This window comes from Chiloscyllium plagiosum, unplaced genomic scaffold (genome assembly GCF_037043375.1).
Source record: "Chiloscyllium plagiosum isolate Xiang-an unplaced genomic scaffold, Cpla_swu_hap1 HiC_scaffold_52, whole genome shotgun sequence".
NCBI lineage: Eukaryota > Metazoa > Chordata > Chondrichthyes > Orectolobiformes > Hemiscylliidae > Chiloscyllium > Chiloscyllium plagiosum.
This window is the reverse complement of record NW_028270190.1, coordinates 20,941,117-21,002,064: the sequence shown is the minus strand read 5'-3', so window position 1 is coordinate 21,002,064 and position 60,948 is coordinate 20,941,117. Positions and strand designations below refer to the sequence as shown.

The 60,948-nt window shown below is 44.5% G+C and overlaps 1 protein-coding gene across 1 annotated transcript; it reads left to right on the top strand.

Moving 5' to 3' along the window:
- Positions 1 to 889: 889 nt before the first annotated feature.
- On the top strand, positions 890 to 16,452 carry LOC148134868 (putative G protein-coupled receptor 139). Its single transcript, XM_087985334.1, has 3 exons — positions 890 to 926; positions 1,194 to 1,390; positions 14,969 to 16,452. The coding sequence occupies exons 2-3, from the start codon at positions 1,324 to 1,326 to the stop codon at positions 15,862 to 15,864; spliced, it is 963 nt and encodes a 320-aa protein (XP_087841460.1). The 5' UTR covers positions 890 to 926; positions 1,194 to 1,323; the 3' UTR covers positions 15,865 to 16,452.
- Positions 16,453 to 60,948: the final 44,496 nt, after the last annotated feature.

Here is a 60,948-nt window from a genome sequence, read left to right as displayed (position 1 = left end):
CAAAGTGATCAGCAACTTCCAGAGCAGCCTCTTTTCCAAAGTGATTCGGAAATTCCGAAGTCGGACAGTGCCAGTTAATGGAGGCTGGTGGACACACAGACAGCAGATATTATATCTATCTGAATGAATGGAGTGTTCGTACTCCTTTCCATTTTCCCACAGCACGGGCCCAAGTGTTTTTCATTACGAAGCCATTTTCCTTTCACTCCTCGAATCTACAGCTATCAGTGTCGTAAAATCACACGTGAAGAACTTGGAAACCACCAGACATTTCAAAGCCTGCATGCTTTTCTTCTACTTACTGATGTCAATACCAGCCTCATCCATGGTGATAATATCCTGTCCCTGACGTAACCAGAAGAACATTGTCTAAAAGATGTGTTTTCTTTCAGAACCACGTGTACAAATAACCTTGTATTTTTATAACGAATGCCTGTGATCAACGTTTGTCCGCCAGTTCGTTAATTCAGAGCTCATATTACTTCAAGAATGATTGGATTCCTGGCTGCATAGGAGCACGATGGCGTCGCGGTAGTTAGGGATTTGGATGAAATGCAGCATTGGCTCGCATTACATATGCTTAATGCGTTGCCACTGATATTCATTTTATTATCTCCAAGAAAGTTACACCTTTCACCCCATTTATGTTGTTTTAAACATTGTCTTTTATGTCAGGTAACGTTGTACGAACGAAAATAATTACACTCTAGGAAAAATGAAAATAAGGTAATCATCAACCAATCAGTCGTGACATTTCAGTCCCGTTACGCTTCCGTTTTCATGCATCTCATCTGAGTCCATCAAAGAAAACGATCTTGTGGAGATGTACAAAGTTAAAAATCACACAACACCAGGTTATAGTCCAACAGGTTTAATTGGAAGCACACTGCCAATATGTAGCACAAGAGCTTACATCTAATTCATCAGTGAGTAATCACAGAGAGATTCTGTCAAAGATTTTGAATTGTAATAATGAATGGTCATGATCAATTGAAACATATTTCAACATAAAGGTTTGGGATTGTTTTCTGTTTCCACTCTATTCTTCATGTGCTGAACAAAAAACAAGTGCATTCTTTCTTTTATTATTATAGTTGACTTTTGCAATTAAATATCATGGAGAAAATATTCTTTTGCGAGCGATAATGCATTCAGTGTTGCAATCTAATGGTTGATTTCTATTTTGAATGAAGTTGAACGATCCTGCAATTTCAAAATCCCAGTGGAGGTTACACGACAGATAATAATAGCTTCAAATGCATATTAGCTCAGATTATTCTGCAGAGAGGCTGGTTGCAGTAAACGCTTTCCCTGACATCGAAAATGACTCCTTTACGGCGCAATATGAGGAAAATATCATACACAATTCTTGGTGTTATCGGTCTTCCTGGTAAGTGACTTTAATCATTGAAATTGTATAAATCTGTGTGAGGTGACCTTGTTCTACGCTGCAAAACGTATTCTTAAATGCTGACCCCGTTGCCAATATTATACACTTTAAAAAATATGTATTAGCTTAGTGATACTGCTGGTGTGAGTTGAAAGTCTTGAGGTGTCTACTTTACAGTACTGAATCAATTGATTTAAAAACTGTGCCTTAAAGACGCTAACGTACTTTCTTAATGCGTTTTGTTAATGAAGTATCGTGTTAAACTAAACATTAAGAGTTCAAAGGTAACTCTTCATTGAAGGCATTCTTTGAATACCCGTTTGGGTCAAACATCACTGCGTTTAGATAAATCACCACACGCTGATATCTGTTGGCAATGGTCATGTGCTCGGTAATATGTCAAAGAGTAAAATGTTGATTTTGCTCTGTAGTCTATTGAATTGGGCAAACAGAAAATGCAACTAGTTTTTAACTTATATTTGAACAATGGCCAGGACTGCAGTTTCCAAATTTTTGGCACAAATACTTATTATCCTCTGAATTGTCGTACCTCTGACAAAATTTTGTTTTTTTTTAGTGTAGATTAACCTGCTTCCTCAAGCACCGTTTAAGCATTGCGCATAGATACATGGCCAGAGATTCTGAACTGATCTGGTAGATCAGAACTGGGGACCTCTCTGAGGTTGAAGGTCACACGCAGTTTTAAAAATGGATTTAATCTTAGTCTTTTACCTCAGAGCCAGGCAATGGATGAGTCTTTGTGGTAATGGGGTCGTTGTATCCCCCGTAACGACAACACTGCATTATCATGAGAACAACGTTTGTTCACAGACAATGGAGGATTGTTTAGCGGGAAGGCAACTTGCATTCGTGTACATAACGTATAATCCAGTCATATGTAAGATCTTCCTGTTGAAAACCAAGTAACAGCAGCAGCACGCAATAAACAGCTCTTGTCTATTTCACAACTGACTTACATAATCGAAACTCTGCACTCTGCACTCCTGCCATGTTAATTGTGACTAACATTTCAAAATGTCATCCTATCTGGAAGATTGCCAGTTGTCTTCTTATAAAAATAAAACAGTGAAAAGAACAACAGTACAAAAGGCTAACCTGAAGTACTTCAAAACATTTTCAGACAGATCTGTTCTTTGTGTTAATGCAACCTACTGCTCAGGGTGTCTGTAAAGATACCCCTCATCAGCAACTTTCATTGATGTCACGAACCCGTTGGGGATACTGGGTATTTCAAGGGCGTTGTACGTGAAAATATTTCTCAGTGACATTGCAAATGTGTGGTCTAGAGCTCATCAGGAATATTCCTGTACAGGTACAATGCTTGAATATAAGGCTAAACATGCCTTTTTATCCTCTCTAAATTCGACTGATACATTTCCAGATTGTAGAATGTATCCTCACCATCTTCGAATCATGAATTAGCAAAATGTTTGGATATCCTCCACTTCCCTCGTTTAGTGCATTCGAACAAATTCAAGAGTCCAGACTTATCAAAGAAATATAGCAGTGCGAATATTTGATGCTACTTCTAACTCCTTCAACAATACTACTCATTATTCCTAAATTTCAGGATGTCGACAAATTGCACGAGCTATAATGCTGAGAGCATTAAAAAACGTCCAGGGTCTTTCGACAGACATTACAAACAGGCAAATGGGAGGCAAAAACCTGAGAAAACGTTGGAGCACCATTGAGTTACGGTAACTGTCGAGACTGCAGACCGTCCAAACGTGAAACCTTCGGACGACCTGCCTGTCAACACAAGGGTGTTCATTTCACTCATGGACTGCAACGTTCAACGAATCGACCAAGATCAACCTTCATGACAGGAGTTTTTTTTAAAACTCTATTTATTCAATTTAAAAATTCACAAGTCAGGGATGACAAATAAACTTGGCGGGCAAAAGCAACACTTGAATATTATAAAGTATGCCAGAATACAAAGAATTGCCAATGATGAAGATCTGAACCAAATCAAGAACAACTAAGAAATAAAGTGGTGGAGAAATTCAACAGTTCTGGAAGGCAACGCCCCTAGTTCCCGAAACAGCGGACAGTGGAAATTGTTTCTCTTTACCTACTCTGTCTTAAACTGACAATACCTTGAAAACTTTAACCAGACCACTCCCTTAGGCTTTCATTCTTAAAATAAAACAAGCTTAATTTGCATGCTGCCGCTTCATAATGTAACCCCTGATATCCAGGTATCATTACTTTCAGGAGGAGACAGTGAGGTCTGCAGATGCTGGAGATCAGAGTTCAGAGTGTGTTGCTGTAAAACAAAAACACAGCTGGCGACGCAGCATTCGAGGAGCAAGAAAATTGACGTTTTGGGCTGGAGCCCGTTATCAAGCCTACACTGTGCTGTATCCAAAGCATGTAAGTTCATCCTGTTTTATGCCAACCAGATGTGATCAAAATGTAGTAACTTTGGCCGAACCAAAGTGTTAAGACCATAAGACGTCGGAGTGGAAGTAAGGCCATACGGCCCATCGAGTCCACTTCGCTATTCATGGCTGATGGGCATTTCAACGCCACTTGCCATCACTCTTCCCGAATCCCTTAGTTACTTCTGGAATTAAGAATTTTTCAATCTCTGCCTTGTAGCCATTTAACGTCATAACTTCCACTGTGTTCCGTGGCAATGAATTCCACGGGCCCACCACGCTCTGGCTGAAGAATGTCTGCTCATTTCCATTCTAAATTAACCTCCTCTAATTCTAAGGCTGTGCCCACGGGTCCAAGTCTTCCCGCCTGATGGAAATATTTTACCAGCATCCACAATTTCTTAGCTAGGAATTGTCTTGTAAGTTTCTGTTAGATCTCCGCTCAATCTTCGAAACTCCAATGAATACAATCCCAGGATCCTCAATCATTCATCATCTGTTAGGCATACCATTCCAGGGATCAGTCGTGTGGATCTCCGCTGGACACGCTCCAATGAGAGTATGACCTTCCTGAGTTGTAGGGCCTAGTATTCTAAATGGAGCCTAACAAGAGCTTTACAAGTCTCAGTAGCACATCACTGCTTTTAAATTCCAACTCTCTTGAGGTAAGTGACATTATATTTGCTTTCTTCACCATGGAGTCAACCTGAAATTCAACCTTTATATAATCCTTTACTAGCACTCTGAGATCCCCTTGGACGTTGACTTAATGAATTTTCTCACCGTTTAGAAAATAGCCCTTGCCTGTGTTATTGTTTTCCGAAGTGCAAGATCTCGCATTTACTCGCAATGAATTTCATCAGCCACTTCTTGGACCACTCTCCTAAACTGTAACTGTCTAAGGCTTTGTGTAGCTTCCCTACTTCCTCAGTACCAACTGTCTGTCCACTTAACTTCGTATAATCGGCGAAATTCACCAGAATTCCCCCAATCCCTTCGCCCAGATCATTAATATATAAAGTGAACAACTGCGGCCTCCACATTGAAACCTGCGGGACACCACTTGTCACCAGTTGTCATTCTGAAAAAGAACATTTTATCCCAACTCTCTGCCTTCTGTCAGACAGCCAATCCTGAATCCACGCCAATAGCTCACCTCGAACACGATGGGACCTTACTTTACTCAGCAGCCTCCCGAAAGGGACCTTACGAAAGGCCTTTTGTAAGTATACTTCGATAAAATCTGTAGGGTTTCCCTAGTCTAACCTACCTGTTACCTGTTCAAAGAATTCTAACCGGCTTGAAAGGCATGATCTCTCTTACTAAATCCATGCTGACTTGTTCTAATCCGACCCTGCACTTCGAAGAATTCAGAATCCTCACCCTTAACAATGGATTCAAGAATTTTACCTACAACCAAGGTTAGGCTAACCGGCCTATAATTTTCCATCTCTGGCTTGATCCTTTCTTGAACAAGTAGGTTACAACAGCAATTGTCCAATCATTTGGGACTTTCCCTGATTCCAATGATTTTTGAAAGATTACAACCCAACGCCTCAGCTAATTCTTCAGCCACCTCCCTCAGATCTCTGGGATGGAGCCATCCGGGCCAGGAGACTTATGAATTTTTAGACCTTTTAGTTTTTCAAGTACTTCCTTTTTTTATAATTGCTGCCATACTCAACTCTGCCACTTGCCTCTCCTAAATTGTTGGGATATTATCAGTTCTTCCACTGTGAAGACTGACAGAAATTCAGTTATTTCCTTATCTCCCATCACTGGCGTCCCTGCATCATTTTGGAGCAGCTCAACCTCTACTTTTGCCTCTCGTTTGTTTCTTTTGTATTGAACGAAACTTTTACTCTTATATTACAAGCTAACGTACCTTCATATTTGCTCCTCTACTTCCTTATTTATCTCTTTGTTATCCTCTATTTGTTCTGTAGTCTTCCCAATGTTTTGATTTCCCAGTGCTCTTGGCCATTTTGTAGGCTGTCTCTTTCTCTATGATCTCCTGGCTTCCTTTGTCAGTCATAGTTGTCTAATCCCTCCCTGGGTAATCTTTGGAATGAACCTCTCAACTGTTTCTTCAATTATACCGAGAAACCTCTGTCAGTGTTGCACTACTGAGTACCCGCCTAGTTAATGTTTCCAGTCAATTTTCGCCAGTTCCTCCCTCATGCCCATGTGGCTACTTTTCTTTAACTGTAACACCGTTACATCCGATTTTGCCTTCTGTCATTCAATCTGCAAACTGAACTCGACCATATTATGACCGGTGCGTCTTAAGTGTTCCCTGACTTCAATTTTTTTTATAAACGCTGGCTCGTTACACAACACTAAGTGCAGAATAGCCTACTCCCTTGTGGGCTCCATCACAAGCTTTTCAGAAAAAAGCCAACCTGTAAACATTTCATGAATTCCTTTTCTTTGGATCCACCAGCAACATAATTCACCAGTCCATTTGCATATTGAAGTCCTCTATGATCATGGTAATCTTGCCTTTCTGCCATGCCCTAGGTATTTCCTGGTACGTCTTGCACTCCTGGTCCTGGTCACTGCTGGGAGGTCTGTACGTAACTTCCTTGTATTGTCTTATCGACTCCACCGAGACAGATTCCATATCATCTGGCCCTATGTCATTCAGTGCCATAGATATAATTTCATTCTTAACTAACAAGGCAATCCCGCCCCGCTGCCTACCTCCCTGTCATTTCGATAATTTGTAAATCGTTTGATGTTTAACTGCCAGTACTGAACCTCCTGCAACCATGTCGCTGTGATGCCGACCACATCATAATCATTTGCAATGATTTGTGTTGCTACTTCATGTACTTTGTTATGAATACTATGAGCATTCAGGTAAAGCACCTTAATGCTATTTTTTTTATCCTCATGATTTTCCTCAAATATAGTAATGTGTCCTACGTTGTCATTCCTTTCTGGTTCATTCCTAGTCTACCTCGAAATGAAACCTTGCATACATGCTAACCTGATATTAATCTTTCTATTTGACTCCATACTCCCTGTTGCTTTCCCTTTCCCCTACCCCGACTTACAAGTTTATAGTCCTCGTGATAACCCTATGTATCCTTTTCGCCAGGACACTGGTTCGAGATCGGTTCAGGTGGAAACTGTCCCATCGGCACAGATCACCCTGTTTCCAAAACTGACGCCAATGTCCCATGAAATGGAATCCCTCTTTCCCACACCAATGTCTTTGCTACGTGTTTACTTCCCTAATTCTCTTAACCCTATGCCCATTGTCACGTGGTTCGGGCATAAATTCAGAGATTTTGACCCTTGAGGACCTGTTCTTCAATTTTGTTCGTAGTGCTTGGTACACCCCAAACAGGAGAAAGTGAGGACTGCAGATGCTGGAGATCAGAGCTTAAAAATGTGATGCTGGAAAAGCGCAGCTCCCCAACAGGTCATCCTTCCTATTCTTGCCTATGTCGTTTGTGCCAACGTGAACCACGACAATTGTATCTTCCGCCTCCCGCTCCAATATGCATTCCAGCCATTTTGTTTAGCCGTGTTAGATGTTCTGTGTCGTGATAGCATTTGTTTGCCCCTGGGTACTTTGAGGCAGGCAATGATCTCTGGCAACGCTAATGATATATACATCCCACAAACTCATCATTTACTTCTAAAATTTTTTTTTTTTTTTGCCAGCACCATTTTTAATCAAGAGATATTGGACGGGTAGACGATAATGCAACATTTCCCTCTGTAGAGACATTTCAGAAAAACATTCTGGACATCATGTGATCTTGGGTACTTGTGAATGTTCTGAACAATTATTTTGTTTAGTGCTATTTAAATTTATGCATAGAATTACCTTTCATTTTTAATTGTCATTAGCATTTAGACAGATATTATTTTATTTCTGGGAGTTTTGTCTTTCATAAAATTACACAGAGAGCAGATGCTTTTCCTTTCAACAATAATGTTCTCAATGTATATTGACCTGTTTATTTCTGCAATTGCTCCATTGCACGTTTTAATATTTGTGCCCTTTAAAGTGACAAATTGCAGCGTCCGCAGTCCTTTCATTGATGTATGTGATTTGGTACTCCATTCTTCCTTGAATTGCCACATTGCGTCAGCTGCTTGTATGATGTTATAATTTTTCTAGACAGTCATAGAATCACGCGTCACCAAAACCGAATATCTCATCCACTCGTCATGCGTACCAGGCTTTCTAAACTGTACTCGTCCCATTTCTGTGTTTTGGCTCGTATCCCTTCAAACCTTCACTATTCAAAAACCTGTCGAAATTTCTTTCAAATGGTATAATTTTAGTGTGTCTACATCTGAATCTGGTATTTTGTTCCATGTAAGTACCATTCTCTGTTAGAAAAAAAGTTGCACTTTTAAATATTTTCATCCTTACCATAAACTTTATATCTTTAGTTTTGCACTTCCCTATTCTGGGGATAGTATCTTGTCTATTAACCATCTCTGTGTCCGTCACGATTTTCTCAACTTCGATAAGGTCGCCACTCAGGGAGAAAAAAGTCCCAGTTCTATCCATTGCCTCCTCACTACTCAAATTTTCCCACTCTCAGAAACAGCTTTGTTTAGTCTTCTTTCTTCCGACAGCAGGGCGAGCAGGTTAGTGCATGGAACTTTAAATGTGGCCTTACTGATGTCCTGTACAGCTGGAAAATGAAGTCCTGAATCCTGTGCCCAGTGTTCTGAGCGATGAAAGCAAGCATGTGAAACACTTTTTTTACCACTTATGCCAGCACTTTCAAAGAACTATGTGTCTGCATCCCAGGAGTCTCGGTTCGACAACAGTACACAGGGTCATAAAATTAATCGTGGAAGCCCTGCCCTGCTTTTTCTTAACGAAATGTAAAACATTGCATTTACTAACATTAAGACCCATTTGGAATGTCTCGTCACACAATAGCCTGGGGAACAGTTGATCTGGTCACAGGCTTTTATCTTGTTTTCTGCACTTTAAGACGTGCATAGAACATAGAACATAGAAGAATACAGCGCAGTACAGGCCCTTTGGCCCTCGATGTTGCGCCGATCCAAGCCCACCAAACCTACACTAGCCCACTATCCTCCATATGCCTATCCAATGCCCGCTTAAATGCCCATAATGAGGAAGAGTCCACCACTGCTACTGGCAGGGCATTCCATGAACTCACGACTCGCTGAGTAAAGAACCTACCCCTAACATCTGTCCTATACCTACCCCCCTTAATTTAAAGCTATGCCCCCCGTGCAGTACCTCCTCGTCTTTACGTGAACTCTTTCCAAGCCATCACGTCTTTATTTCCCCGAGATCCCATGTCTTTCTCCAGAGTACAAATGAAGGAGAAATATTCGTTCTGGATCTCACCCATCTCCTCTCGTTTCATACATATATGGCGTTATTGATATTTAAGTGGGTTCATTTTCTCCCAGTTTGCCCTTTTCCAATTCACATTCTTGTGAATTTTTTGACGGCTTTAACCATACCTGTCAAAGCTATTTCATGTCTCGTCCTTTTTGTCCTTCTGATTCATGTCTTCAGTGTACACTGTGGACCCCTTATACCGCTCACGGGAATAACCTCTTCCCGTCTGACTGTACCTGATATGTGGATCCATTCTCTTCATCTGAAATTCAATATATCTACTCAGCCAAAGTTACATCCCCCTGCATGTCTTTCTGTGCTCACGAGAAATAACGTGTTCATGCTGAACCCTCGTAATTTAGCTTTGAAATGTCTTCCAACTGCCAGACGTCCCTGAACCTGTGAGCAAGCTCCTGCAAACAACTGCTGACAGTTCTGCCTAATACAATCAAAACTGGCCTTGCTTTATTTTGGAAATCTATCTTACTCAACATGTATATCCTTTTCTGCAACTATTTAGAAATTAATAGAATTATGGTCACTGGTACCAAAGCGAAAACTGCTAGCACGACACTCACTTGCCCGGCATTATTTTCCAAGGAATGTCGAGTTATTCCCGTTTTTTAATGAGATTATCGACACATCGATTGAGAAAGATGCCTTAAACACACCAAACAAAACCACATTCCATCCCATCCAATATCAGTACAATCTATGATTAGCAAGTTTCGCTCCCAGAGTATTAGACTCTATTTTTTTCAGCAATATCGTTATCTTCCTACATATTGCTGCTCAATGTCCCGCTTACTGTTGAGGGGTCTATAATACAATACAACCATAGCGATCGCTTCTTATTTCTCAGTTCAATCTGTGATGGAGCAGATCATATCCACCTCAAAATATTTTAAGAAGGTAGCCTGTAGCTTGTTTTATTTTAAACGTGTAAGAATATCTGCCATTTTTAAGAATACTTGGCTTTCTTTTTGTCAATCAAGCAATGACCAGGTTTTACATTCTGGTGAAGCTTGTGAGCTTCGAGGGTGTTTTTCTTCAACATTTCAACGAAATTCACTGGCTTATCCTGTTTTGCTATATCAGCTTTCCCAGGTTTTTTGTTTTCTCATCCACTTCCACTGTGATTTCATTTGGTCTAAGTTGTTGCAGTGAAAACACCAGAGTTTGATTTTTACTTCTGTTCCCCATAATGGGATTCCAGAATATCAATGAGATCTGCTTTTCCCTTACCAACTGTGCATTTCTCTTCTCCCAAATTTCGATCCCTCATAGATTGAAACTGATCTTGGAATCCAAACTTCTATGTGTGAACCAACCAATCATAATGGGAAGTTGCGCTGCAAAACATGCAGTCATAACTCTCCGCTCTTCCACATGCGTTCTCTCTACTCCCAGAAGAAACATTTTGGAATCCTCCAAAACAATCTTATCTCTAAGAACGTCAAAGATTTGATGTATTTTCAGTGGCCTTATCCTCTATGAAATTTATTTAGTGCATCCTTTCAAACTTAATGCACGATTGACCAAGTTCCCGATTTAGATTCCTGAAACGTTGCCTCTAAACGTCTGGCCATAGCTCATCTGCACTTAAGATAGCATTCTTCAGCTCCTCAACCTGCCAAGATACCAGCACTGATAGTGATGCAAATCGTTCACAACTTTACCTCCCAACATAAGTCGAATGAGCACATATCTAGTTGGTCACAGGTCATTACCGGTTTTAGTCATTTTATAAAATTAAGCGGAAAAGGTTTCCACATCATTCTTGTACAATGTAGGAAATGCGTGGACATTTTTAAATCCAGGCCATTGGCAACGATGGATTTGTTTGTCATCACTATCCTTCTCAATAAACCGAACTTCTTCCTTCACCTCTGCCCTTTCAAGTCGAGTTTGCTCTCTAAATGTCGAGTTCCGAAGTTCAAACTCTCTCTCCTTTTGCTTTTCTTCTGCAAGGCTCTTTCACTCCTTGTATTTTCACGCTGCTTTGAATTGTAATTCAAACTGCTTCATTTCCTTTTCATGTTCACGCTGCTTCATCTACAATTGAATCCGATCCTTTTCCAAAATTTCCAATGGCATCGCCAGCAATTTTGAATGTCGAGCTTCCCCTTTCTCAAGATCCAGACAACCCGAACTCCAGCTTGCCTTCCAATTCTAACAGCTTTGCCTTGTTAAATTCCTGAAGTCATCTCTTCCACTCCACAAAAAAATTCGAACCCGAGAGAGCCATTACTACATAAGGCACAACCTGTTTAAATCAATAAAATTCAATCCACGAAAGAAAAAAAAAAACACTAACATCAACTACTCTGTGCCGTGGATCATTTTTATTCATCAGAAATTCAATATATCTACTCATGCAAAGTTACTTCCTAATGCCATTCCACCAATTCTAACTCTAACTTGGAACTATGGATTTTAATTCAAACAAACACTCCCAAATTGGTACGAATCTGACCAATCCATGCCTTCTCACAATATTTTAAGAAGGTAGCCTGGACCCTAACTTTTCTTACTTTAAAGATAAATGGGTAGTGCCGTGTTCCAGAAGTGATGTGAGTGGTCAAACTGCAAGACGTTAAGCAGCACAAAAAGTATTTGATCTCCATAGATACAAATACAAACAAAAGAAAAAAGGAATTTAGAACAAGTTAAGTATTAAAAAGAAAACTGAACCGAATAATAGATATAGTAATACTGTTCCAACGTAGTAACGTCCCATAAACACAACCTTTGGCAAAAAAAAAGACAAATTCTGGCAGAGATTCTTACTTCCAATTTTTCAATGAAGGATGCAAAAAATAAAAATAATCAAGAAACAATTCAAAGAATGTAGGTGCCAGGCATCATTTACTGAAACTCGAACGCTTCTGAAACTCCAAGCAGCTGACAGAAACAAAACTCAGAAATGTTAATCTATGAGTGCTGGCCACAGTAAGTCAGGTTATAAACAAAACCCTCAAGCTTAACAAGTTATTACTCTCGTGGCTTTGGCAGACTTCATGTTGGCTCCGTCTTTCGAACCTGTCTTCAAAAAAGCCACGATAGAGTAGAAGTGTAATGCTTCGTCTAACACCCATACTGTTTCATGGGAAGGTCACTAATTGTTTCACTACTGGAGGCTTTTGACTGGTCGTGTGTCACAAGCGTCTTTGTTGAGATCTTTGTTGTTTGTTATTTAGATAAACGATCTGAGTGTAAATGTACCAGGAATTATTAGTTTGTTTAAAATTAGGATGCCTTGTTGACATCTAGGAAAGTTATCAAAAATTACGGAGGGAGCTTGTTCAGATGGGGAGGTTCTGAGAATTGGCAAATGCAATTTAGTACAGATAAGCATATGGTGTTGCACCTTGGAAAGTCTAACCGAGGTAGGAATTATACAGTAAATGGTAATGTCCTGAGGAGTATTATGGAAAAGCAGGACTCAAGAGTACAAGTGCATAGTTCATTGAAAGCAGTGTCACAGAACGACAGGGTGATGAAGCATGCTCGCCTTCCTCGGTGAAGGCATTGAGTATCGGAGTTGGGATGTTCCATCACAGTTGTACATATCGTTGGTGAGGCTGCACTTGGAGTATTGTGTACAGGTTTGTGAACCCTGTTATAGGAAAGACACAGTTACAGTGGAACGAGAGCAAGGAGCATTCACAAGCACGTTGTGAGCGTTAGTAGGTCTGATGCATTAGGAGAGATTGGCGAGGGTATGACTTTATTCCTGGATGCACATGAATGAGGGTGGACCTTATTGAGGTGTATAATGTCATGAGAGGCACAGATTGCATGAATTCATACAGTCTTATTCCCAGGGCTGTGGAACTGAAAACTCAAGGGCATAGGTTTAAGGTGAACAGAGAAAGATATAACAAGGCCGTAAGGGGCAATTTAATAATTCCGAGTGTTAAATGTATCTCGAATGAACTGCTAGAGACAGTGTTTGAGGCAGATGCATTAGCAGCATTTTAAAACAAACATTTTGCTTAGTACATGGATGGGACGGTTTTCGAGGCATATGCAACAAATGCAGTCAACTGGAACTAGCTGAGTGGGCACTGTGTTCAGCATGAACGTTGTACCAAAAGACTTGTTTCCATGCTGCATTGCTCTATACCTCGACTCTACTGCCTTACGTAAACGCCACTTACACCTCTCTTGAATCTCTTTCAATTCTTCCTTCTTACAAACCTCAAGAATATTGAGCTGTCAGTCCAGTCTCTCCCTCAGCCGTGTTTTCTTTTCAGCAGCTTTGGTGTCCTGGCTCCATTTCCCATCGCTGTCCTGAGCTTATCCACCTTGCTTGACAGACTTCTTTCATTGAAATTCATGCAGTTTAGTTGATAAGTCTTCCATTGTTGCCTTGCCTTGTCAAATTAAATTGTTTTTTTGAACCGATTGCATATAGCATAATAAAATTTTATTATTTTGCTTCAGCAAATGTCTTCATTGAAATGTCTTTCTGTCTGGCGTGTATATTATGTATTATACCCTCGTTCTCAAGTCCCCTTCTTCGCATTTCATCTACATGTGTTGAATGCAAAGCATCAAGGTTCTATTTATGATTTGAAACGCATAAGAATCATCAATTTGTTTCGTAATTTACCAATAATATCGCTGTCCATCTTCTCTCTTCGACACATCCTGATCCTGAATGGTGTGGGAGCCTGGTAACACACAAGCCAAGCAACATCTGGCTATTGTCCAAGAGTCAGTGAACTGGGACTAAACAAGCAGTATCATCTGTAAGGTATCTCATGTGTAGGACTGGAACTGGTTCAATATCAGCCAGACTACTTGCCTGGAACCGTCATATGTATGATGCAGGGTGAGTCTCCAAACTTGCGGAAGAACTGAACTCTGATACCCTGTCAATTCGTATCTCATCATTTACTTTATTTTGTTTGTGTTCAGTCACTGAACTTGCCAGGCAGCATTGGTTGGCCAAACCTGTGTTACCAGAGAGACGTTACGGCGGCTCCATGGCTATCAACTTGGAGTCAGATACTGTACAAAGCAAGCAAGGATCGCTGTCTCTCTCCCTAAGTTACATTAGCGAACTAAATGGTCTTGTTCCCCAAAATTGTTTCAGAGACAACATTAGATTCCTAACTTAAGAATTTTTATGAAATTCAATTTCTACCATCTTCCATGTGGGATGTAATCTGTGGTAAGAGTATGAGGTTGAGTCTCCTGATACGTAGTTTAATGGTAATGCCACAAAGACATCAGCACCTTTAGATCCTTCCATTGTGTTATCTAAGTGGAGAGTCAAACGTCCATATATATAAAGTATGAGATGGTCAGTGTCAGGCCCTATTTTATAAAGAAAAACAATCAGGCTGGATTTAGATTAGATTATTTAGATTACATTACAATGTGGAAACAGGCCCTTCGGCTCAACAAGTCCACACCGACCCGCCGAAGCGAAACCCACCCAGACCCCTACATTTACCCCTTACCTAACACTACGGGCAATTTAGCAAAGCCAATTCACCTGACCCTGCACATCTTTTGGACTGTGGGAGGAAACCGGAGCACCCGGAGGAAACCCACGCAGACACGGGGAGAACGTGCAAACTCCACACAGGCGGGAATTGAACCCGGGTCTCAGGCGCTATGAGGCAGCAGTGCTAACCACTGTGCCACCGTGCCGCCCACGGATTTGAAATACACTTTTGAAATGTTACGCTTTGCAGATCACCACCAGCAGATGACGACTCGAATGTGATGTCAAACTTTTGCTGTTGCTTTCTTTGCAAAATAATTTCCAATATATCTTCTGTTCATTCACCCTCACAGTTAATTTACTGGCGCTTGTCATCCTCTCCTGTGGAACATGTGGCCTCTCTTCCTGCACCACGCGTTATCTGGTTGCCATGGCAGCGATGGATCTGCTGTCCACTATAACTAACACCATTATGAAGCAGATTTTATCTTCCTATATTGTCGGAGACATCTTCCTGGATATCACTCCTGTGTGCAGTTCCTTGTCTGTTCTGCGGTATGCAATCAGAGATTCTTCTGTCTGGTTCACGTTAGTCTTCTCCTTTGATCGGTTTGTGGCCATTTGTTGCCCAAAACTAAAAATAAATTATTGCACAGGGAAAATGGCAGCTGTGGTTCTATCAACAATCTGTCTTCTGTTCAGTTTAAAAAATATCGCCATCTACTTTATATATGAACCTTGGTATATAATTGACAATGTGCCCTTCAATTGTAGATTTAAGAAAAGCTATTGGACTGAGCCAACATGGAGGGGATTCGATCTGTTCAACAAGGTTTTAAATCCATTGCTCCCGACTATATTAATTATGTTTTTTAATGCTCTGACTGTCAGACATATTTTAGTGGCCAGTCGAGTACGTAGGGCACTGAAGGGTCAGAAAAGACGTGAGAATCTCAGTGACCCAGAAATGGAGAGTAGGAGGAAATCTATTATATTACTGTTCACTATTTCTGGGTGCTTCATACTTCTGTGGTCGTGTTATGTTATAAATGTCTTACGTTATACCATTAGAAGAGAATACATTACTGAATCTGTCAAAATATTTAGGGACTTTGCAACTTATTTTAGGAATGTGAGTTCCTGCACAAATGCATTTATATATTTGGTGACTCTATCCAAGTTCAGGCAGATCATCAGGAATGCATTAAAATGTCTAATTATGCCAATTTCTCTGCTAATGAGAAAATAGAATTACTGAGAGCAGCCACCTAACTGAGTTTTGAAGGGCTCCCGGACCATGAATAAAATAATTATCCCTGACTGTAATTGGAAACATTTCGAAAATGCAGAAATGTGAAGGAAAAGGTGACCGCCCGCCTGGATGTAACAGTTAGGAAGGTAGTCAGATGGCGTCCTTCACTGTCGGTTTTGAAACAGCAGGCTCATCGGTCTTCCAATCATTGTATTTTAGTCCTTCATCATCTCAACATAAATTTCTTCCTGCAGTAATAATATTTCAGTCGAGTCAATGACATAGCGCTAATATTACAGGAACAATAATCCCGAATTGAATCATACCATTAAAAAAAGAATGAAAAAACGTTTCTGAAATGGAATGGTATCAAATGACATTCTTGTCATCATATTCATTAAAACAAAACTAAACTAAAAAAGGAAAATGTTGCATTTTGCGAATGCCCTTCAGGGAAAGGTATCTGCTCTGCTTACTTGGACTGGTGGCATGTGCCCCAAAGTCACAGCGATGTTGTTAATCTTGATTACCATGTTTCCTGCAACAATTAGAATTTGACAATAAATGATGGGAAATTAGAAGAAATAATAATGCCATCGATTGTGAAAGTCATTTTGCGTGGATTGATGAAAATAACAAGAAAACTTTTTTTAACCTGTATAGAAGCTGGTTTTAGCATCTGAAATTTGCATTCATTCAACAGATATTGTTTTACCCAAATTTCTTCTGACCAAACATTGATTTCACGCTCGCCGAAATATAACTTCACTTCAGTACCCTCCTATTATCTGGTCTGCTGCTAGATTCTGTTCTCCCTCACAGTGTTTGGACAGTGAGCTCTCCACAACCTGACCTCTTCCCATCACTCTCCTACTGATGACTAATGAACTTGTTTACCATCACACTACCTTACAGACCTCCATCGTTCACGTTCACATGACTTGCCTTATATTTGTCCATTTTCCTGCCATCTCATAGCATGAATCTGCTTTCCATGCAAATTAACCAACGTTAAAATTAGAAGAAGCTGTTTTATTATTTATGTCATCAGTCAATAATCCAATAATTCAATAATGCACTGTGCCGAGGGCGGCACGGTGGCTCAGTGGTTAGCACTGCTGCCTCACAGCACCCCGGTCCAAATTTCGATTCTAGCCTTGGGTGACTGTCTGTGTGGAATTTTTCCACATTCTCCCCGTATCTGCGTGGGATTCCTCCGGGTGTGCGCCGGTTTCATCCCACAATCCCAAGATGTGCAGGTCAGGTGAATTGGCCATGTTAAAGTGTCCATAGTGCTAGGTGCATAAGTCAGAGGGAAATGGGTCTGGGTGAGTTACTCTTCGGATGGTCGGTGTGGACTTGTTGGGCTGAAGGGCCTATTTCCACACTAGTTTCAATCTCGCTGCCTGGTTTTCCTAAAATCCATTCCATGCTACACTCTTCTTAACCAAAACTTAAGTCTTTCATCTGATGACAAAAGCAAGCATTAGATAGTGCATCCATCCCGCCACATGCATTTTCTTTGTCCTTTTGTCATTCTGATCGCAATATCTGTTGTCCTGCATGAATATTGCCAGAGTCTTACCAGAACAAAGAGCTGCTCTAGCATTTAAGTTAAATAAACGATGTTAATTTAACCTGAGGGCCTTTAGCGACGAGGAGAAAACGGCAACTTCTTTATTAAATTCATCCAAAGTGTGATTTGCAACGCACACTGTTAAATTTACACTACTTTGCAAACCAACTGTCCAGTCAACAGACCTAACATAATCAACAACAGCCTGCTCTTTATGAGGAATACCAGATCAATTGAATAATGTTCATTATTCGGTTGCAATAGCATCTGGTTCGTCTCGTCAACGTACTATGCCTTGTGGCATCTTTTACTGCAGCGTATGAAATACACAATGTTCGTCGAGTCACATGAGTTCCTGCCACGCATATTGTGGGTGCTTGTGTAATGGTGGCATCCATGTGGACATTCCAAGACATCTGGCAGTGCTTGCCATGACAGGGTTGTACAGTGTTGTAGTCGATTTAATCTTGAAGGCTGCAAACAATTGTATCATTTCAGCAGTTCTATCAAGTTGACAAGTGGAGGTGTAGGGAAGATCTTGGCGAGGTGCTGATCCTCATCGATAATGAGTTGCGGGCTGCGAAAAACATCACATAGTTTCTCCGCTCCTGGGAAGTACTGGGCGACGGGTACTGGAAGGGTCCCCTATTGGTTGCATCCCACGTCTGTCTCCTGAGGAGGTCATTACATTTTCTCAATATGGCATGTTGGAACAGGCGATCGATGACTTTAGCATTGTACCCTGTCCTTATGAGGGCGCCCTTGAGCACCTTGAGAAATCCATCACTTCCTCCTCATCTAAATAGATGCTGGCTGAGATGAGATATCGCTGAAAATGCGTTGCTGGAAAAGTGCAGCAGGTCAGACAGCATTCAAGGAACAGGTGAATTGACGTTTCAGAAATAAGCCCTTCTTCAGGCGTGAGGAAAGTGTGTCCAGCAGGCTAAGATAAAAGGTAGGGAGGATGGACTTGGGGGAGGACGTTGGAAATGCGATAGGTGGACGGAGGTCAAGGTGAGGGTGATAGGCGGAACGGGGTGAGGGCGGAGAGCTCAGGAAGAAGATTGCAGGTTAGGAAGGCGGTGCTGAGTTCGAGGGATTTGACTGAGACAAGGTGGGGGAGGGGAAATGAGGAAACTGGAGAAATCTGAGTTCATCCCTTGTGGTTGGAGGGTTCCATGGCGGAAGATTAGATTAGATTAGATTACACTACAGTGTGGAAACAGGCCCTTCGGCCCAACAAGTCCATACCGACCCGCCGAAGCGCAACCCATCCATACCCCTACATTTACCCCTTACCTAACACTACGGGCAATTTAGCATAGCCAATTCACCTGACCTGCACATCTTTGGACTGTGGGAGGAAAGCGGAGCACCCGGAGGAAACCCACGCAGACACGGGGAGAACGTGCAAACTCCACACAGTCAGTCGCCTGAGGCGGGAATTGAACCCGGGTCTCAGGCACTGTGAGGCAGCAGTGCTAACCACTGTGCTACCGTGCCGTCCCGAGGCGCTCTTCCTCCAACCGTCGTGTTGCTATGGTCTGGCGATGGAGGAGTCCAAGGACCTGCATGCCCTTGGTGGAGTGGGAGGGGAAGTTGAAGTGTTGAGCCACGGGGTGGTTGGATTGGTTGGTCCGGGTGTCCCAGAGGTGTTCTCTGAAACGTTCCACAAGTAGGCGACCTGTCTCCCCAATATAGAGGAGGCCACATCGGGTGCAGCGGATGCAATAGATGATGTGTGTGGAGGTTCAGATGAATTTGTGGCGGATATGGAAGTGTCCCTTGGTGCCTTGGAGGGAAGTGAGGGGGGAGGTGTGGGCGCAAGTTTTGCATTTCTTGCGGTTGCAGGGGAAGGTGCCGGGAGTAGAGGTTGGGTTGGTGGAGGGGGAGGGGGTGGAGCTGACGAGGGAGTCACGGAGGGAGTGGTCTTTTCGGAACTCTGATCGGGGAGGGGTTATCAGCGTTAAAAGGTGCTCACAAAATTGGGAGCTTTTTGTTGCTTGCTCTTCACAACTCCTAATCAGTATGCAAGAAGATATTAACATGGATGTGGATCTGTCGTGCAATTGATGAGTTTTGATTGACCTGATCACATTTTGTTTGAACTATTGCATTCCAATTCCAACCCTGGCGTTCTTCCTCACTCGAAAATTATTCTGACCAATAATTTCCTGACTCCGGCCTCATCGATCTATTGCAGTTTATCTGTTAGCCATTGCTATGCCGCTCCGAGGGAAACTGAGGCCTTTTCACTTCCAGCACATCTTCGCTGATGGCCATGGCAGCGGCGGATCTAATAGCCATTATCACTGTGACCATATTGAGACAGTCCAAACATTTTTATTACCCATCATGAGTTCTGAACATCACTCCCGTATGTAGCATTATATATTTTTACAGCTCGTGAAGCAACAGTCTGTTCCATCTCGTTGACCGATACTTTTACCATTGATTGATTTATGGCCGTTGGTTGCCAGAAGCTGAAGACTGCCAGAATGATGTTCTGGCAACTGCAGCTGTGTTTTTCGCAACAACTTGCGTTCTCCTGTTTTGAAGGAATGTTACCTTCTACTCTATGTACAAACCTGGAAAGATTGTTCATAAAGTATCATTGTTCTGTTACATAAACTCAAGCTTTTATATTGATCCTGGACTTTTTGTCTTTGAATGATTTTACCACCAATTCTCCCGACTGCTGCAACAATATTACTTAATAATCTTATGGTAAGGCATATTTTATTGGCTAGTCAGGTTCACAAGGGACTAAATGAGCAGGGCAAGAGCGGGTATCGCAGAGAAACAGAGGTGGAGAGCAGAACGAAATATGTAGTTTTACTCCTCACCATGTCTGGCAGCTTCATGGTATTCTGACTGGCTGATGTTATAGAAAAGAGAACATTGTAGAGCACTGCAGGCGGGCCTCGATGTTGGAAAGGATTTGGAAACAAATTGAAACCTATCAATCCGACCCTATATACTTTTCATTCATATGTTTATCCAATGACCACTGAAATGTACTACTGTTGTAGGCAGTGTGTTCCATGCCCTACTACTCTCTCAATAAAGGAACGAACTCTGACATCTTGTCATGCATCAATCACCCCTGAATTTATAGCTACGCCCCCTCGTGTTAGCCATCATCATCTGAGGGAAATGGCTCCCACCGTTCATCGTATCTAACCACTTGATATCTCAGTTAAGTCACCTCTCAACCTTCTCTCTAATGAAAACAGCCTCAAGTCTTCAGTGTTTCCTTATAAGGCCTTCCATCCATACCAGGCAAGATCCTAGTAAATCTCCTCTGAACCCTTCCCAAAACTTCCACATCCTTCCCATTATGCGGTGACCATTATGTGTGCAATACCCCAAGTGCAGCCTCACCAGAGTTTTGTACAGCCGGAGCGTGACCTCATGGCTCTGAAATTCAATCCCTCTACCACAGCATATGCCTTCTTAAAAGTCCTATCAACCTGGGTGGAAACTTTCAGGGACCTATGTATATGAATATCGAGCTCTCTCTGTTCTTCTACACCAATAAGAATGTTACTATTAGCCACGTATTCTTTACTTCTTCGACTCCTTCCAAATATATATTTCACATATTACAGATTCACAAGTGTAGATTTCAATGCTTATGTTTTGTTATTGTATATATGGGAAAAGTCAATTGGATGCTGCGGACATTAAATTGCTGGACAAATACATTTATTTCTGGAATGACTCCATCCAAGTTCAGGGAACAAGTCAAAAGAGGGGTGAAGAATCCACTGACAGCAAATATTCTATTAATTTATAAAGACATTATATTTTCAAACGCTAACTGCCTGACCTTGAGTTTGCAATCTTTTAATCAACCGAAATGTGGACAAGCTTTCGATCTGTTAATGCGTCCAGAAAAAAGGAAGACGCAATGCCGGGAAAGAGGAATGGAGTGCTGAGAGAGACATGTGGCTGGTGAGCAGCGGCAACAGCAGCTACAGGAACGTCCACTCAATCAATGTGACACAAGGAATATTACGGCTGCCCAAAAGAAGGAGATGATGCTTTGTTTTCTTTGGCTTTGCAGATACACCATTTATGATTATTGCCAACTCTGAAGGAAATTGATACTGCATTGGGGAGAGGGTATTGGTGAATTAGTGATTGATATCTGGTAACATGAGGTACAAGCAATTGACTTATAAATCTGGGTGGACAAAGCAATCGGGTCAGAGGGACAGCCCAGCATCTGTTGCACATCAACCTGGATGAAGGGGGATGAATATTTTCTTGTCCTCTTGAGGTGTGGAGATACCCTCCAAGCTAGGTAATACCTGCAATTATTTCAAGTCCTGTTTTGCTCAGCGCTGGACAGTTCCAAGCCCCGATGACAAATGGGTTATGTGATTTTAAAAATGCAAACGTGGTGTCTGTTCACTGAAATATAGACATCGGAGATTTCCGAGTTTGAGTTAAATGTTGATCAGATTCGTTTCCGAAAGGTGGAAGGAGAAATTCTTTTTCATCATATTGGACACAGTATTGAGAAATCCTAAAATATTTTCCAAATTACAAATGCGTCATGCATTTAATGATACTATGATATTGTTTGTTTTAAATCATGAGAAAAGATATTCTTGTCTTTTATTTAAAAGCTTACTCTTGATTCAACTGACTCTGTCAAGTTATTTGCAGTGAAGTGTGAGGGCTTCTCACAAACAAACCAGAGAGCGGCCACAAAACTGCGAACACGGCTTCCAATAATTCAAAAAGTGCTGCCCGAACACCCTAGTTCTGGAAATTGAACAAAGTAATTTTCTAATAACGTAAAGTAAAAAGAAACTGTTAATTGTGGAAGTCTGTCGTTAAAAAAATCGAGGTACTGCTGGACAATTTCAGCAAGACTAACGACTTCTCTGAAGAGTTTTCAGATCTATGAGACAAAAACCATCAAGTCTATTGTCAACATGTGCTGCCAGAGTGCCTTAGTTTATTCATAAGGACCTGTTTGTATTCTTTTAATGGTGGTAATTTTTTCTCTGCTGTACTCTAAACTCCTTTCTGAATGAATAACCATATTTCTCGTCTGGAATTATCCTGATCAATTGGAAATTGCTTTGACTCAATGAACAACCAAACAAGACAGTGGTTTTTTGTTTTGATTGTGAAGGGGAAAGAAGCCTCAGTGATTACATGCCCGTCATACATCAGCACCAGATGAATCATCCTATTTGAGACAACGCTGGCATACACTGTAATCGTTCAATGTTACAGGAGTTTTGAACTAATTTAGAAATTTTAGCTAGCTGATGTGTCATTTTAAGAAAAAACAAATTCAATTGATATTGAAAGAGAGAAAATAAAGGAGAGATGATCCTTTTGAAAAACTGCCCATGTTAAAACCTTCTGCACATTTAACCAGTGAGCAAGTAACCCTCAGCAGAATGGCACAAATGATTAAATTAATTAAAAAAAACAGCCTCCTCTCTTCCGTATCAATTCTGACATTTTGCCATATCATCTGGAAATGCACACTGGAATTCAATCATTCACGATGCAGCTACATGTCATAATTCTGCTCTGGAATTGTGTCAAACATAATTTTAAAGAGGATTTGTGCAGACATGTCGTGGTTATATGCTTTACTACATCTACCTACCTACCTACCTATCTATCTATCTATCCATCTATCTATCCATCTATCTATCCATCTATCTATCCATCTATCTATCCATCTATCTATCCATCTATCTATCCATCTATCTATCCATCTATCTATCTATCTATCTATCTATCTATCTATCTATCTATCTATCTATCTATCTATCTATCTATCTATCTATCTATCTATCTATCTATCTATCTATCTATCTATCTATCTATCTATCTATCTATCTATCTATCTATCTATCTATCTATCTATCTATCTATCTATCTACTATCTATTCATTCTTAAATCCAAAGAGATCATATTCAGTTTAAGGTATCAATTGTTTTCTGAATTATAAAATTTATTAAAAGTGCAGTCACAGCTTGCAGAACAGAATAGGTAAGAAATGGGCTGTTTGAAAATAGATACCTTTAAAAATTGACTGCTAAATGTATACGACAGTTTTGGTTGCTGTTCTGGCAGCAATTCAAATTCAATCAATTAATTTTAATTATTCCCGAAATACCAAAATCCAATTGAGTTTGATTTTGCTGTATTGACAACATTGGACCAATGAGAGGGAATGACGTTGGAGGCATAATAAAAGCGGTTGTTTTGAAAACGTGTTCGACCAACTGCCGTACACCAAGAAAGCTTTTTATCCATCTAATATGAAAAGCTCTGAAAGGAATCAGACTGTACTATCTATCAACGGGTACCTTTACCCGTGAAAAAAAATGTAATCACAACAAGAAATAAGACGAACGGGGGAGACGACAGCAGAGTCGGGAAGAAAGGGAAGGAAGGTTGAAGGGAGATTAGAAGACCACCTGCATGAACTCTGAGAAAGTAAGTTTATGTAATCTTTAGTAATTGTGTTATTGGAGCAGCAATTTTGTCGAGTTGGAGTCAGATAGTGATTAGCTAAGAAAAGCAGGCTTTGGAATTATTCATAGTTTTTGTTTAATGTTAATTGTTAGTGTTAGGAAAATAAATTGTTATTTTTTTAAAAATTGGAAAATTTGAGTTCTGTTTCACTCATGCACACATTTTAACAGATAACAAGGTGAAGTGAGCTCTTCTGGTTGTTTGGTTTTAATTAATGGAGATGTTCATCCTCTGTGCCAAAACTGTTTGAGCTCATCATTGCGGATGTGGACAGGTTTGGACAGATCAAGTCTGGAATTTGTACAAGGTTCGACAGGTTTAGACGGATATGAGCTGATTATGACAGATTTGAGGTGTGAAAGGTCCCAGCAAATTAAAAAAATACACTTTTCGATTAATGTCCTGGATCTTTAAATATAATTTAGGTGAGAAAAAATCTGTTTAATTTCGGATTCTTCTGGTTGGTTAGATTAAACGTGAGAGAAATGGCTCTTTCAGTTACTTCATGTTATGTGGGTTTTGAAGAAATGACTTAGGGAGTTTTGTACATGGTGAGCAAGGAAAGCTGCTGCAATTAGCAGACAAGCTGGAGCTGGGCTTGCATGTGCCTCCGAAAAACGATAAGGATATTACCGAAACAACTCAACATTTCCATCTGCTGGAAAGGCCATTAGAATCTTTAGAAATGGCTAAAATTCAATAGCAGGTGTATCAGCTTGCGTTAGGGAAAGAAAAGAATCTTTGCAGAGCAAAGACCCAGAGAGCGAAATGATAAAGAATGGGAAAGAATGTCCATGTTAGAAGATAAAGAAACGGAGGGAAGTTTCTTAGCTCTGCAAAAATGGAGACAAGAGAGGAAGAAGGAGAACGAATTTGAACTTCAGAAGTCGCAAGTTAAACACGAAAATCAACTTAAAAGGATGAAATTCGAAGGGAGCCTTAGAGAGATTTAGTGTTATGATGAGCAAACCCATCATATCCAAAAATAGGTGTATGTATATATATATATATATATATATATATATATATATATATATATATATATATATATATATATATATATATATATACATGCACACACTTATAAAAGTATATATGCATATTATACATAATATACATGAATATGCGTGTCTGTATATATAATATGTGTGAGAGTTTGCGTGTGTGTCTCTGTGTGTGTTATAATATTGCCACATTTTGATGAGATAGATGTTAAAGACCTTTTTCAATTTCAGTGAACAAATGGCTTGGCAGATGGGGTGCTCAGAGAACGTGTGTGTAATGCTAGTTTGTACTAAACTAGTCACGTATGTGCAGCTCTGTTACACGTCGGAACAGACATTATGCATATATCAAACATTTAATTTTGAGTGCCTATGAATTGCTCCCAGAAATGCATGGATAGCGGTTTAGATACATTAAGACCGAACCAGGTTAGACTGACATTGAGATTGAAGGAATTAAACACAGCAATATTGATAGATGGGTATGCAACTGAAAAATAGATGGGACATACAAAGCTCCAAGAAAGAGTATTCTGCACGAGGAGTTTAAAAACTCGCTTCCAGAGAGGATAAGAACTTACGTGGATGCACAGAAAATTCAACAAGTGAGAAGAGAGGCAGAGATGGCAGATGAATATACATTGGTGCAGAAGTTGCAATCTAGCTTCTAACAGGACCCTTTACTACAAATAAAAGAGTAGATTACCCTGTAAACTCTTACCACAGGGAAAAAAAAACTCAAGGAGGTGGAAGTCCACAGGTGTTTAAACTGTTGTAAGGTGGAACACGCAAAGTACAACTGCTGGTTGTTGACGCAAGGCACTAGGGAAAACGTTGGTGTAAAAGACGGTAAACCAGTGGAAATCGTGGATGTTGTCAAAGAAATCTCAAGAAAATTCGATAAGCCCCATGAGAGTGTACAGCCTTGGCAGGGGCTGAGTATATAGTTAGTGCCTAATTTTTAGGAACACGTCACCTCTGTGGGTAAGGTTTACTCAGGAAAAACAGGGGGAGAAGGGGAAAAAGTGACAATTTTGAGAGATAAACGATCAGGTCAGTTTCTAATAGTCAGTTGAAAGTATTGACATTGTTCCTGACATGTTACGCGAGTGGGTGATAATTAATTTCATTATATACACAAAAATGTAACGTTCCCATCCATAAGATCAGGTTGGAGTGCCAAATCGAAACTGGGAAGTAACTTTGTGGGAGCGATTGGCAAAGTGCCAGTTCCAGGTACACAGTTTGTTCTTAGTAGCGTCCGAACAGTATTCAAGATGGGAGTGATGCTCGTTATGATGCATAAACCAAAGGAAAATATGGGAACTGTGTAGTTCAAAGCAAAATATCCTGGAATTATTCCAGACTGTGTAGTAAGAAGACCTCACTTTCATAAGTTACATCAAGAAGGAAACAAAATTAAAGAGAAAGATGAAGGAGTTGATCTTCAGTTAGCTGAAACCCTGATTGATGTAATGGTACGGGAAACACCGAAACAGGAGGATTAGACAGAGGTGCTTAGTGCTGAAAGACAAGTGAACTTACAAGCGTAAGATAAGATGATATCAGAATTATACCATGCTACATACTCAGAAAAGGAATCAAACTGTATTGCCGGACATTATTTTCGTAAGGAGAGAATCCGAAGGTAAAAATGGAGACCCCGGCGTGCTCGTACAGAGGAGAAATAGGCGGAAGTGCACCAGATTGCGTTGCAAGTAGTATACAGACAGGAAGTAATGCGAATATTGCATGAATTACCTGTCGGAGGTCTTCTAGCTGTGAGGAAGTTGCGGCCTGCGATACCAAAGCACTTCAATTGTCTGACACTGCATAAGAATTTGGGTATCATTTGCCATAAATGCATATGTGCCAAATGGTAGGGAAACCGCAGGCAGTTTTGAAACCAACATCTCTGTTGCTAATTGCCACTTTTGCAGAACATTTCATACGGGTTATGTTTGATTGTGTATGTACCTGCTCTAAAATTAAGAGTGGGAACCAGTACTTGTGAACTATAATGGAAGTGACTCCCAGATTTCTGGAGGCAATTGCAATATGGAGTATAAAGGCAGCAGAAGCTGTGCAGATGTTCGTTGAATACTTCAGCCAATATGGGCTACCCAAGGAGGTTCAGTAAGTTCATTAGTCTAAATGTTCTGCTAAACTATTTAAGGAATTAATGAATAGTTTAGGCATACAGCACTTTAAATCAAGTGCATACCATCTTGAATCCCACGGAGCCTTGGATACGTGGCACCAGACCCTTAAAGCAGTGTTAAGACTGTCCTGTCAGGCTTTCCCGAATGATGGGGATAAACGTATCCCATTCATATTGCTTACCTATAGAGATGCCCCTAACGAATTCATTTAGTTTTCTCCCGTTGACTCAATTGTCGGATATGATGTGAGATGACCTTTGAAACTAATTATGAAAAAACTGACAGGACGGAAGTCGGTGATTTCACACTTGGATTGTGTATTTCAGGAGAGGGACAAATTAAATCGGGCAATGAACTACCTAAACCACACCAGAAGAGGGCAAAGCACAACATGAAGCAGAAGGCAGGTTAAAACTCTGATCTGCGTACGTTTTCCCAGGGGTATTGTTAATAGAGAAGGAGATCCCTTTAAAGCCACACTGTGTGGTCTCCATCAAATTAACGAAAATGACAATAAAGATGCTTGGAAGTAAAAAAACAAACTGTATCGCATACGTCATGTGAATAAGTTGAAACCTTGCGACAATAGGAAGAGGGAACTGGAGAAACAGGTGTTAGTTACTGCCCTGCAGAGAGAACAATCAAATCCAGGTGGCCAAAATTTTGATGTGTGTCAAAATACGTAAAGTTTCGAGGAAGTCCGTTAAGAATGGGATAGGACATTAGCCTGTCTGTCTCAGGAGGAAAGAACCGAATTGAAAGGTTCATTGCAAGAGTTCTTGGACATATGCAGGAATATAATGAGGAGGACTAATTCTATTTTACATGAGCTAGAAGTAGGGAATGCTTTTCCGATAAAACAATACCCCTGCAGCTTTAATCCTCTCAATGCATCACAGATTCAGAATGAAGTGCATGCAATACATAATGAAGACATCGTCAAACCAGGTCACAATGAGTGGAGTTCGCCAATCATATTACTTCCCTGAACCTGATAGGGCTCTATGATTTTGTGTGGGCTATTGGAAAGTCAACATTGTGACGAAGTGGGCCACCTCGCCTGTACCAAATTTGGTGGATTACACAGTACAAGTTAGGCAAGTGACTGACATCACGAAGTTGGACTTACTGCATGATTAATGTTAATAACTTTAACAGAGAAAGTGAAAGACGTTTCTGCATTTGTAACCCCAAATGCTCTTTGGAATGAGGATTCATTCAAAAGACTCATGAACAGAGCTGTGGGCAGATTGTTTTTTGAAAAAGTGCGCACTTTGTCTTGACGATGTAGTGATCTCTAGCCATTCAAAAAAAGATCACAAGGCATAGTTTTCAGAGCTCTTTGAACTATTATGAAAAGCAAAACTGGCAATAAGTTTAAAAAAAGACAGGATTCACAAAGGCAGAGGTAATATTCCAGGGACATAATATCGGACATGGACGGATGACCCTGAGGAACGTGAAGGCAAAGGCCACCGAGGAATTCAATGACCATCCTCAAGAAGAAAGTGCTTCAATTTTAGGGACAGAGTGGATTCTATCGGAACCTTTCAACAAACGTCAACAGCAAGGAGAAGAACACGAAACTTCGGAAGACAGAATACTCCGAGCAAGCATTTGATAATTTAAAAGCCGTGTTACCTATTGCACCAGTTTTAGCTTCACCAACGTTTTCCAGCCCCCTTTAAAGTTGCAATCGATATTGGCGATATCGGAGTCAGAGTTGTATTGATGCAGAAAGATGACGATGGAATTGACCAGTCAATTTTCGGCTTTTGAAAGAAAATCAATATCCACCAGAGAAAATATTCTACCATCGAAAAAGTGTCATTCAGTTTGGTACTGGCCGTACAGAATGTCAAATTTTATGTGACGAACAATGTTTATTGGGAGGTGTGTAGGCGAGGCCAGTACCATCACCCTGAGCATCTCACTCACTCAATTGCGATAACACAGTACCCCAGCACTCATTTCGTCACTGTCACCCTGACCCCTTCCACTTACTCCATTACCATCACCCTGAAACCCTCACACTCGCTCCGCCACCGTCAGCCCGATCACCTCACATTCACTGTCTCGCCATTACCCTCCCCGTCATCAGATTCTCTCCATCACCTGCACCCTGGTGTTATCACACTCGCTCTGTCATTGTTACCACGACACCCTCACACTTACTCCATTACCATCAACCTGACATCCTCGCACTCACTCCATCACCATTACCCTGACATCCATACACTCACTTCATCACCGTCTCAGTGACTGTCTCACATGCTTTCAGTGCCAGTCACCCAGACACACTCATACATGCTCCTTCATTGTCAGCATAACGCCCTCACACTCAATCCATCACCATCACTCTGTCCCTTCTCACATACAATCTATCACCATCAATCTGACATCCTCGGACTCACTGCGTGTCTTTTACACTAATTCGCTCAAACTCACTCCATCTCCGTCACACTGACCCGCTCACAGTCACACGTCACTGTCACCCTGACCACCTCACACTCACTCTCTCGCCATCATCCTTACACAATCAATTCGCTCCCTTACCGTCACCCTGAACCCCTCAGACTGACTCAGTCACCATCAATCACAACCTCTCGCAAGCAGTACATCACTGTCACCATGTCGAACTCACACTTTCCACATAACAGTCAATCAGATCTCCTCACCCTCACTCCATCTCTATCACTCTGACTCCCTCACGCTCAATCCATCACTATCACCGTGATCTCCTCACAATAACTCAGACACCATCACGTTGACCCACTCAAATTCACTCCACTCTGTCATCCAGAACCGTCACAATCATCTTGATAGTCACGTACTCACTCAGTCACCATCAAGCTGACACGCACTCCATCACCTTTATTCTGATTACCTCACAATCATACAATCTCCGTCAATATGACTGCCCACCCTCACTTTTCCACTATCAACATGATCCCTTCACACTCACCCTCTGATCATCCCCTCATCCCCTCATGCTCTCAGCATCACTGGCACTCGAACATGCTGACATTTTCTCTTTTGCCATCACCCTGATCTCCTCGCTTTCACACCATCACCATCACCCTTATCCTTCCCACTCACTCTGGCACCATCACGCTGACCCTCACGCATTCACTTTGTCTCTGTCATCATGACGCGCTCGCATTCACTCCGTCACCGTCACTCTGAACCCCTCAAACTCACTCTGTCATAGTCATCATGTCTCTGTCACACTCCATCAATATAACACAACCTGACTCTCTCGCACTCACACCATCTCTGAACGTTGACCCGTCGCACTCACCTCCTCTGTCATGCTGACCACTCACAATCACTCCGAAACAGTCAACCTGACCACCTCACACTCACTCCATCACAGTCATGCTGACCCTCTCACACTCACTCTATCATCGTCAACCTGACTCCTCACACTCACTCCGTCACCAATACCCTGACTCCATCACAGTCACACACCATCTGTAACGCTGAAATCATCACACTCACTCAATGACTGCCACCCAAATCCCTTCACACTCAAGCCCACTCTCCCTTCCACTCTCACTCCATCACTGTCACCCTTACACCTCACACCCACCTATCCTCTGTCACCCTGCACTCCTTACACTCACTTCACCAATGTCCCGACTCCTTTACCATCACGCTAACCCCACCCAACTCACAACTGTCGCTATCATCATGACCACTTCACACTCACTAACCTTCCATCCCCGTGAACTTCACACTCACTTTTGATCGCCATTCTGAAAATCTGTCACTCACTCCTTCACAGTCACCCTGACCCCTAAAACTCACACAATTACTGTCAGCCTGAACCCCTCAGCCTGAACCCCTCACCTTCAATGACTTTATGACACCCTGATCCCATCACACCCACTATCTCACCGCTTTCTCCGTTACCATCAACCTGACCACCTCACGCTCACTCCGTTATCATCATCCTGACATGATCATACTCACTTCACTCCAGCACCAACATACCGCTATGTCACCCTGAACCCCTCAAACTCACTACATCACCATCACCCTGACATCCTCACACTCACCCTGTCATCGTCATCCTGTCCACCTTGCACTCATCCCGTTACCATAATGCTGACCCCGATACAGTCATTTCCTCACTGTGACCCTGACTCCCTCACATTCACTCCGACACCATAATAATGACATCCTTACACTCACTCCACCAACACCAACCTAACCCTCACACACTCATTCTGTCAACATCATCCTGACCACGTTGCAGTCAGTCCGTCACCTTCACCCTGACGCCCTGCACTCACTCTATCACTGTTACATTGACGCACACACACACACACACTCCCAGACCGCATCCCAAAACCACGCACTCTCATTAAATCCCCTGCAGCTGTCCCCGTCATATTCACTTTATAAACTGACATTTTATAAACTGACCGCCTCACATTCACTCACTCACTGTCACCCTGACATCTTCACACTCAGTCCATCACCGTCGCCCTTATCTCAATCACTCTCACTCCATCACCATCACTCTGACGCCCTCGGATTCCCTCAATCATGGTCCCTCATACACAGTCACTGTCAGCCTGACTCCATCACCTTCTCTCCCACTCTGTCACCCTGACTCCTTAACACTGACTACATCAATATCATTCTGACTCACTCACGCTTTCTCCGTCACTATCCTCCTGACTGCCTCACACTCACTCCATCATTGTCACCCTGAATCCATGACACTCAATCCCTCGCTGGCACCTTGATTCCCTCAAACCTATGCTATTGCCATCACCCTCACACCCTCACATCCACAACTTCACAGACACCCTGACTCTCTCACACTCACTCTGTCGCCGTTATGCTGTACCACACACACTCACTCCCTCACCGTCACCCTGAACCCCCTCACACTCACTCTGTCACTGTCACCCTGACCCCTTCAAATTCACTCTGTCGCCATCACCCTAAATCCCTCACACTCACGTCACAATCGCACTGATCCCATCCAACTCATATCATCAATGTCACCCTGACCGATCACACTCACCATTCCTAATTCAATCTGCACGTCTCGCACTCACTCCATCAACATCCCCTGACTCCTTCACACTTACTCCTTCACCATCACCGCGACCCCATCAAATTCAGAACTATAACTGGCACCCTGACCGCCTTGAACTCACTAACCTTCCATCCCTGTGAACCTCTCACATACACTTTTCACCATCACCCTGTGAGAAACGAACCTCACTTAATCAATAATTTTCAGTCCGAGTCACAGAGTTCCGAAGCAGCAGATTTATTCGTACATCTTTAAAACTGGGTGGATCTCCCAGGAGAGACACACCTGACAGGAAAATACAGAGCTTTTTATACTTTTCTGAGGGGTCACTCGACACCCCTACACTAAGCAATAAACTTATCATAAGTGTGTATTTCATTCTATTTCCTTATTTGGTTATTACTTGCGCCCGTTATTCCTTCATTTGGTATTTCCCTGCACCCAATCCTCAGCTTATCATACTTATTAATTACCTCACTTGTTTTTCTTTAGCTCTGCCTGATTTGGCTGTCATTGTTCGTTCCAACCTTCCTGTTATTTTGTCCAGTTCCTCTTATCTTATCTAACCTTCTGACTTCTGAGATCATCCTTTAATATCTGGATAGTCCAAAAAGCGGGTCTACAAACTCTGAGTTTATTGAGAAATGCCCCTCCTGCTTCTTTTTACTTTTGTGGTCAGCTATACCACTCAAAGTAATTTCTGAGCTAAAACTATTTCTTAAAAGTCCATCTATATTCGTTAAAATCAACATACACCTGACAACCTGAAATTTGTTCTCTCTCAACCTTGATTCCCTGACCCCCACTCCTTCACAGTCACCCTGACCACCTCGGAGTCACACAATTGCTTTCACCCCGATCCCTTCACACCTACTATCTCACTGCTTTCTCTATCACTATCACTCTGATCACCTCACAATCACTCTGTCATTATCATCCTGCCATGCTCACACTCACTTCAACACCGACACCCTGACCCCCTCTCAACTACTCTGTCACCATCACCTCAAACCCCTCAAACGCACTACATCACCCTGACACACTCACACTCAATCTGTCACCGTCACCCTGCCCCCTCGCACTCACTCCGTCACCGTTATGCTGACCCTGACACAATCACTCCCTTACTGTAACGCTGACTCCCTCACATTCAATTCAAAACAATCAAAATGACACCCTTGCACTTACTCTGCCACCATCAACCTGACCCTCATGTACTCACTCTGTCAACGTCACCCTGATCCCCTCACAATCAGTCCGTCACCTTCACCTGATGCCCAGCACTTATTCCATCACCGTTACATTGACGCACACACACTCACTCCTTCGCTACAACCCAGACACCGCACACTGTCACTCCATCCCCTTCAGCCTGTCCCCTTCGTACTCACTGTCATCTTATAAACTGACCACCTTACACTCATTCTGTCAATGTCACCCTGGCTCCTCGCACTCACTCACTCATTGTCACCCTGAGACCTTCGCGCTCACTCTGCCATCATCACTCTGGCCTTCTCGGATTCAATCCGTCATGGCCACACTGAATCCCCTCACACTCACTCCATCACCGTCAGCCTCTCAGTCCGGAATCATCATCCTGACACCCCCACACACACTGTCACCATCACCCTGAACCCCTCACACTCAGTCTGCCATTGTAACCCTTACACTCACCCCTCACCATCACCCTGACTTCCTCAGACTCATAGCCCTGATCTCCTCGAACACACACAGTCACTGTCACTCTGACTCTCTCCCACTCACTCCCACTCTGTCACCCCGACTCCCTCACACTGACTCCATCACTGGCACTCTGATATTCAGGTTTTCTCTGTCACCAATACCCTGACCACCTCACACTCACTCTATCATCATCATCCTGACACGTTCGCACTCACTCCAGGACAGACACCCTGACAGCCTCACAACTACTCCGTCACCGTCACCCTAAACCACTCAAACTCACTCCATCACCTTCTCCTTCACACTCTCACACTCACTCTGTCACTGCCACCTTGTCCCCATCGTACACACTCCGTCACCATTTTGTTGTCACCAACATAGTCACTCACACACTGTCATCCTGAAGCCCTCACACCCACTCCCTCTCTCTCACACTGACCCCCACAAACTCATGCTATCAGCATCACCCACATATTCACAATTTCAACGTCACCCTGATTCACTCGCACTCTCTGTGTCACCGTTTTGCTGTTCCAGACATACTCACTCCCTCACTGCAACCCTGATACACCTCACACTAACTCTGTCACCATCATCCAGAATCCCGCACACTCACTCTGCGCTTTCACCCTGACCCCCTTGCACTCACTCCATCGCTATCATCCTGTCCACGTCGCCCTCAGGCAGTCACGTCATACTGGCCGCCATTCCCTCACTGTCAGTCTGACTCGACTCACAGACACTTCATCACCGTCAGCCTGCACCCCTTGTACACTCACGTCATCACTGGCATCTTTACCCCATCACACTCACTCCCTGACTGTCAGCCTGACCTCCCTCGCTTTACTCTGACACTCCTCACGCGCACTGCATCACCATCAGCCCGACCCAGTCACCCTCTCAACCACCATCACCCTGATCCCCTCACACTCATTCCGTTATTTTTTTCAACTGATCTCAGTACGCTCACTCCACCACCGTCACCCTGACTCCCTCACACTTATTCCTTCAACGTCAGCCCATTCCCCTCAGAAATACTCTGTAAAGGTCCCTCAGACTCCCTCACACTCCCTTGCTTGCCGTCACCCTGAAACACTCATACTCACTTCCTAACCACCCCCCTTACTCACTCTCACTCACTTCTTCACCATCACCCTGACCCCATTAAACTCACCCCCAACTGTCACCCTTAGTCCCTCACATTCACTCCACCTTTGTCAGCCTGAACCTGTGAGAATCGCTTCTTCACCGTCCCGTTGACTCCCTCACATTCACGCCTTCATCAACATCCTGGCCCCACCAAACTCACACCATCACCGTCATCCTGACCCCCTCGCAATCACTATCCCTCTGTCACCTGAACGCGCACACTCACTTCCTCACCATTATCCTGACACTCACACCGTCACTGTCACCCTGACCTCCCTCACACTCACTTCCCCTGCCACTTTGACCCCCCACACACTCACTTCCTCACCATCACCTTGACAATCTGACACTCACTCCGTGAATGCCACCTTGACCCCTCTCACACTCACTTCCTCACTATCACCTTGAGTTCCTCACAATCACTGCATTACCATCACACTGACACTCTAGCACTCACTCTGCCACTGTTGCACTGACTGCCACCCACTTACTAACACACTGTATCACCCACACCCCTCGAACCCAACCCATCACCATCACCCTGACCATCTCACACTCACTCCATCACCTTCAGCCTGACCACCTTACACGCACTCCCTCACACTCATTCCCTCACTGTCACTCTGGCACATTCGCACTCACGCCATCACCATCACGCTAACCCCAATTGCACTCACATTGTCGCCATCACTCTGATGCGCTCAACCCATTACTGTCACCCTGAAACCACTCGCACTCACTCCATCACTGTCAGCCACACTCCCCCCTCACTTAGTCCATCATGGTCACCCTCACACCCTCATACTCACCAGGTTACCGTCACCCTGACCCCTTCACACCAATCCGTGATTATCACCCTGACACCCTCACTATCAACCTGACTCTACACCATCACCATCCTTCATCATCACCCTGACTTCTTTAAACTCAATCCGTCACCATCATCCTGACACCCTCATTCACTCCAGAACCGACACACTGACCCTTGCACACTCAATCATTCACCATTAGCCTGATCCCCTCAAATTCACTCTGTCACTGTCACCCTATCCCCATCGCACTCACTCTGTAACTATTATGCTGAACGCCACGCACTCACTCCCTCACTGTAACCACTCACACGATCATGGTCTCCCTGACCCTGACACAATAAGTTCTTCTCTGTCAACGTGACACGCTCACACTCACACCGTGACTGTCACACTGACGCCCTCATACTTACTTTCGTTCTGTCACTCTGTCCGCTCGCACTCACTTATTGACTGAAACCCTGACACCCTCGACTCACTCTGTCACCATCACACTTACCCCTCATGCTTCCTCCATCACCGTCACTCAGACCTCCTCACACTCACTCCATCACCATTACACTGGCCTCCACATCCAAACTCTCTCACTATTACTCTGACTCCCTCAGTCTCACCCCATCACTGTCAACCTGAAACTCCTAACATTTAATCCATCACCAACACTCGTGTGAGGGGTTACAGTGAGGGAGTGAGTGCGTGGCGTTCAGCATACTCCATCCCCAACACTCTGAACCCCTCGCACTTACTCCATGACTGTCAACCTGACTCACTCCATCTTCATCACCTGACCACCTCACACTCACTCTTTCTTTGACACACTGACGCTCTCACACTCACACCATGACTGTCACACTGACACCCTCACACTCACTCCATGACTGTCACACTGACGCCTTGACACTCATCCTGTCAATTTTCAGACTCATCGCTTCACACTCACTTCTCCTCTGTCATCCTGAACCCCTCAAACTCACTCTGTTATTGTCGCAATAACACACACTTACTCTGCACCATGACCCTGACCACTTCACACTCCCTTCCCCTCGATCACCTTGACTCCTCACTCCCACTGTGTCACCGTCATCCTGAACACCTCACACTCACTCCGTCGTCATCATACTGACCTCCCCACCACACACAGTCCCTCACTGCCACCCTGAGCCCCCTCAGACTCACGGCTTCACTAACAGTCTGATTCCATCTCAGTCATTCTGTCATGTCTGAACAGGCCTCCTGAGACTTATTCCGTCATTGTCATCCTGACCCCCCTCACACTACACGATCAATGACACCCAGCCCCTCTCAAACTCATTCCCTCTCTCTCACACTGACACCTGCACACTCACTCGGTGGCTCTCAATCTAACTCCCTCACATTCACTCCCTCTCTGTCAACCTACCCACTGTTATCCTGACCCCTTCACACGCACTACGCCAACATCACTCTGACCCCTTTGCAGTCACCCCATCACCATCGCCCTGATCCCCATTCTGCTCACTCTGTTACTGTCAAACAGACGACCTCACACTCACACCCTCATTCTCACTCCATGACTATCACCCTCATTCCCTCACACTGACTCCGTCGCCGTCAATCCAACCACTCACACTCACTCCCTCACTGTCACGGTGATTCCCGCATTAACTTCATAACTGTCTCTCTCACTCCCTCACAGTTACGCCGGCAGTATTACGCTGAACCCCTTGCACTATCTCCCTCACTGTCAGCCTGACCCCCTTACATTTACTCCGTTACTGTCACCCTGACTCCCTCACACTTAGGCCATCACCATAAATCTGACACCGTCACACTCAGTCCACCTTTCTCACCCTGACTCCCTCAGACTGTCTCTGTGACTGTCACCCTGAAACCCTCGCACTCACTCTGACACTGGTACCCTGATCTATCACATTCCCTCCATCACTGTAGTCTGACTTCTCACACTCACTCCATCATCAGCATACTGACCACAACGCGTACACTTCCTCAACCTCACCCTTACCCCTTTTAATCTCACCCCATCACCGTCAACCTGAACCTCTCACATTTCGTCAAAATTACCCTGCCTCTCTCGCAATCATTCCCTCACTGTCACCCTGACCCCTGCACACTCACTCTGTTACTCTCACTCTGACACCCTCACACTCACTCCAGCTCTGTCAACCTGAGCCACTCACACTGAACCTCTCACTAGCATCATAACCCCTTCACACTCTGTCCGCCATCCATCACTCTTACCCCTTCGCGGTCACCACATCACAATTGTCCTTACTACCATCAGACTCACTCTGTCACTCTCAAACCTATGCCGTTACACTCAGTCCCTCACACTAAGCCAATGACTGTCATCCTGACCCCCTGACGTTCACTTCCTGACTATCACCATAACTCTCTCACGCACACTCCTTCACTATCATGGTGATCTTCTCGCACTCACTCCATGACTGTCACCATGACATACTCACATTCATGCAGTCAACAATTCGCTGAGCCCTATGCAGTATCTCCCTCACTGTCAGCCCAGCCCCCTCACAATTACTTCGTGATTGTCACCCTGACACCATCGCACTCACTTTGTTACTGTTCCCCTGACCACTCGCGCTGGCTCCATCTCTGTCACCTTGGCCGCCTCACACACACTCCGTCACTATCACAGTGACCCCCACCCTTGCAATCCCTTATTGTCACATAAACATCCCTCAAACCTACCCCATCACTGTCAGCCTGACCCCGTCACACTCATTTTGAATCCGGCCTCCTTCCAGTCAGTCACCATCAGCCTGACCATATCTCATTCTTTCCTTCACGGTCACCTTGCCCCGTGCACATTCAGTACATGACTCTCGCCCTGAATTCCTTACACTCACTCTTTCGCTGTCAACATGACCCACTCTCACTCATCTTTTAACATCAGCCTGACATCTAAACGCACTCCTTCAACGTCAGCCTGACCCGTCAAATCACCCCGTCACTGTCACCCTTACTCCCTCAAACTCACACCAGTCACTGTAACCTTGATTCATTCACACTCACACACCCCTGTCGCCCTGACTCCATCAAACTACTCCGTCATTGTCACCCTTATCTCCACGCACTAACTACATCACTGTCACCGTGACCCCTGTACTCAATCAGATACCATCACCCTGACCCTCTCAGCACTCACTCCCTCACACTCACTCCATGACAGTCACTCTAACTCCCTCACACTCACTCTGTCACCGGCCCCCTGACCTGCTCACACTCACTTCCTGACTGTCACGGTTATCCCCTTGCAATCACTCAGTTATTATCCCCCTGTCTCCCTCACACCCACGCCATCAACATAACCCTTACACATTCGCGCTAACTCCCTCAATGACAGCCTGACCCCGTCACAGACAGTCTGTCACTGTCAGGCTGAGCCTTTCACACTCACTCTATCACCGGTACCCTGAACGCCTCGCAATTTCTCTATGATTCTCCTCTTGACCCTCCAACACTCACACCATCACTATGACCCTAACAACCTAACATTCAACCTGTGACTGTCATGCTGACCCCTTCACACTCACATCCCCCTTTCACCCTCACCCACTCATGTTCACACCGTGACTGTCACACTGACGCGCTCACAATCATTTCATTACCTTCAGATGAGCCCCTTCCACTCGCGTCCCTTCTATCACCCTGACCCACACACTCACTCCAAAACTGACACCCTGACACCCTTGCACTCTGTCTGTCACAGCCACCGTGACAGCGAGTTTTGGCTCCATCACCATCACCTCACATTCACTCCGCTACCATCACACTTCCTCACTGGCACTCTGCGCCTGAGTCTCCCCCTCACTGTCAAATAGACTCAGTCACACTCACTCCGTCATTTTAACCCAACCTCCTCACGCTCATTCCATCACCGTCATCTGACCCCGTCACGTTTACTCCGTGACCATCACCCTGACCCGCTCACATTTTCTCCATCACCATTACCTGATCTTTCTGCACTCATTCACTTATGTCGAGCTGACCCACTCACACTCAATCCCTCATTGTGACACTGACTACCTCACACGCATTCACTCATTGTCATCTTGATCCCTTCACACTCACTCCATCAACGTCACACTGACCCCTTTGCAGTCACCTCATTACTGTCACCATGTCCCCCAACACACTCGCTCCATCATTGTCGACTTGATGCCTTCGTAAATACACCATGTCTGTCACCCTGACTCTACCACACTCAATCCATCTCTGTTACCCTGACCCGATCACAGTCAGCCCGTCATGATCAAACTGAGCCTCGTCACACTCATTCCGTCACTGTCATCCTGATGCCGTCACACTCACTTTGTCACTATCAACCTGATGCTCTCACACTCCGTCCATCACCGTCACCCTGATCCCGTGACTCTCACTCCATCACCGTCACCCTAACCACCTCACACTTACCACCTTGCTGTCATCCTGACAGCTTCACACTCACTCCATCATCGTGATTCTGACCCTTTCGCACTCAGCCCACCAGAATCACCCCTACCCCCGAAACACGCGCACTTCATCATCGTCACCCTGACGGCCTCACGCTCACTCCTTCGTCATACGCTGTCTCTACCTCACTCAATGCCCCTCTACCAACCTGAACTCCTCACAAAAAAACTGTCATCATCAAACTGCCCCGCTGCGTACTCATTACATCACCATCAACTTGTCACCCTCATAGTCAATTCGTCAATGTCCCCCAGCACCCTTGAACTCCCTCAATAATCTTTGCACTGACCTCCTCACAGTTCCTCCATCACTGTCACTTGACCCCTTCACACTCATTCCTCCGCAGTCATGGTCACTCATCAACACAGAATCCGAACGTCACACTCACTCGCCTGCACCCGCTCCCACTATATCGCTCACCTCCCCCACTCACTCCCCAACACACTCCCTACCCATAGCACTGGCCTGCACAACCCTCCGCAGTGATTCCAATAGCAATGACGTTTACCCTATTGATACTATTCCCTGGATAACATGCCATGGATCCACAAATAGAACATAGAAAAGAAAATATTACAGTGCATTACAGGCCCTCCGGCCCTCAATGTTGCACTGACGCGTGGAGTAAATCTGAAGCCGATCTAACCTGCACCATTCTATTCTCGCCCAAATGCCTATCCAATGACCATTTAAATGCCCTTAAATTTGGCGAGTGTACTATTGTTGCAACAGCGTGTTCCACGCCCCCACTACTCTCAGAGTATATAAACTACATCGGATATCACCCCTCAATTTAACACACTGTATGGCTTCTTAACAACTCTATCAACCGATGTGGTAACTTTCAATTGTATATGTACCTGGACACCAAGACTTCCCTGCTCATGTGCTCTGCCAATAATCTTACATTAGCCCGGTACTCTGCATTCCTGTTACTACTTCCAAGTGAATCACCTCACACCGTTTCTGCATTAAACGCAATTTGTCACCTCACAACTCAGCGCTGCAGCTTATCAATGCCTCTCTGTAACCTATAATGTCCTTCGTCACTATCCACAACTCCAGCGACTGCAGTGTCATCCGTAAAATTCCTAAACCATCCTTCTATGCCCTCATCCAGGTCATTTAAATAACTGACACACAACAGTGGTTGCAAAACAGTTCCGTGCCGTACCCCACTAGTAACGGAACTCCAGGATAAATATTTCCCATCAATCACCACGCTCTGTCTTCCTTCAGATAGCCAATACCTGATGCAAACCGTGAAATCGCCTTTCATCCCACTCTTCCGTATTTTGTGCAAAATCTTACCTGGGGAACCTTATCAAAAGCTTTACTGAAATCCATATACACCACATCAACCACTTTGCCCTCATTCACCCGTTTGGTCACGTTCCACAGAATTTGTGTCATTTGTATAATAAAGTAGTTCCAACCGCACTCTTCAGCGCCAGCCACAGAATATGATGTCTCACCCACATTTACCCCCACAGTAACTGTCAGTGTACTCATACCCATTGTATCCCCTGGCAACTTCACTTGACACAAGCCCCATACTGTTACCCTTGCAACGGCCTGAATGTAAACACCCTCTTCTCTTCCCCCAGCAATGCAAGGTGAAAGATGATTCGAGGAGGAAATATTTGGAGAGTGAGATTACAAAATGGAGAGTGCACGACGGAGAGAACGTGAAGAAGAATCGGGAAGGGAGGGACAGTGAAATAGTTTGTGTTCGTGGGAAGATAAGAGAGACAGACAGACTGTGTGAGAGTGGAAGGTAGCTGGGAGGGAGATGGACAAAGGGAGAGAGATGAATTCTGCCAAAGTTCAGTTCGGAGTAGGGGACGCAGAGGTGAAAGCAAAGACAGAGCAACTTATATACAACTCGTGACCTGGGACCCTGTCGCCTCCCCTTCTCTGTCGACCAGACTTGAAGCTGAGTCTGTCTGTCTCCAGTTCAGCTTCCTCAACACAAAAACAAACAACAATATAGTTCACTCTGCTGCTTGGCACATTTTAATGGACATTTTTATTATTCACAAATTGGTACTTTCAGTGGAATGATCCCCATTTGTATTGGCCTCTAATGTGTGCAGGACTTTGAACTGTGTCCTTGTAACACCCTGTGTAATAAGCTAGACACTACCATCAGTCTGTTAACATAGCGACAGGCTACTCTACTGCTGAGACATTGAACTGAAATGACAAAATTCCCGATGGATTGATTAATGAGTGAATAACTTTGATTGATGTATTTGGGTAAAGGGGTATTTCAGCACATTCGTAAGCTGCTGTCTGAACTTTGTCTGGGTCACGGCATAAATCACGGTGTTTGTGCAGCAACTGAGGAGCTGCAGCATGAAGCTCAGTTGCCGCACAAAGACGTCTAGGTACACAGACCGATACCAAATATTATACATCCGGTACCATATAGAGTATACCATTAACTTTGACCATAACAGGATGAAATTAACTGAAATCGCAAACAGTAAAATGATGGACTTCTTTCGATTTCCATTTCTGTGTCACACTGTGAGCGCGAAGTCTCCTGCGGGTTCTGCTGGTCACTAAAATGTGTCTGACCGTGAAGACATTGAACATCAGAATCAGGAGAAATGGGAGAGCTGGGTTCAGAATGTGGTGGAGTAACTCAATTGTGATCCAGACAAGGGAGTCACAAATAGCGTTTATCATCAAACAAAACCAGGGGGCGTTGTACAGCCTATACCATGCTGTGAGCATAAAATACCAGGAAATGTTCTTTAAACAGCTCAGCACAGTAACTGCTCCCAGAACCACAGCCGCTGTTTTCTCACTGCAATATTGACTTTTCAGCTTCTGGTAACAAATGGCCTCAAATCGATCGAAGGTGAAAGTGACGGTGAACCAGACAGAACAGTCAGTGGCTGCATAAAGCAGGATGGCATGGATATTACACACGCGAATGGAGTACAGGAAAACAAAGTATTGACCATAAACGATGGGAATTTGTCTCAATATCAGATCGAGGATAATGACCAGTAGGTCCGCCACTGCCATGGCCCCCAAGTAACGTCTGACACATGGAGACAATCCACAATCTCCATAAAGCAGGACGTAGATCGTTGCTACGTCAGCTGCGAGGAAGGAAAACAAACAAATTGTACAACAGCCTGGAGGCAAAGTTAATAGTTTGATTGAGGAGCCAGTGAGGTTTTCGAATATGTCACTATATTCAAATATTTATTCAAACAATTGTAGTTGAAATAACAAATGGGAAGGTCTGAATTACTTACAAAAATGTATCATAAAACACTGGAGACCCTTCCTTCCCAAACACATAGAGTCACATTCATAAGAACAGATGGTTTCTAGAATATTCCAACACACTGGATCACCCGTCAGCAGGCACAGGTCATTTATTTACCGGTCCTCATACGGAGGGTGAGAACATTGCCGTCCTGAACATTCATTCCTAGTTCCTTGAAGACAAACGGAGTTTGGAAATATTTGTCTTTTAGGCTCAGTTGTGGTTGACCCTGTGTCTTGAAGAATCAGAAAAGCGCGGAAAATATATTCGCCCCATTAACTGCCAGAGGCGATTTCGAAATACTGTCTCCTTTTTCCTGGAATGAATTCTCTTCCCTCGGGAACTTGTCTTTTGTTCAATTCACTGACGTCCAGTTGTTTGCAAATATTGTCAGGGATACAATGTTCCGAGGAATGTCAGCTGTAGAATGTTCGGGAGAATGTCGGTTATAGAATGTTCCAGAAAATGCTGTGTATAGAATGTGCCAGAGTCATAAAGACCCAACTCACAAAGGCTCTTCTGCCCTTTTTGTTTGGTGAGACCAACTCAGCCTCATGGTGCAAATCCCGCTCTAAACTCAACTCAACTGGCACTTGGTACATAAAATCAACAAGCTTAAACCGATACCTCGATAATTTAAGTCAGGTCATATTGTTACTATCAGGCATATTCCCCCCTTATGTCCCCCAACTCCTTACAATTTTGAATAACACACCCAAATGTAAAAGGTCCCCTCTATCGATCACCCAATCGCCATATCTATCTAATATCATAAAAAAACCATATCATTTCTCTCAATGTATGCATTGAAGTCCATGATCTATTTTGAGATTACAATATTCATTCAGGTACAGTGCCTATAGTTAACTTTTTAATCCAATTTTCGCGGCTACTTTGTCACTTTTATTCCTCATTTTTACCAATGAGGAAACAGTCTGATATCATCATATTCACAGAATCTGACCTGATGGTAATGTTTCCTGAAGGCTTATCACCATCCCTGGATATATCCTGTCCCACGTCATGGAAGACCCACCAGTGGTGGGGGCACTGTCAGGTAAAATCAAGGGAAGTCATACACTGGAATGCCCCTCCACTGATTGAAGAACATGCGTAATCTAATGATAATAGGTCAGAGATGGTCCAGGAAATCTCCTGATGATCGACATCTGCTGACCTACACACCACCATTCAATGATAACTGAGTTCCCCTGGATGTTGAAAACAAATGCGAGGAAACGTTGAATGTGACAAAGACACGGAACGTACTCTGGGTGTGGTACTTCAAAGTCCATCACAAAGACTGTCTTTGCAACCCCAACAATACCTGAGCAAATAAAACGCCTCAAATTCACTGCAACCAGACTGTGGGAAGTGTTGGCAGAAACCATCAAGCGGGAACCATTCTCACAAACTACTGTCCCTAACAGTATCCGTAGGTGCACCGAGATAGTCCTGGTAGAGGGAAAGTCTCAGTCTAATATTGAAGATATTGTCTGCTGTGTTACGTGCCACCACCACCTGCGAAGTGAGACATACTTCTAAAAGATGACCAAATGAAAAGTGGGCGTCCATGTGGCACTGTGGGCTATCAGCGGTTTCAGCATATATGGCCTCCCCTACATCACCAGGCCAGAAGTGGGCCCTTCACAGATGGTTCCATAATATTCAGCACCATTCCTAACTACACCTACCGTGAACAATTCAGCCCATCAGGTGTTTTAAACAGGAACACAATGAGACTATTCACTCATTCGAGGCTGTTACTCAGCAATTAGAGAAGATCTTTGAAACTCTCATGTCTGAAACACAGGAATTGGCAGGGAACATGTAGTTTTTCGAAGCTGCTTCACAGGAATAGGGGAGGACTGCTTACTGAGCCAGAAGCAGGGATGAATTAATAATATATTAGTCTTTATCAGTTTAAGAAAAGTTAACGACTTGCAGTGAAGCAGGGACGAGTGTGGGTCCTCAACTATTTGCAAACTATATCAATGTATTAATTAATGGAACAAAACTATAAACAAAATTTGTTGATTAAGCTAACGTAGGCAGGTAACTAATTTATTAAGGCGAGCTAGGGATTTTGAAATTGGATAAGCAATGGACAACCATTTCGCGGATGGAATATCACGTGCGCCACTGTGAACATGTCAATGTTTCAGGAACAATAAAAAAAAAACCATAGGATTATATAAATGGAGAGACATTACAGCAAATGTGATAGGCTGTGTACTGGAGGGTTTACCCTGAACCATAGAGACATGGGACGTGCTGCTCCATCTCCCTGGTCTGGTCCTTGATGTTCCAGTACTTTAATTGCTCTCAGTACACACGGGATATTTTGATATTTTGATTGGTTTGTGGTGTGGACAGGTAAATGTTGGTTGGGTGAGGTATTTTCAACGTTGTGTCAAGGAGGTGGCCTTTTCCAAGATGCTGCATTTCTTTCTATGTGCAGATTCAAAGTTGATAGAAATGGCTAACTGCTTCTGAATGAAGAGGTTGTGGCTGCTGCCTAGACAGTGGATATTCACCAACATGATTTACTGTGCATGGGCGGACTGCAACTTGTATATAGTGAGAAATTTGGAATCCAAACAGAAGAATGAGAATGTAACATAAAGTCATTGCCAAATCAGCTGAAATGGTTAGTTATATCACATTCTAAATTCATCTCACACAAACAGCAGAGACACCATAAACCCAGATGGTATAGCGGTTCAGCACGGATACGATAAACAGACGAGTCCTTTTCATGAGGTGGCAGAGTCAAGAACAAGAGGGCACAGTTTTGAAGTGAAAGTGGAAAGATATAAAAAGGGTCTAAGGGGCAACTTCTTCACGCAGAGATTGGTGATTTTATCGAAGCATCTGCCATAAGAAGTGGTGAAAACTGGCACAATTATAGCATTTCAAGGCATCTGGATGGGGATATAAATAGGAAGGGGTTCGAGGGATATGTGCCAGTGCAGGCAAATGGACCTAGATTAGATTACTATAAGCAAGATGCGAGAAGATTTGTAGCTCAGGTTGAGATTCTGGATGTGGGTTTGCTCGCTGAGCTGGCAAGTTCCTTTTCAGATGTTCCATCACCATACTAGGTAACGTCTTCAGTGAGCCTCCCGAGGAAGAACGATGGTGTTTCCTGCTTTCTATTTATATGTTTGAGTTTCCTTATGTTGGTGAAGTCATTTCATGTGGTGAAATCATTTCCAATGGTGATGACATTTCCTGTTCTTATTCTCAGTGGGTGGTAAATGGTGTTCAAGTCAATTTGTTTGTTGGTAGAGTTTCAGTTGGAATGCCATGCTTCTCGGAATTCTCATGTTTGTCTCGATTTGGCTTGCCCTAGAATAGATGTGTTGCCCCAGTCGAAGTATGCAAGGATACTAATGAGAGAGGGTCATGTCGTTTTGTGGCTAGTTGAGACGAGAGGTTGCCAAGGCGAGGAAGAGAGTTATGGAGGGAATTCCCAGAATGGAGGCTGGCTCAGGGAAGGGAGTCACAGAAAGGAGGCTGGCGTGGAGAGGAGAGTTCAAAGGGAAGACTCAGAGTTGAGGCTGGCAAGGGTAGGGGAGTCGCAGAGGGGAGTACCAGTTGGAGGCTGGTTTGGCAGGGGTCCCAGACCTGAGGCTGGTGCAGAGAGGGGGCGCCGGAGCAGGGTGACAGACTGGAGTCTGGCATAGGAAGGAGTGTTCTGGAGAGAGTCCCACACTGGATGATGGAGTAGATGGAGCAAATTTATCCCGATTTGTTCTGGAGACTGGTCCTAGTGCGGTCTGAAGCCTGCGCCTGCGGCAGGCTGGAGACTGGACCTTTCGTGATCCAAACAGTGGCCTGGTGTGGTCTGGAGACTGAACCCGGTACTGTCTGGACACTGGCCCTGGTTCTGTCCAGAGACTGGGACATGTGCTGTCAAAAGACTGGGTCTGATGCAGTCTGGAGACTTGGGCCAGTGTAGCTTGGAAACTGGACCTGGTATGGTCTGGAGACTGGGCCTGGAGCGGTCTGGAAATTGCCACAATGCAGTCTACATACTTGGCCTTTTTCAGTCTGGAATCTGAACCTCGAGCGATCCAGAGACTGCGATTGGTGCAGCGTGGAGACTGGACCCAGTGTGGGCTATAGATCGGTGGGATCTATAGGCCGGGAGTGGTGCGATCTGGATACTGGGACTTTTGTGTCTGGATACTGTGTTGAGTGAATTCTGGAGACTGGTAGCAGTGTGGTCTGAGGTCTGGGCCTCGTGCTGTCTTGGGAGCGGTCTGATACAGCCTGGAGACTTGGTAACGTGCGCCTGGAGACTGGTCCCGGTGCAATCTGGAGTCTGGGCCTGTACAGTCTTTAGACTGGGCCTCGTGCGGTCAAGAGGCTGGGTCTGTTCCAGCCTGGAGACTGGGTCGGGTGCAGACTGGAGACTGGGCCCGGTACACTCAGGAGACTTGGTCTGGTAAGGTCTAGACACTGAGCTGGGTACAGTGGTCCTGCGAAGTAGTCCTGGTGCAGTTCGGAGAGTGGGCCTTGTGTTGTCAAGAGACTGGGCCTGATGCAATGTGGAGACGTGGGGCCAGTTCAGCTTGGCCTCCCGACCTGGTGCGGTCTGGAAACTGGCCCAATGCAGTCTGCACACTTAGCCTTATGCAGTGTGGAGATTGGGCCCGGTGTGGTCTGGAGACTGTGCCTGGTGGGGTCTATAGTTTGGGCCTAGTGTGGTCTGGAGACTGGACCTAGTGCTGTCTGGAGAATGGGCTCGATGCAGCATAGCCACATTTGCCAGTGCGGTTTAAAGACTGGTCTCTGTGCATCTGGACACTGGGTTGTTGTGGTCTTGGGACTGGGCTTGCTGCAGTGGGAGGTTTGCCTGAAAGTGGCCTTGGGACCGGGCTCTGTGTCATCTGGACACTGGTCCCAGTGCCGTCTGGAGACAGGTCCCGCTGCAGTCTGGAGTCTGTTACTATTACAGTCTAGAGACTAGGCCTGGTGCAGTCTTTTGACTTGTCCCAGTGCGGTCTAAAGACTGAGCTCAGTGAAGTCTGGAGACTGGGAACGTTGCGGTCTGATGACTGGGCCTCGTACCATCTCCAGACTGGGCCAGATGCAGCCTGGAGACTTGGCCCAGTTCAGCCTGGAGACTGGACCTGGTGCATTCTGGAGCCTTGTCCCGAGACTGGGCCTGTAACAGCCTGGGCTCCGTGTAACCTGGAAAACCGCCTGGTGCAGTCTGGGGACAGGGTGGGTTGCGGTCTGCAGACTGATCCTGGTGCAACCTGGAGACTGGGACAAAGCATCCTGGTGACTGGGCCGGTATGGACTGGAGACTGGGCCTGGTATTGTCCGGAGACTGTGCCTGGTGCGGTCTAGAGATTCAATCTGGTGAGATCTGCAGACTGTGCCCACTGAAGTCTGGAACTTAGGAGCAGTGCAGTCTGGAGACTGGGCCCGGTGTGGTGTCAAAACTGCACCTGGTGTAGCCTGGAAACCAGGACTGGTGCAGTCTTGAGACTGGGCCTGGTGCAGACTGTTCCTCGTGCAGCCTGGAAACTGGGACAGGTGCCATCTGGAGTATGGGCCTGGTGCCGTCTAGAGGCTAGGCCTCGTCCAGTCAATAGACTGGGCCTGGAGTGGTCTGGAGACTGGGCCCCGTGAAACCTGGAAGCCCAGCCTGGTGCAGTCTGGCGAATCGGCTGGTACAGTTTGCAGACTGTTCCTGGTGCAGCCTGGAAACTGGGACAATGCAGTCTGCAGACTCGGCACAGTGTGGTCTGGAGACTGGGGCCCGGTGTAGTAGAGACTGTTCCTGGTGCAGTGTGGAGAGTCATCTGATGCGGTGTGTAGACTGTGCCCAGTGAAGACTGTGCGGTCTGGAGGCTGGGCCTGGTGTAGCCTTGAGAGCTGGCCCGGTTCCGCCTGGAAACTGGGCTTGCCGCAATCTGGAATCTGGAGCCAATACAGTCCAGAGACTGGGCCACGTGCAGTCAAGAGACTGGGCCTGCTCCAGCCTGGATATTGGGCCCAGTGCTGTCTAGAACCAGGCCCATGTGTGGTCTGGAGACTGGACCTGGTGCGGTCAGGAGTCTTGGCTTGATACGGTCTGGAGGTTGGTCCAAGTGAGCTCCAGAGACTGGGTCTGATGCGGACTGGGGACTGTGCCTAGTGCGGCTTAGAGACTGGGCCTGGTGCGGTCAGGAGACTAGGTCTGATGCAGTCTGGAGACTGGGTCCAGTGAAGTCTGGAGACTGGGATTCATGTGGTAGACAGACAGTGCCTGGTGCAGTCTGGAGTCTGGGCCGGTGCTGTCTAGAAACCGGTCCTTGTGTGGTCCAGAGACTGGACCTGGTCCAGCCTGGAGACTGGACCCGGTACTGTCTCGAGTCAGGACCTCTTGCGGTCAGGAAACTGAGCCTGGTGCAGTAAGGACACTTGGCCTGATGCAGTTGAGAGTTGGGTCCATGTGCGTTCTAATGACTGGGCCTCATGCGGTCTGGAGACTGGGCCCGGTGCAGTTGGAGACTGGGCCTTTGTAGCCTGGATACTGAGCCGCGTGTATCCTGGAGATTGGGCTCGGTATGGTCTGGAGACTGTGCCCGTTGCAGTCTTGAAACGGGCCCTGGTGCGTTCTGGAGACTAGGCCTAGTGCAGCCTGGGGACTGGGATCGGTGCAGACTGGAGCCTGGTCCGGGTGCCGTGTGTATATCAAGGCTCGTACTATCAAGAGACTGGGCCTGGTTCAGTCTGGAGATTGGAACCAGTGCGGTCTCGAGCCTGGACATGTGTAGTCAGGAGACTGATCCCAGTGTGTTCTCGAGACTGGGACGGATGTGGACTGGAGACTTTGGCTGTTGCGGTCTAGAGACTGGGTCCTGTTTGGTCTGGAGACTCAATCCTTTGTAGCCTGGATACTGGGCCCAATGTAGCTCGGAGACTGCGCCCAGTGCAGCCTGGAAACGGGACATGGTGAGGTCTGAATACTAGGCCTGTATGATCCGCAGATTGGGCCTGGTCCAGCCTGGAGACTGGGACCATGCAGTCTGGAGACTGATCCTGGTGCAGTCTGGAGAGTCATCTGGTGTGGTGTGTCGACAATGTCCAGTGAAGTCTGGAGACTGGGAGCGGTACAGTCTTAAGACCGGACTTCTTGCAGTCAAGAGACTGGGCCTGGAGTGGTCTGGAGACTGGGCCCTGTGTAACCTGGAAACCCAACCTGGTGCAGTCTGGAGAATGAGCTGGTGCGGTTTGCAGACTGTTCCTGGTGCAGCCTGGAGATTGGGACAATGCAGCCTGGAGACTGGGCCCAGTGTGTTCTGCAGACTGGGCCCAGTGTAATCGAGACTGGTCCTGGTGCAGTGTGGAGAGTCATCTGGTGTGGTGTGTAGACTGTGGCCATGGAAGTCTGGATATAGGGCGCGGTGCGGTCATGAGACGCGGCCTTGTGCCTTCTAGAAGCTGGGCCTGGCGTAGCCTGGAGATCTGGCCCGGTTCCACCAGGAAACTGGGCTTGCTGCAATTTGGAAACTGGAGCCAATACAGTCTAGAGACTGGGCCACGTGCAGACAAGAGACTGGGCCTGCTCCAGCCTGGATATTGGGCCCAGTGCTGCCTAGAACCAGGCCCATGTGTGGTCTGGAGACTGGACCTGGTGCGGTCAGGAGTCCTGGCCTGGTGCCGACTGGAGGTTGGTGCAAGTGAGCTCCAGAGACTGGGTCTGATGCGGTCTGGGGACTGTGCCTGGTGCGCTCTTGAGACTTGGCCTGGTGCGGTCAGGAGACAAGGTCTGATGCAGTCTGGAGACTGGGTCCAGTGAAGTCTGGAGACTGTGATTCATGTGGTAGACAGACAGTGCCTGGTGCAGTCTGGAGTCTGGGCCCGGTACAGTCTAGAAACCGGTCCTTGTGCGGTCCAGAGACTGGGCCTGGTCCAGCCTGGAGACTGGACCCGGTACTGTCTCGGTACCTCTTGTGTCACGAAACTGAGCCTGGTGCAGTCAGGACACTTGGCCTGATGCAGTTTAGAGACTGGTCCATGTGCATTCTAATGACTGGGCCTCATGCGGTCTGGAGACTGGGCCCGGTGCAGTTGGAGACTGGGCCTTTGTAGCGTGGATACTGAGCCCAGTGTATCCTGGAGATTGGGCTCGGTATGGTCTGGAGACTGTGCCCGTTGCAGTCTTGAAACTGACCCTGGTGCATTCTGGAGACTAGTCCTGGTGCAGCCTGTAGACTGGGATCAATGCTGACTGGAGACTGGTCCGGGTGCCGTGTGTATATCAAGACTCATACTATCAAGAGACTGGGCCTGGTTCAGCCTGGAGATTGGAACCAGTGCGGTCCCGAGCCTGGACATGTGTAGTCAGGAGACTGGTCCAAGTGTGTTCTAGAGCCTAGGACTGATGCGGACTGGAGACTTTGCCTGTTGCGGTCTAGAGACTGGGTCCTGTTTGGTCTGGAGACTCAATCTTTTTAGCCTGGATACTGGGCCCAATGTAGCCTGGAGACTGCGCCCAGTGCAGCCTGGAAACGGGACATGGTGAGGTCTGGATACTCGGCTTGGTATGGTCCGCAGACTGGGCCTGGTTGCAGCCTGGAGACTGGGACTAGTGCAACATGGGGGTTGAGTCCAGTGCTGTTTGTAGATCATGGTTCGTTCAGTCAAGAGACTGGGCCTGGTTCAGCCTCGAGACTCTGCCCAGTGCAAATTGAAGACTCTGTCTGGTTCAGTCTGGACACTTGGTTCTGGCACCGTTTGTGATAAAATGTCTGTAAATACAATTGTTTCTTTTTTTTCATTTTCATTCTTATGCTGGACCTTCATTTATTAATCTGTCAATTTCGTACCAACTATTTAATTTACTTCAGGATTTTATACCTAAGATATAAATAGGCGATGACATTGCACGATGTTTCACTGCTCTCATGACAGTGCATGTGACAATGAAGCCAATTCAATTCAAATGTGAGACAGTCGCTGTCGTTGATGCCTTTTCCAAAACAAACTGCTGCTCGGGCAGTGGTGTGGGGTGACCAGAAGACGGTGGTATTACACCACTTTCAGCACAAGAGGGTTTGATAGATGGAGAGAAAGTGAGAGTGAGTAGAGACACGCTGATCCCCATATCAATGAATTAATTCCCAAAACAACAGAAAACTAAATATTCAGAGATGCAGATGCAGAGATACACACACTATTACAGAAAACCATAAACACAGAGACATATACTGACATTTGGGCCCTCATGCCTGTGTTGCCATTCACGAAGAACGTGGCTGATCTGATCTAAACCTCAGTTTTAGTTCCTCTTGCGAAATAAGGCAGAGCAACTGATTGAGCTGTTCGAGTGGGAGCAATATTGGGCAACAGACTGTAATTCTATTCATTTGAAAGTAGTTGTGGATAAGGCTAGGTGTTGTCCTCAAGTTAAAATGATAAATGGGACCAAGGCTAAAATTGATGGTATTCGGCAGGAATTTTTAAAGGATGGTTGGGTGATGCTTTTTACAGGATGTCTGGTAAGAAGGAATCTTTCAGCAGTGAGATAACAAGAACAGCCAGCATATGCTTATTACGGTGTAGGGCAATGCAAGCTTTGACAGAGAACAGTACATGACAGGGGATATTGAAGCTCTGGTCAATAAAAAAGAAGAGTATGTTAGGTATATGCAGCGGAGATCAAGGCAATCCCTTGAGGAGCTTAGAGGCTGTCGGAGTACACTTAGAAGGGTTTAAGGAGGACAAAAAGGTGCACGAGATAGCTTTGGCAAATAGGGTTAAGGATATTTTAAAGTGATTCGACAAGTATATTAAGACCAAAAGAGAAACTTGGAAGAGACCAAGGCCCCTTAAGAATGGAGGAGCCATCTATGTCTGGAACCACAGGAGATTAATTAGGATTATTAGGTTTGTTGTCGCATGTACTCACATAAGTACAATGAAAATGATTACAAGTTTCCACATGTGACGCAATCTTCGATACAAAGGTAACACATACCCGATGCAGAACAGAAAATAAGGAACAGAAATGAATCATGTAAAACCTTACAATTCTTCCGGTTAAAGTGAAAAAAAAAGCAAATAAATACAATTAAAAGTTCAGCAACACATACCATAATCACCTGGTTATGCTGGGTTCACAGTTCTCAGAAGGTCACGACCTCCCCATACTCTGTTGTCTTACGGCCTGCTCGATTGGTGAGATCCCACATAAATATGTCACGTCATTACTTATGGAGCAGAGAGTCATGGAAACTCGGGAACTCGGGGAAATAAGCAACAATTCTGGATGTAGTTGTGCTCGCTGAGCTGGAAGGTTCGTTTCACAGGTTTCATCACCATATTTGGTAACGTCTTCAGTGAGCCTCTGGATAAAGCATTAGCGAATGGCCCACTTTCTGTTTATGTGTTTAGGTTTCCTTGGGTTCGTGATGACATTTCCCGTGGTGACGTCATTTCATGTGGTGATGTCATTACTTTTTTTCTTAGGCGGTGATAAATGGGATCCAACTCAACGTATTTGTCAAAAATCAGACAACACCAGGTTATAGATCAACAGATTTATTTGAAGCACTAGATTTCGGAGCACTGCTCCGAAACGACTTAACAAACAATCCAGGTCGTTTTCAGTATATAATTTCAGTTACATCTCATTGTAAACTTTTGCTATAAATTCTGTGTCTTACAATTTTATTCTCCACAACCACTTGGTGAAGGAGCAGCGCTCCGAAAGCCAGTGTTTCCAAATAAACCTGTTGGACTATACACTTGTCTTGGGTGTTTTTTTTTATTTTGTAGATCCGAGTCCAACACCGGCGTCTCCAAATAATGCATTTGTTGAAAGAGTTCTGGTTGGAGTGCCATGCTTCTCGGAATTCTCGTTCGTGTTTCAGTTTGGTTTGTCTTAGGATGGATGTGTTTTCCCCGTCGAAGAGGTGTCCTTCCTCATCTGTTTGTAAGGATACTCAAAAGAGTGGGTCATGTCTTTTTGTGGCTATTTGATGTTCATGTATCCTGATGGCTAGCTCTCTGCCTATTTGTCCAAAGTAGTGCATGTTACAGTTCTTAGCAGCATTAGAATCAACACAGAAAAACAACCAACTCACAGAATAGAACCAGCAAACCATCAGACAAGCAGTTAGACCAACATTAAGAAGGAAAAAAAAGGGAATGAAACACACTCAAAACACCAGGAAAAAAAGCACTAGAAAGAATTAACAAAGATAAAAAATTGATTATCCTGCCTGCAGATAAAGGACGCTTGACAGCCCTCGAAAATCAAAGAGTCTACATTGAGAAAGCGAATGCACTACTTGGAGATACCAATTCGTACCAACAAGTGGCGATAGACACGACTCCACAACTGGGAAGCCGAATCACAGTCGGACGCAAAAAACTTCAGAAATTGGAGAAATACGTAAAACCGAATTCCAGAAAATGAAACCAAACAGATCCAACACACCACGCTTCTGCAGATTATCCAAACTTCTCAAAGCAGGAAACAACCCCCCAGCCTCACCTCATTCGAATCATAGTCTCGCTATCGGGAACACCAACTTACAAGTTGGACAAGAAGTTACAACAAAGACTAAAACACTTCGTAGAAGACTCATGCCACACAATCCACTCCCACCCACGAATTCCTAAAGACCATCAAAGACACCAAGTTGGAAGAAGATGAAATGATGGTCTCCTTTGGGTTGGCAGCCCTGTCACATCATCAACATAAACCTGGTCAAGGAACCACTGACTACATTATTAGAAAAACCAAAGACACATACACGAAACACCACTTACTTCATCAGCAAGGACATTATCGTCAAGTTAGTGGATGTATGCTTTACCACCCCCCCTCCTTGTCAACAACAAAACCTGCAGACAAACCCATGAGATCTCCTATATCAGAGTTCCTAAAGGAGGCAGTAATACAAGGACAAACAGCTCGGCAAACCATCCGTCCCAAACTTTGGGTCCGCTCCGTGGACGACCCCCATGCCATCACGAAATGAATCAAATTAGAGGAAACCTTCAAGTCCATCGATAATACCCTTGCTGGCATAAAATTTAGGAAAGAGGAAGAAAACAACATCAAACTGCCATTCCTAAATGTCGCAGTAGAGTGAACAACAAATGGGAAACATCAACTCTGATTACTCTGCACAGATGCTGCCAGTCATATTGAGTTTTCCCAGCAACTTCTGTTTTTCTTTCTGATTTACAGAACCCGCAATTTTGTTTAAAAAGTATATATATATATATATATATATATATATTATGACAACCACTGGTGAGCTGCTGGAGGACTGGGAAACATCATTTTCAACAAGTTGTCAAGGAATAGCCAGGGGAACAACAGACCGGTGAGTCTGAGGGCAATGATAGGTCAGTATTTAGAGGAGATTCTGAGAAACATGATTTATAATCATTTGGAAAGGCAAGGACTAACATTTTTTCAGTATCTGATTTCAGTTGCATCACACAGTAAACCTTCGAAATAAATTCTGTGTTTTGCAATCTTATACCCCACAACCACCTGATGAAGGACCAGCTCTTCGAAGGCGAGAGCTTCCAAATAAACCTGTTGGACTATAACCTGGTGTTGCGTGATTTTAAACTTGATCAATTGGTCCAGTGCGCCAACGAATAGCAAATGGAACAACATGCAGGTCAATGCGACGTGCTGTATTTTTAAGCCAAACCAGGACAAGATTTACATGGAAAACGATAGGATCCCAAAGAGTGTAGTTGAGCAGCGAGACCCAGTTGTGCAGTTCCTTAATTCCTTTAACGTGGCATCACTGTTAGAATGGTGAAGAAGGCGTTAGGTAGGCTTACCTGCATCTTTCAGAGCACTGAGGACAGGAGTTGGGGATTTTTGTTGTGGCTGTACAAAATAATTTTCAGGGCACATTTGGAGTACTGAGTTCAATTTTTGTTGCTCTCCTATAAATTATCAACTGGAAACGGTGCAAAATAGGTAATATGATGTGAGAGAGGCTGGATGTTTTGAGATATAACGATGTTCTGGGGATGTTCTCCATATTTTCCCACATAACTAAGAAGGCTGGCAGGTGACCTTATAGATATTTATAAAATCGTGAGAGGTATGGAAACAGTGAATAGCCAAGGTCCTTCCCCCACTGTAGAGCTGTCCAAAACCAGAGGGTATGGGCTTAAAATGGGATGCGACAGATTTAAAAGAGAAATCGGAGACAAATTTATTGCACAGACTGTGCTGAATGTATGTTATGAGCTGTCAGAGGAGGTGGTGCAGGTGAGTATAATTACAACATTTTAAAGTTAATTAGATGGGTCCATGAATTGGAAATGTTTAGAGGACTTGTGCCAAACGCAAGCAAATAGAACTAGTTCAGGTTGGGAAACCTACAGAGCATGGACAAGTTGGGCCAAACGTGTGTTTGCATATTGTGTGAATCTAAGAGTCTATGACTCAATAACTCGACTTCCATCACCAATTCTTTGTTGTCGTGAATTCATTTCGAGGTCAAGAACTCTCTTCAAAGATGAAACTTATCTTACTTTCAAAATAGACGTCCTACAGTTGATGAAGTAATGAAGACCACTGCAATAGCAGAAGCAGAATCATATTCAAATAGGATGTGTAATTTTGGTCCAGGATAATCCCTCTGTCTACCATTACCAACAAGTCAATCTATGGTTCAGTGACCAGTGCAGGTGAATTTATCAGGGTCAGAATCATATGTACATAAAACAAATGACAAGCCGTTCAACCAACCGCAATTTTCTGCTTACATTCCAAACAGCGGAAGGGGGCATCTGATAGAGCGGGCGAAATGATGGCAAGAACAGCAGACAAGATCAAGGCTCTGCAGTCCTGCTACATCCAGTCATAAATGGTGATGGACTACGAAGTAATTTACTGAAGGAGAGCTCTACACAAATATCACCATCCTAAATAATGGAAGAGTACTGTACATTAGTGTAAAAAACCAGGATGTCATATACATACAATCCTCAGCTGGAAGTGTTGATTGGATGATCTATTTCATCCTCATCTTGTCGCCCATAGAATCACAGATGCCAGTCTTCAACGAATTCGATCTATTGCATGTGACATGAAGAAGCAGTTGGATACAATAGGCCACAAGAGAGGCAAAGGGCCTTGACACCATTCTTGCAATTGAACTGAAGAATTGTGCTGCATAACCAGCAATGTCCATGGGGAAGCTGCTTCATTCCAGCTCCAACTCTGATATCTACCTGGCAATGTGGGAAATCACCCAGAAGTGATTTCCCACAATCAATAATTACAATCAAAAAAATTGCCACATCTCAGTCCCATTACGATAGTCAAGTTGGTGTAAGTACTTTTTGACAGAACTGTCAAGCAACACAGATATACCCTGTTCAGTGTGGTTTCTAATAGGTCCCCATGTGGAGATGGTGCTATTGTGGAAATATTACTGAATTACCAATACAGGCAAGGGTGATGCTCTGGCTGCTGATGGAAGTTAACAACAATTAATAAAACATCGAAATCTAAAATCTGCTGTCAGTAATAGTGACCCTGAAGCAAATGTCGAATCTAAGCACAATTTGCTTCTTCACCCATGTACTTTCAGGAAGCAAGTCTTTCTGGTTTGGTCGAACAATGACTCCAGACGCATAGACAAATGATACATTCTTCAAGTGTCTCTTCAACTGTCAAGCAAGGCATCAATTGCATCAAGCTGCTCTGAGGTCTTAAAGGATGAAACCGGAATGAACATTGGCACCATCCGTGGTGTCGGAAAAGTGAAGGGGAAACACAGTCCTCCCGAGCCTGTGGAGACCTCCTTCCCATCAGATGGTAACAACGTTTGCTGCATGGTGACTCAGTGGTTAGCACTGCTCCTTGAAAGCACCGGGACCCTGGGTTTGATATTCACCTCGGGCGACTGTTTGCGTGAGATTTGCAAACTCCCCCCGTGTCTGCATTGGTTTCCGTTAGGTGCTGCGGTTTCCTCCCACAATCCAAAGATGTGTAGATTAGGTGAATTGACCATGCTTTTTCCCGCAGTGTGAGGTGTATTAGTCAAGGGTAAATATAAGGTAGGGGAGTGGGTCTGCGTGTGTTACTCTTCAGAGGGTCGGTGTGGACCTGTTTGACAAAAAGACCTGTTTCCATATTGGATGGAATCTCATCTAAACATTAGCAGAACTTTCCCACAGACTGCACAGAAACATCGGGAAAGGAGTAGGGCATTCATCACATTCAGCCTTTGCCCAAACCAGTTTGAATATCTCTTCAAAGCACTTTACCTACGCAACGTACGTATCCTTTAATGTGATTATCCATCGTAACAATATCAAATAGGAACTGAATTGGTCCCTTTGGTCAATCAAGTTTCCTTGACCATTAAAATGGCTGGCACTCTATTTCGAAACCATACTCCAGATCTCTTTAGTGTCTGGTAATCTTTATTGATATGAAGTGCCTTGTCTTCCACAGCCTTATGTGGTAGAGAATTCCCCAAGTTCATAACTCTCTAATTGCAGTTGTTTATTCTCATCTCAATGCACAGTTGCATACCTGTACATGATACTGTGGCCCCTCGATTTAAACGCCTCAGCCAGAGAGAAATATCGTTCCTACTGCCAAGTTGCCTCACGCTATCGGGTTTTATGTGTTTTTCTATGATCTCCACATAGTTTCCTACACCCCATGGAATGTAGGGCCAGTTGACCCAATCTCTGCTCCTCCAGCAAGTCTCGATTAGAGAGTAGTGGTGGAAAGGCACAGCAGGTCAGGCAGCATCCAAAAGTCTGATGAAAGGCTTTTGACAAAAACTTGATTTTCCTGCTTCTTGGATGCTGCCTGACTTGCTGTGCTTTTCCAGCACCAATCTATTCTTGACTCTGATCTCCAACATCTGCAGTCTTCACTTTTCACACAGTAAGCCAGTCATGCCATTTGCTGCACTCCCTCAATTTCAGATTTTATCCTTTATTAGGAAAGGAGACCAAAGCTGCACAAAATGCTGCCAATGTTCCAGATGGTGTCTGACCAACGGCCTGTACAGCTTCACTAAGATACCCTTACTCCCGTTCTCAAATCTCTTAGTAATGAAGGTCATCGCACCATTTATCTTTCGAATAGATTTCTACTCCTGCAATATTGCTTTCAGTCACTGGTCTGTAGGGACATCCAGATCATTTTCAATGCTACAACTAACTACTTGATGGGTTCTACGTACATTCGTCAGAGTGTCAATCCCATTCCTGGTATTGACTTGTTGCTTCAGAACTCATTGCCCAAAGGACATCGCAAGTCTGCGCAGAATTGAAGAAAAAGGAAGAGGAGCAGAAGTCCCTTCAGGGTGTAATATTTTTCAACCAATGACTTTTCAAAAATGGTCGGCTGCCATTCTATTTTTCATCTACGAACACTGCTCTTCACCTACCATGTAATAGCGCATTCACTCCAAATGTCTCAACCACTTTGCAGCGTTTCTTTAACATCCTCCTTTCCTAGTCAGAATCCGACACCCATTACTGCTATCAGAAAAATTGGAAATATAATCCTGTTTAGTAAGGGTTTGGAAGGTTTGTAGCTCATATTGAGATTTAGAGTGTAAGTTTGCTCGCTGAACTGTAGGTTTGATATCCAGACGTTTCATTACCTGGCTGGGGAACATCATCACCATCGCTTCACTTGGAGGTCGCCACTGATGATGTAACCTAGCCAGGTAATGAAACGTCTGGATATCAAACCCACAGCTCAGCGAGCAAACCTCCACCCTATTCCTGTTTAGCTCATATTTTGTATGCCTCAATGAATAAACGCTATGCCTACAGTCCCATGTGCATTCTTATTACCCTGTTTAGTCACATACAGGGATCTACGGAGAAACACCGTCTCAGCTTCCTCAGTTACTGTCTTCATTGTGTATTCCACTATCTAATACCTTCTTCCAAATTGCAGCAGCTCATATTAATCAAGGTTACAGTCCACCTGCCACTGATCTGACCACCTGACCGTTCGTTTTATATCTTCAGTAAATGAAAACATTCCTCCTCACTGCCAACGAACTGGCCAATCTTTCTGTCAAACGTAATCTTACTTATAACTGCCCCCCCCCCTCCACATTCACACCTACATCATTTATGAATACCACAAAATATAAGATACGCCACACTCATCGCTGTAGTACACCACCGGACGCTGTTCGATCTCGAATACACTTCTTGGAAAGTGGGACCACATTAGCTGTTCACTAGCCCTCTGACAGCGCCCCTGCGGACACATTCGACTTACCCATTTGGGTCAGAGCATTTGCTCTCTTGTCTCCAACAGCATTCTTAGATATAACACATCTGGACTTTACACAAGCCAAAATCATCAATGACAT

What these genes read in the sequence shown, in the direction of transcription:
- LOC148134868 (XM_087985334.1), top strand. Translation starts at nt 1,324, where the DNA reads ATGACTCCTTTACGGCGCAATATGAGGAAAATATCATACACAATTCTT. An exon ending in TGGTGTTATCGGTCTTCCTG is followed by an intron (nt 1,391 to 14,968) that starts GTAAGTGACTTT and finishes TCACCCTCACAG; the next exon opens with TTAATTTACTGGCGCTTGTC.